Genomic DNA, 72,089 nt, shown 5'->3' with positions numbered 1-72,089 from the left:
TGCATAAAATTATTTTGATTTTTTTTTTTTGTATGAGATAGACATAGGACAGATATGGGTTGGGTATGGAGAAATAGATTATCCATGGATATCTCCGAATCCATTGGATATGGAGATGGATATCTCTTTTCTTATCCGATCAGATATCGGATAGAATTTGAGTATAGGATATTAAGTTCGGTTTGAAGATGGATAGTACAATATCCGATCCAAATTCTACCCATTACCATCCCTAACATGGTCTTTGTTCGTATTTATTTATTTATATGAATTTTTTTTTTTTTTGTAGATCATTGGAGAGAGGTCTTTGGTCGGCCTATCATGGTCCAACTCCTTATTTTGTGCTATAAAAAATAAAAAATATATATATATATATATATATATATATTAATATTTTTTATATATGCGGCCGGAGCGGGATGGGTTTGGCATAAACCGGCATCTGCCCCATACCCCACGGGGGAGTTATAAGATTTTTTATCCGCCTCGTCCCATGATCCATGTAGCTCAGGTTGAATTTGTGAGTTGGTAAACTAATTGCCATCCCTAATATGGATTTCCTGTCAACGTTGTTTGTTAGAAATGTCACTCATATGGCCATTACTATATCATCCTAGTTTCGATGCGCACCTAAGTGTGCGTGAGAGAGAGAGAGAGAGAGAGATTTTCCATTGATGTCCCCCTGTGATCCATATAAATTCTTCAGTAAAATACGACAAGTCTTGAGTTTGTTGTTGGACATGTGGCTCATGGGCCCATGTCATCCTGATTCCGATGCGAATCTCGGAGAGAGAGAGAGAGAGATTTTCCATTGATATCTCTCTGCCATCCATATAAATTCTTCAGTAAAATAAGACAAGCCTTGAGTTTGCTAGAGAGAGAAAGAGAGAGATGGATTTTCCTCTGATATGCTGTATCTTCCCGCATGCCACTAGAACGCTCCACCACGAAGGAGGTCATCTATTCCACTATTCTATTTGCACATGGATAGCTAAAGGATATGCAAATGCCGCCATGACTCCAAATATATATGAGTAAAGGATGACCGTCCGTTGAACCTCAAAAGCTATCCAATCATTATTGAAGGGTCTCCTTCAAAGAGAATGTAGTTGAATGAACAAAAATTATTTAGGATGACACTACAAGCCATGGGTGGATCTAGTTTCATGCTAGATTTTTTTTTTTCTGATCTTAAAGAAAAAATTTAAAAATCAAAAAGAGATTAAATTTCTTCGACTAACGGAGTCCGTTAGTTCATAACTGAAACAACAAAAAAAATATATAAATACATATTTAAGAGAGACCTTTCATGATCGTTTATATCCTCTATCTTCCTAATTAAGTCTTTTCATCTATTATGTTCATCATCAAGTTATTTCTTCTATCCGTAAAGTCTTCCTTCCGAGTCTTTTTCTTCTCTTTCAAACTCTATGCACATCTCTTCTATATATCCATGAGGTTTTTTTCGAGCATTTCTTTCTCCTCTTCCAAATTTCTCTTCTTTTATAATATCTTTGTATCTAAAAGTTTACAGAAACTATGTATCATTTTATCTATAAGTATGTATTGGGTATTGGATAAATATTTTATTAGGTGTGTATCAACTAGCCATATATTATATACTGGTGGATACTAAGTTCAATAAACTATATATTAATTTATCTATAGGTGCGTATTAAATCATTGCTGGATGTATATCAAAAAAGCCTACAGTATGTATTAGTAAGCCATTTATTTATGTGCTGTATACTGATAAGTTTTATGTTCTGAAAATTGTTATTGCTTTACTCAGAGGTGTGTATTTGGATGTTGAATGAATATTTTGCTAAGTGTATATCAAGTAGTCATATACTGTGTACCGATGAATACTATGTTTGATAAATTATATATTAATTTCTTTACATATGTATGAAGTCGTTACTAGGTATATATTAAAAAAACTTATAGTATGTATCATCTAGATGTATATCTAGTGTATATCATATGATCATTCATATGTATCACTAAAAAGTATGTACTAAAAATGAAGAAAAAAGATAATGTCTTAATTATAAAACTAATAACTCTGTTAGTAGAAATTTTTTTTTTAATTTTTAAATTTATTTTTTAAATTAATATTAAAAAAAATATGGCAAATTATAAAACCCATTCCATATGATATTTTATAGTGCCCACCCCATATGATTTTTGCTCGTGGTTGAATATATACATCGGGATTATTGTAATGTGTGCCGCTTGAATGTCCATGTAGAGTAGAAGACTTTACCCTTGCGATCCTCTAATGAGCAAAAAGATGCTGCTACAACGCCTTACCAATGCATGGAATTTTGGCACATTTGAATATAGTATTTCCATAAATATGGTGGGTTGGTAGGGATAGATCACAACTCACAAGAGATGGCCACTTGGAATTTATTATTTCTCCTTCCATGTCTCCACAGAGTTACCTGAGTTTAAAATGTAGCATGAAACCAGAGATAGAAATAATCCCACTTTCTAGATGAGAATAATCAGAACCCGAGTCCCAACATTTTTTACAGGTTTTGGCTACTTGACTGTGGCAAGATCTAGTGAATTTATGTCGTGCCCTTGATATTAGTTTCATTTTTATAATATTATTTATGAATGAGAAGCTATTTAATTATGTAGCACGAGTTTTAAAACAAAAATATAATATGTACCACCATATACTGCAACTGTAGTTTGAACTTTGTACACCAAACAAATGCTAGTAGTTTTTAGCTCCAACTGGCTGATCTATAGTTAATAAAAGTTAAGATTAAATAATCGGATATTGTTCGCGATGCATCTGAGTTAGATCCAGCGTTCTAAGAATCAAGATGCAACTTTGGGTGTCTGAGAATACAATATTACACATAAACTTTCAGGAGTGTATGACAAAGACAAACAAGACTATTCCCTTTTTCCCCAAGCTGCAAAAGAAAATGTTAAGGCGTCAAATTTTAGTGTTGAAAGGAGGGCTCAGCCTCTGAAAAACTAATCAATCTCTTTACAAGCCTACTTGGAAGTGGATCTCTTCTGAAATTTTCTCCATCATTCATTTTATTATTTTGTAAATAAAGATGGAGTTCTTGTCCAATGGCTCGTTCCATTTGGAAATCTCTAGTATCATGCGAATTCAAAATTTTCATTTGGTGGTGGCATGTGTTATTGATCACACGGGATCTATTCTATGGATGAGTATAAAAAGATATTCTTTCTAAATTTTTAGACATTTTATTTTTAGATGCTTATGGATGTATTGACCCTAGATCAAATTAATGGTTCCGGTTTACGAGGAAAAAAATTGCACACTGATTAAGTTCTTAACATAGAAGGATATGTTAAGAAGTTCTCTTCAGCTCAATCACTGATCTTCCAGATTCTTCACCAGCTCAAAGAGTGGCAGCTTGACTGAGCTTGACTTGACTGATGGCTTCTTCTGTTGCTGCCTCAGGCTCCTAAAAACTGACCGAGCCACTTGATAGGCCACCCCTTGAGCTGGTTGGATTTTCATTTTAATCCATGTTCCCAATTCTCTTTGTGAGACGATGATGCGCCTGGGAATTTATTTCTTTGACACCTACTGCTTGAGAATGCTTTAAGCCTGCTTCTGAGTCTCTCTTCCTATGCTTCCTTTGCATCAACTTGATCCAAGTATGAAGGTGGAAGTCTTCTTTTTGCTGCCTGTTTGTGAGACAATGATGGGGATTTGCAGCTCTGGGTAGCATCTGCTGCTTCTGTTTTTCTTCTGAGTATCTAGTACTTTTCTTATCTTTATTCAAGGAGTACTTTTTACACTTTCAGTTCCAGTGAAGGCTTTCATTTTTTTTTTCCTTCCTCTTCAATAACCCTATAGTGTTGGGGCCTTTTGATCCTTCTAATTGTACATTCCCTAATCCCCTCTCCTCTTTGGGACGTGCTTTTGTATGTACATATTTTTTTATCAATAAAATTTGGTGACTAATGGGACTACCTTCCCATTAGTCTCCTCTCATCAAAAACAAAAAAACAAAAACAAAAACATACATAGAAGGATATGTGTTTTTTTTTTTTTTTTCCTATCCTTTATGCTTGGGGACCTGACTCCATGGATGCCATTTCTCTTCTGCAATACGAAACTCCGTCAGACCTAGACGCATTTTCAGATGGCGAAGAATATATTTTTTTAAAGATCTCTGTATGTGGTCATCCGAAAATAGATCTACCGCGGTACTGCGATCATCTTGGACGCTTTTTATTCATCGCAGTGGCTTGAAGTGTTTTGGAAAAGCAGTAACAATTGGGTGTTTCTTAACAAGTCCCAAAATCACCCAATCGTGCTCAAAAAAGCATCGTTTTTATCCTTATCCTGGCACTTTATTCTGCGAAAACGTTACTTTTCTTCTCCTTCTAGCAAACTTGCAATTTTTCTCCTTCCTCTTCCGAGTTGTCCATTTTAATCTTTATATATACATATAGCATTAAATAAAAAGGAAATAAGAAAAGATTCTAGCAAATTAAAAAGGAAAAAAAAAAACTATGGAGACTGGCCTCGCACGGTCCCCGTTTTCCTCATTTCGGGAAACACTGTAGACATGAACCAGCCAACAACTCCTAGGTGTCCCGAATGCTGCCTTTCACCGATCTCAATCGTCGTACTCTCTATATTCAGCTCTCAACAGCCGGTCTCTTCCATCGCCAATTCCTCATCACATCACTTCCCTTGTCCCTTCCACTCCCCACTTTACCAAACTCCCATCTGATCACCTCTCCCCACCCACCTCGCATACCTTCAGGTCCTTTACCAAGTCTCCCCTTCACCATTCCTGGCTCTTTCTGCATTAGACTTGGTCTGGACAGTGAGAGCAATAATTTGTTCCATTGTTTTGGTTTGAAATCTTAGAGCTGTTTTCCAATTTGGTGATAAGAGAGGCTGCTAGAATGACAAACAGGCTGTTAGGCATCGCCACCCAGGTCATGCTAATGGCCATTATTATCTCAGTCACGCTCTTCTTCGTTGGCCTAGGTGTCCTGGTGGTTCTTCACGTACGTACCGTAGGCAGGGCTTTCCAGAGACGGTTCCTTACCATCTCCAGGGAAGAGAGGTGCGGCGCCAGCAATATTGGTTTATCCCCAGATGAGTTGGAGAAGCTCCCCTGCTATGATTTCGATACCGCCGGAGAGCAGGGGAGCAGCGGTTCGGTCGACTGCGCCGTGTGCTTGGAGAGCTTTCAGGTGGGTGATAGGTGCAGATTGCTGCCTTTGTGCAAGCACAGCTTCCATGCAGAGTGTGTGGATTCTTGGCTGCGAACAACTCCGATTTGCCCGATTTGCCGGACTGTGGTCGATCGCCGGAAGGGCGGCAGTGACTTCAAGGACCAACAGGACCGGTTTGCCAGTGGCGTGGTGATGGATTTCCGGTGAGTGCTGATCCATCTCGTTTTTGAGTTGCACTTTGGAATGGTTAATTCAGTAGGTGCTGCAAGTTTGTACGATCTGATGCATGGTCAATAAAATGTGAGCTTTCTAGTTTTATTGTATAAAAATGTTCGATTTAGTGATTACTTATGTGGTTGAGTTCACTATCTGAAGCTTTAGAGGACTGCAAAATCTCTAACTTCTTAAAAGTTTTGGTTAATTTGGCTATATGATGATTGAAGTGCTATGTGATTGTTTCTTTAAGTTTCTGCTTTAGGCTAGGAGTTTAGTGGAACTTGCTGCCAGTAGTGAAAACTGTTTGCAAAACTCTTCCTAAGGTTTTTTAGATTCCAGATGAAGGGATAAGAGGGAAGATATCTGATTCTTGATTGACCTGTGCTACGTTTAGCTTAGCCATGGAACAAACAAGATGCTTCGTTCTCCTCTCTCTCTTCCAGTAGATGCCCTGATAGATCTGCAGTAGAGTTCTCATTTGATCAAGAGTTGGAAACTGAGCTATCATCCCTCTGCTGTTAAGCTAATGAACTTTGTAAAGAAAGGCAGTCTGATGGCTCTTTTTTTGCATACTCTAAGCCAAGTTCTCATCGAGATGATCCCTTGAAGGCCTTTATAGCATTACCTTTTCGTACCCTTTTTATTCAAAGGAAAAGGAGGGTTTAACCGTTTAAGTCCACTAGTGGTTCATTGGCAACTGACGACCTACAAAAGTACAAGTACGTATTGGCAAAAGTGTACAATGTGCATCATTATAATGAAACAACGAAATTTTTCTGTGCATCATTACATGAAGCTTGTCCTTTGAATAAACGAAGTGTCAAATTATCCTATTTTGTACTTACCAAAAAAAAAAAAATATCCTACCTTGTCCTTGATGTCTTGCATCAGCTTTCCATGCTAGTGTTGGACGGTCTTGGATTCACCTAAACACTCGGGTGTTTGTTTTATCAACAAAATATGGAACGAAGGTTCACATTTTGAAATCCAAAAAGATTTCTTTCATTTATTGGTTACTCTGCTTGAGCTTGTTTAAACAGGATGAACCACTGAATCCAAAGAAAAGTTTCTTTGGACGAGTTTCTGTATTTCTTCATTTAGATTCCAAGTATGGCGCATCGACATTGTTTTTTTTTTTCATGCGAAATGGTGTTGGCATTGTTTAATCCTTTATGAAGGCTTTACAGTTTCCATCAAGGAAAGAACTAACTCTTTACCAAAAAAAAAAAAAAAAATGGAAAGAACTAACTGAAATGACAGACTGGATGTGACAAACTTAGCCCCCCTTGACATAATAATGGGTGAGCGAGTATATGATCAAATAAGACAACTAAGAAGGAACCCGAGGAACAGATCTCATTGACAACCTTGAAACAATCCTCTCTTCTTTTTTTTTTTTGTGAAGGGACAACCTTGAAACAATATTGATAGTACTGAAAAGCAGAGGTAATCAACAGAATATCAAAAAATATAAGTGATAGAACTTCTGATAGTGTTATAAGATCCTGTATTCCTGTGATTCCCCAAGAAAAGAAATAAAAACGAGACATAGAGCAACAAAGATTTAGTGAAGCGGAAGTTGTAGCGTAGTAGGTAATCATCTTTGACCATGTTCCTTCATCAAATGCTTTACGAGCAGCAGAGACAGCTTAATTGGTTGACGTCCTCAACATCCTCTTAAGCAACATATGTAATCACTTCTCCATTTCGTAGCAATATTACCAAGAAGAAGAGAAATAAGAGCAACCTATATATTTTAACCACAAGACGATCAAAAGTTGATTAACCACACAAATATTAGAAGTAAGCGAGTAAATAGGAGCATCATACAGGAAACTCCAAAAGCCAAGGACACAAGTGATGTCATAGGAGGGAAGAAGGTTATGTAAAAACTTGATACAATTCAATAAGATTTAATAAGCTGATGCAGAGCGCTAACTTGATGCAATTCAATACAAATATATAAATTGATCTCATCCTCCACATCTAACTATGATTGCAAAACGTTAAGATGGGCGACATAGAAGTGCTAATTTGGTTGACGACAATGCCACCTCTTACTGATTTGGAGAAAAGACTTATTCTTAGTTTGATAGAAGACAAATTTAAATGACACAAAAGTACTTATCATGATGTCCAGTATTTCCAGTTACAAATGAGAAATCTGAAATGGGTTATAAATATTGACTTATATGCCTCCTTTTGATAGGGGACAGAATTCTGCGGTGACACTTCCTTGTTCTTAATAGATATAATTAATTCTAGAATAAAGCATACTAATTCTTAAACCGTATTTGCATATAAAACGTTCTTAAAGAATGAACACTGCCATGACTAATTATCCCATCGCTTCATTCGGAATAACTAATTATCCCAGCCCGTCTCATTTTCATGCCTCGGGGAATATTTTTGGATTAATAGCTTTTTTTTACATTAAAAAAAAAAAGAAATTGAGACAAGGGACTTGATTTCCCAGACATCATGGCCTCTGCCAAACCTCGACCCATTTAACCCAAAGCCTTCTAGACAGCGTGGCCCAAAATTTTAGGCTCAGTGGGCCGGGCCGGGCATGAATTTAAGGAGAGGCGGAAGATGATGAGCTTGACATGTTGGCGTGGGTAAAGACACCAAAACACAACTGCCTGGCTTGGGACTCTGAAATCTAAATCCAAGGGTGCTCGGCCAGAGAGCTTGCCACTTCGTAGCTAAGTGTCTGGTTAATGATGTTAGCCTACTTGAAATGATTATTTTGTTCCATAATTTCAAGTTTTAGAAAAATATTTTTATACATTTCAAGAATTTCATTTGTTGCCTTCAATTTCCACACTCCTTCCAACTAACAGAGTTCTCTCGCAGGTCGCATAAATTTAGGATTCTAAGGTTACACTAGATGATTCAGCATTAAGCACTCTTTTTGATCGAAGAAAATTTCATTCTTATTCTGATTCTTAAAAAAAATAAAAAATATCTTAATTATTCAAAATCCAATATTTATCCTCCTTTAGTATTTAATTTCTATTCCAAATCTGATTTCCATCATAAAATAAATACATCAGAATATATGACCATTTAATTCTCATTTCAATCCATTTTTATCTACGAGACTCTCTGGCAATTAAATTCAGCAATTCTTTTAATGATGAGTTGGTACATGAAAACATCTATAGCATATCTACCACCTGTCTCAAGATTCAATAATCCAAATTCAATGGAGAGATTTTTTACCTATTTATGATTAATTTTAAAAAAATTATCAAAATAATGTCAAGCTCAAATTATTTACAGAAATACTGTTCAAATGAAAGTCGTCTTTTGAAAGAGTGACTTTCTTTGCCAACTCACCAACCTAACCGCTAGCTGGAGGCCAACTGGATGAGAAAAATAAGTCGTCTTTTGATAAGGCGGCTTTATAAGTCGCCCTTTGATAGGGCGACTATCCCCTTTCTTTATTTTAAGTTAATATCCTCATTTATTTTATTCTTTATTAACTGTAAAATATAAATATAAATAAACAAATATCCTCCTATTTGAAATCAATAAAAATATCAAAAAAGTCAAAACTTGAATTTTAGTTCAAATTTTTTCCAAATCCGAAACTTTTAAAATTTTTCTTCTTCAGAACGAATAGGTTAAAAGGTCTCAAAATTCATTAAAAATTATTTTGTGACTCCCTAACATCTAAAGATCAATAATCATCAATTTTAGTTTCAAGAAAATATATATTTTATATAGCCCTCTGTGCTAGTTTCCTAACTTAGAAAATTTTTAAGATCTGTAACGGCAGATAATTACAAATTATGTCCAACTGACTTCAACAAATTTTGGCAAGATAAGTTTAATTCAAAGTAGTTTATAATTCAATCTTTGATTCAAAATAGTTTAAATTAAACTTATCTTGCCAAAATTTATTGAAGTCAGGATTATCTGCCGTTACAAATCCTAAAAAATTTTTAAGTCAGAAAACTAGCACCTATATATGGAGGGCTATATTTTATATATTTTTTTTGAAATCAAAATTGATGATAATTGATCCTTGGATGTTAGTAAGTCACAAAATAATTTTTAATAAATTTTGAAACCCTTTAACCTATTCGTTCTGAAGAAGGAAAGTTTTAAAAGTTTCAGGTTTGAAAAAAATTTGAGCTAAAACCCAAATTTTGACTCTTATTCTTAAGAATTTTAATTTTTTTGATATTTTTATTGATTCCAAATAAGAGGGTATTTACTTATTTACATTTATGTTTTAAAGTTAATGGACATTAGCTTAAATAAAGAAATGTAAATAAGACACAAAAAGAAAGGGACAAGATAAGACACAGAAAGAAAGGGATACAGAGACACAAATGTAGGCACCTACATGAGGATGTAGGAGCCTACATCCAGGTCCTACATCCGGGACAACATCCCGGATGTAGGCGCCTACGTCCGACATAGATGTAGGCACCTACATAAGGATGTAGGCGCCTACATCCGGGACAACATCCGATGGGGAGGGAGGTGGAGGCTCGCTCACTCTCTATGATAGAGATGCATCATCTACGGGGAGATCGAAGTTCGAGAAGCTAAAGTATGAGGTGTACTGGGCATACGAAGAGGTACTCAAATCATCCATCGATGGCACAGTCTGAAATCGTCTATCCTCTGAGACAACTCACATAGTATCAACAAGACCGTCCATAGTATCGGCAAGTGCTCGATCCTTGCATCCAACAGTGACCGAATGAAATCCACTCTTTGCTGTATGATATAGCGACGTGATCCTCTGAAACTGTCAGAAAAATAAATATTATTCATAAATATACTAATAACAATATAACAAAATCAGATGAAAGTAAAATATACTTATTACAATATCCATCATGCCATTCGAAGCACGAACCTCATCTCGGGACGCTCACTCATCAATGACGAGATGAATCATCTAGTGATGCTCCTGTATCACTGTAATATGGATCATAATAATCCATCATGAAAAGCATGGGTGGACCAGCCACAATCAAATCCTCCCGTCGCTCCAATGCGTCAATATACTCTCGATGCTTTCGAACCCAATCATACGATGTCGCCCTCATCAATCCAAATGGTGGAGAGCATCTCAAGTGTCACATGATGGGGGCACGTCCTGATACATGCCAAACTGTCGCATCACGTGTTCCGGATAATAGATCTCCATGATATCAAAGCAAATGAGAGGTGTGCGTGTCCTCCATACATACTGATCTGATCGACATATCTCGGGCAATGCAGTCAATATCTCTGATGTGTAAGGGACCCACAACATCTGATTATCACACTGCTGATCTAGCTGATCCCTATAATATATAACTGTGTGCAGCACCAAATTACTAGCACCAGTCTGTTGAGTCCTCCATCTGTCCAAAACAAAGCCACTATGTTATTATATGAAAACATGCAGTCATTTATCATGTAAAATCAGTGCTACTGGTTGCATACCTGCACTCTAGTGAATCAGTCTGATCATGCTGTACGCCACCAAATAAACCCTCAAAACCAGCGTCATCTACATCTAATGGACATGTCCTGCTATATCACCTCCCGCTGCTGGCTGGTGGGCTCCTACTCTGAGAAGCACCCGATCTGACCATCCGACGTGTAAATGCTCCCAGATCCAAAGTTGAAGCAATACCAATGACCCTGCTATCTCATGTGCATCTGATCTACTAGTCCTACAAAGCTCATGATACAAGAAGGCTAACATACCGCTGTCCCAACTTTACTGCCCACATGCATCGAGATCACATAGCAGAGGTGGCCGCCATATGAAGATACTCTACAATCCTCTGATGTGGCCGCCAGACGTGCATCGCGGTGGAGCCTCTATGTCTATAGCACAGAGGCCCCATATCTTCTCCAGAATATATACTATTACTATGATGTAGAGTCTGGAGATAGAGCACGATAGAGTCAATCAGCCTCGGATGTACGTTGGAGTCTGAACCAGCCATGTCTAAAGTGCAAAATGTAAAGACAAGTGTATGAAAAAGATAGTAAGAATATTAAATAGCCAATATTAACAATATGATCATTTCGTATATTTTTTTGAGCATTTATATAATATGATTACATAATCAAAATAGTTTAAAAAGAACACAAGTATTACATAAAGATAGATCACATAAAAAGTAGAGATAAATCAATATCGTTGGAGATATCAATGCCGATTATGCCCTATCTATTTGCACAATCTGCATCGAACAATATTTTGATGCTCCATTGCATCCATATCATTTCGAATCCTCCTTGACTGTGAACACCCCTTTCTTTGTCTTCTTATGGATGAGTGCGGTATCAATCTCGGTGCAATCCACTCAGACCAATAATGCGGACTCTCTGGAGGATGGAAAGTAAATGCATATAACTGCTCATAATGTGCAATAGTATAACAGTCATCAATGGAAAGTAAATGCATATAACTGCTCATAATGTGCAATAGTATAACAGTCATCAATGAACTGCTTTCAGTCTAAATTCTCGCTGGCACAAACAGCAAACAAGTGGAAGCATGGATAATGCAGTAACTGCCACTTCCTACATATGCATGTGCATGCCCCTAAGTTGATTGTCTATATATAATTAGGTTCATTGGGGCTGTAATGCCTCATCTCAACCGAATCTCATACAAATCCGGTTGATTATTGTACTTAATCACACAATACTTCCTAGACTTTAGCTGCCGTGCATTTAATTTTCGTCTAATCTTATCTGTGAATATCTTGTCGGTCTTCTTTCTTTGTGCTGTAATTGCACATCTGACATTGAACCACTTCGATAAGCGTTCGAAGGAAAGATGAACAAGAGCGATAATGGGCAATGAGCGACCCCCTTCAACACCTTATTGAAACTTTCAAATACATTGATATTCATTATTCCATACCTATATCCACCTATGTCATGCACCAGCGCCCATTTACTCAGATCATCAAGTGGATATATTTTCAGATATTGGAAGCAATTGGGTCATGTTCTCTCAACATGTTGCATGCTTCGATCAAATTTTCAGGATTGATTTTGCTTTGCAGTTTGATGGAAATAAACTAAAAATACAGCATTATGAAATCAACCATTTAAGTTAGCCTCAATATGTCGAAGACATAATCTATGATATCCATATGGTGCTGTCTATCCTACAGATTGATCTGAAACAGCAGTTAATATTTTTTTATGTCGGTCTGAAATTATGTCAATCCCTATACGATCACGTGCCACATAATAGCGCAAACGCCATAAAAATCATGACCAACTACTACGATTTTCGTCTTCACAAATGACAAATGCTAGAGAATAGATACTCCTATTTTTATCTCTTTCCACAGTAATCATGAGAGTACCCTTATATCGACCGTACAGATGTGTTACATCGATACTAATCAAAGGGCGACAGAACTGGAAGCTTTGAATGCATGGACCAAATGTCCAAAAAACTCGATGGAACACCTCTGTGTTTGCCTCTGTTGTAGAAAATTTTACAAAATCTACTACGGTCCCCTCATTGGCACGATAAACTGCAGCTAGCCAAGACCCAATGCATTATAGAACTCTGTCCAATCTCCAAACAGCTTGCCCATAACAAGTTTAGCTATCCACTTCTTTCTATAAGATGCCTTGCACTGTCATGCATCACGTACATAAGCCTGACAAGCTGATATGGATATGAATATCTCTGCTCTAATTGATTCTGTAATGACATCGACAATCATGCGTGCATCAAGCATGAGTGTGGCCCTTTATATACCATAATCTTCCATCGCTGCGTCTTGATCCGAAGGAATGCACAGCGATGCCACTACAAATATCAGACTGTTTACACACGACGCTCCATTTAACTCTATCTGACTCGATGACTTTGAAAGGATGGTAGATGCGAGTGGCATATTATTTTACGACACATTGGACTTATTCTTTCGACCCAAATATCATTCTTTTTCTTAACTCTTCATTCCTACCAAATAATGGATGTTCTGATAAAGCTCCATGAGATGCGGCCTCATCGTCGTCGGATGCATCAACTAGTCCAAATTCAGGAACAAGGGGTGCCTCATGTGGTGGGACATCCTCTTCTGCACTAGATTCTTTATTATCACTACCATCAGACTCTGCATTATTATTATCCTCATCTTCATCATCAGTAGGATTAGGATCATAACTAACAGCGGCTTCATTTTCAAATAAAGTTGTCTCAGCCATTACAGTTTCCAATCCTCTTAATCCGGCACATGTTGTATGTGGCTGATTAAGTGATACAGGATCAGATTCGTGCTCCACGTGCTCCACGATAGCTGCCATATAACAAGGACCGGCATCCGTATCATCAAATACGATGGTGTTATATGAATATTGATATGCAGACTCTATACCTATCATGTACTGAGGACTACTAGTCACGGATACTACTGGTCCACTAATGGTACATATAGGAGTGCATTCATACTGATATCCAGTTTCATCAGCCATTGAAGCTGCATCAGATAGAGAACCATCCATCTCCGATTATACAAGTGGGGCAGATATAGCCTGAGATACACTAACATGCTGTTCATCATCACCTGAAACTCCTATCGTTGCCGGCTCAATAAAAATTTCAACAACTCAAAAAACCTCCTCTGATGGGATGCTCAAGATGATGTTAGTATTCTGATCATCTTCAATAGGTACAGTCAAATACCGTTCAATGGTATGTATCGAAAATTTACATAATAGAAAAACTCCACAGTGATTGGGGTTCCATCTGGTGACAGCATAGCAGACTCGCATAATATATTGTATTACGGTCCACCATTGTCATTTGGATCCTTCCACCATTATAATATGCACCGTTAGCATTATGACTGATCCTCCCATCTCAATAGAAGATAATAGTGACAAGACTTGGATCCATTTTGTTGAAAATTTTATTCGAAATTATTGTGAGAAGTAACTATATGAACATAAAAACAGATGTTCACTAGGAAGGAAGTATTTAATATTTCAAATGACTTTAATAAATGCATCCTATTGTTGTCTACTAGGTAAAGTTAGGACCTATCCCATTCAGAAATTGCATTAATTCTATAGGTAATTATGGTAATCAACCGATACGTAATAGGGGCCGAAAAAAATTTCGACAGTATTTTTTCTTAGTTCTCCCCACACAGCTGAAAATGTGTGAGGAGAACTAAAAGAAAATGCTGTCCAAAATTACCTATAAAATTAATTACAATTCCCAATCTGTCCAAACTGGACAATCAGTTGACTAATGTACATAATTCTTTCATCCGTATAAAAAAATATAATTGTACAGGCATTTTAGAATATATACATTAATCAAAAGATAGGTCTTTGGTTCCATGTAATGCAAAATTTTTAAAAAATATAAACCTAATGGTTGGGTCACGGATTTTGGGCCCAACCATCCAACCATTGTAAAAATAAATTTATAATTCAAATAAAATAATAAATTTTAAAAATTAAAAAAAATAAAAAAAATTGGAGGAATACCGGTGGCAGTACGGAGAGGTACGTCAAGGAGGAGAGGAGACCGGGGTTCTCGTGCGAGAGGAGGGAGGGCCGTCGGAGAGGAGGAGGGGGAGGGCCGCAGAGGATTGAGGTGGGGCATTTGTGTCAGGGATCGAGAGGAACGGCGGGGTTCGCACGGGGAGGAGGGGGGATCGAGAGGGAGAGATTGCGCGGGGAGGAGGGGGGCACCGAGCGGCGGGGATTGCGTGGGGAGGAGGGGGGACCGAGAGGAAGAGATCGTGCGGGAAGGAGGGGACCGAGAGGGAGAGATTGTGCGGGGAGGAGGGGGGACTGAGTGTCGCAGGGAGGAGGGGAGACCGACTGGTTTGTCGCAGGGAAGAGGGGGCCGGCTGTGGTTTTTATTTTTTTTTGGATAAGTTTCTTAAGAGTCAGCGGTTGGAACGGCGACTTTTACAGTTGCCGTGTGGAAGGGCGAATGATATAGTTGCCCTTTCACAAGACGACTATAAAAATCGCCCTTCCATCAGGCGACTATGAAAATCATCTTTTCAAACACTGATATTATCGGCTGACTCACCATCCCATACCCTTCCATATGACGTGGGGGGTCCAGATGGTACCTAAAATGATATGATGATTTTTTTGTGGATATTAGACTGATAAATATATTTTAAAAAATATTATTTTAATAAATAATTTTAAAAATAATAATAAATAGGTAAAAAATTTTCGAGGAAGATAAGAATATCCATTCATTTATTTATTTTGACAGCAATAGGCTGAAGGTGATGCTAGTTTTGTGAGGCTGATACAAAAGAAAGTCCGTCTTATGCTAAATGGGCTGTAAACGTCAAGCAGCCGATCAGTTCCAGTTTGACCAGGTATCTGGCCGTCCATGGCAGTATTCATTTGGAAACAGTGGACCAGACAAAATTGACAGCGAGGTGGGTATAGTCCATTGACACAGCTGCTAACGTATGCGGGATTGTGTGTCACGCATCCCTCGTTTTGCTCTTTGTCACGTTGCTGTGGGTCTTATCTACGGATGAGGTGGAGGGCTTGAGGACACTTTATGGGTCTCGTGTCTCGTGTAGGCACATGCAAGTGTTCGCCTAGCTTTGGCTTTCATACTTTCTTAAAAAATAAGAAAATTTTGTCTCTTCTTTTTTTTTTAATATTTATATTAATGTAGATTTCTGCCCTGTGGGCAACTGCAAAAATCTGATCCAGTGGAGCAAAATCAGGCAAGATTTGAAGCGAAGGAATGAAAACTTGTTCAGGAAACATGTTAGTTCTAGGCTTAATTTGTGACTGGAAATCACTTGTAGCCTCTAATTCCCATTTGGTTTCTTGGTCAATCCGAGCCATCTATCGAATGCAATCCAACATAGTTACACCCAACCACCGAAGTCTAGTTCCGGCTCAAATCCACATCCCTCATGCAAACACAATTTGAATCAGGTCATGTTTGGCCAAATCTAATTAAATTAGTCTAAATTGCATAAATATATGTTTCTTTGCATAAATTTGCATGCCAGCATAAGTTCGGTTTGGTTTGAATCTAACTTGAGAGCTAATAGGAAAACATATTATATTAAACCGATATCTTTGTCATGAAATTTGTGTAAGGACTCAGGCAGTAAGTTGAGCCTCCACTAGAACCTGATCTAGCCGATGTGGGACAATGTTGGTTGCATCACCTCATGAAAGGATGAATTAGCTCGAGCTCGATCTCTAAATGTGATTTCCCACTCTTCTTTTTCATCATGTGACTTTGTGCTTTGAAAATACAAAAATGATCAAGGGACCAAGGACCACATGCAATGGAGGCTATGGAGCTTTGATTCGGTACAATATTTGGGCCCATGGAGTTTTAAAAGTACCAGCTAATTGGCAATCAGATTGTGGAAGAAATAATAATTCTGCCAATGATGGAGTAAGAGAAAGTAACAGCAGCAACCGATCCCAGCATCATCATCATGGCTCTGGGAGAAGAAGACCATCATCTCGCTGGATCTGATCGGAGTGGGCACATTCTCAGCTTTCCGACGTCACCATTTCAGCTTTCCCACCTCCCGATGGCCAAATGAGCTAAAAATTATGGACCAGGAAAAGTTTGATACGCACACCTCCCATTTCAGAGGAACAGCGTCCATCCATGTTGGTCTTGCAACCACAAGGAGGCAAACAACCGTACCAAACTGCCAACATCCAAAGATCATGTTCCTCGAATTATATGCTGCAATATATGCTACAAATCATGTTCTACTTGTGGAATAGATATTTAGATAATAGCTTATATTAACCACTATAATAATCTAAAAAGACTGCCGCATGATGAAAATATATATCCTGGTTGATCTCTTCACGGTCGATGATAATGTTGGCATTTAATTAATTCATATCGGTATCCCAATAAAATTATTCTCAAATTATGAAATTATTTTGATGTATAAAATTGGTTATGTCTTGCAATGCTATTACTTTGTTAATATTATCTATCATTTTTATTTTAACAACTAAGAAATATTGTTATAACCAGAGATTGAATAACCCATCATCTCGTTATAATGACATAAATAATAATAAAAAATCTTGACCGCAAAAATATCATTCATAAAATAAAACATTACATTTCAAGCTATTAACATTGGATATTTACGATGGTATCAATAGAAATTATTTTATTCCACGATTGTCATATAGGTAAAAGAAAATTTTATAAACAACTAAAATTTATACTATATAGCAACAATTATTGTGGAATAATGGCTATTATCTATAAATCCTTTGTATGTAATCTGGCGAAGAAAATTGCAAAACTATTGCGATGGTTTTTGAATGGTAAAACACTCAGCATGAAAATGCTTTGGGCCATCTATTCTTATAAATGAATAAGATTTTGCAAGTTCAACACCCAGGGTTTGTAACAAAAAAATTTACAAATCTATTAATGCTAACTTGATAATTTATATTTAATCATTCTTCTTCATTTGGTGACAATTTACATCAATTTTAGTAGGGCATGGAGAATTTATGAGGCTGAAAATAGACTCCTAGAATATTACTCTAATTTGATTAAATTATTGAGTGGATAGACTAACTCTATTTATCACCACCATTAATCCTTTATAACTCATGCTATATACAATATATTATTTTTTTAACCATTTTTGAGATAAATATTTTGAATAAAAATTTATAATTAATGAAGATCAATCGTACATCAATTATACATTTATAGTAATGTATAAAATTTTAATATATTTTAAAAATTAAATAAAATAATAAAAAAATAATGAAGATAAAAATAATTCATCTAGCACTAAATTAAGTGCGTAAAGTATTGAATTTTATGAAGTGAATCAAGACTCGAGCATTGAGAGATACGATTCCTCAAATTTCAAGCTAATCAATCAAAACAATCAATAATTTGTAAAGGGATAGAAATTTCATCAATCAAAACAATGAACTGAACAAGATCTTATTGATGACTAAGCAGATGTTACTATCATTATTGTCAGTATTATCTGAGTAAATAAACCTACACAGAGATTAGAGAGAGAGAGTATTAAATAAAATAGAATAGATTCCAGTGAATAAAGGTCACAAGAAAAACCTTGTCTATTTTTATATATCTTTTTTCAAAGAAACGGCGTGTGGAAAAGGGAGTGACGATCGGCATCTGGAAAGCGACAGGATCGGGCCCCAAAAACCCTAGTTGAGAGCTCTATCGTAGACACGCTCTCAATCACGGAGAATAGTGCATAAAACCGTTCGTCCGTGCCCACCCTTCTTTGATATTAGAAAAGAGAGGGGGGAGCCTCGTAGAGAGTGCGAGGCCGAGTGCGTATTTGCGCGCGCGCGAGGGAGAGAGAGCTTGAAATAATCGATGGAAGCCGAGTGCGGAGTCCCGGCGGTGCCCGGCGAGGAGGTGGCGTCAAACAGGGCGAGCGCGGACCAGGAGAGCGGCCAGAACAGGGGGGACGGGACCGCCACGGCGGAGGACGGGAAGCCGATGGACGGTATCTCCGCCATCATCCCCGGGTGGTTCTCCGAAATCAGCCCCATGTGGCCCGGTGGGTGCTCGATCTTGGTTCTTGGTTTTTCTTCCAAACCGAGGCCGATACTTGATAACTTTTATGTACTAACTTCCGTATTGTGGATCTTGATAAACTATTTCCATCTATATTTGGATATAATTATGTTTTGCTTATAAAGATGGTACTTTTTTATTTTTTTCCTGCTAAAAAAGGTCGGTTTTTATTTGTCTTCGATGGTTCTTTTGTCCCTCTTTTTTTTTTTTTTTTAAATGGTTCAGTCCTTTTTTTCTTTTCTTTCTCTTTTAACGGTTTAATATGGTGATAGATGGACCTGTGGTGATATTTATGAATGCGGCGGACATAAATTATATGTAACATTTTTTTTAGTTATTATTTCGCATCTTCTTCTTCTTTTGTTTTAAATATTTTTCTTACCTTCTGTTATCTTTAATCTTCTTATAGAATTTTCATATGCTCAAGAAAATATATAATTTTATTTGTATTGTCGGATTTTATTCTTCTCCATTCTCTACAAATGGATGCAGCTTGATAAAAGGTATAAGCATGTTATTATTATTATTATTATTATTATTATTATATGTACATCCGAGTATGAATACCTACTCTGGAGTCTAGATATCCAGTTGTCTGTGTTTAATTTGGGTTAAAGTGTCGCTCAAAAAAATTTCGAAATATGCCATTTTGTTGGATGATAAGTCTCCTTTAACTTTATTTGTTGTTCTTGTTATAAATTTAAGTATGCTAATGTCGAATTCACTAACGGTGATTCTTTTTTTGTTGGTACATGTTCGTGTTCACATTACTTTTTGGCAGAACGTTGGAGCTTTTTTGACTAGTTCTCATCTGGAAAAACTCCTCCATGTTTATCTGCACTCGGTTTTAGTGAAGATCACTGCTGTTACTTTCATATGAGATAGCTGTATTCTCATGACTGATTTCCATGGGTTGAGCTTGTCTAAAGATCTTCCACAAGCTTTCCCTTTTTTTATAAATATATATTTATGATCTGTTCGTGTTAAGCATTATGTTCTGTTCTGGGTCTTGTATCATAGACTGCATGACTGTTTTTTCTTTCTTAAAGGGCTTATAATGTCTCTACTCTCTAAGGTTTTTTAGAGCTTTAAGTAGATTCCTACTTTAAGTGGATTCTTACTAAGGTTTTTTAGAGCTTTATGTAATTAGGTTCTGATTATAACAGGGCAACTGTTGTTTCTTTAGATATCACTGTCTTTTGTGTGCAGATCTGCAATTAGTTTCAGAAAGTTTGCTCCTGCAGCTTGAGAGGAAGGCCCTCTCTTTGCTTGAATGATTGTCAAGGCATCTCTTAGGTTTGGTTTGGATTCAAATAAAGCAAATGAGATTAAAATGAGAAAAATAAGGGCTACTTATGCTTGGATTCCACAGATGGTTCATTTCTACATTGCCCAAATCAAGACCTCCATCTCATTTCCCATAACCTTCCTAGTATGAAAACAAAGCCTGATTGAAGGCTTGTTTTTGTTTGGTTCTGTGTCACTATTAGAGTTCGCTGAAAATTCCCACTTTTCACTTTTTGATATTTAACAAGTTAATGCAGAGAGAAACATGGAATACGCCCTGTCAATACTCTATAGTGAGTCAAGTTTTCTGACTTGAGAAGAAATGATATTTGAAATCATGGGCCTGAAAGTTGTAGCTGAGTGTTAAAATATATCTAACACTACCAAGCTAAAAATAAGGTCCAGAACATACAAGACATTGTGAAAAATGATGTTAGATCATGTCGTAGATTTTTTTCCCAAACTTCACAAAATTTATTGTTTATCATCTCTCGTGTTTCTTTACATTCTTAAATGACTAAATTGTGTTCATAATTCTGCATGCATCATGTTATGCTTATTATAAATTAATCTGGTGATTTCATGCTCTCGATATCTTTTGTAACAACAGTTGATTTTTAAGAATGCTTGGTACCATTTACAGGAGAGGCTCACTCCTTAAAGGTAGAGAAGATTATTTTCCAAGGAAAATCAGAATACCAAAATGTCCTGGTTTTTAAGGTAATTCATCACCTTGAGAACCTGCAATGTGTTTGTCTTTTTTTATCTAAATATACTTGCACTGACAATAACATGTCTGTGATATTTATGGTTTCAGTCATCAACTTATGGCAATGTTCTTGTTTTGGATGGAGTCATTCAAGTGACTGAGAGGGATGAGTGCGCTTACCAAGAGATGATTACTCACCTACCACTTTGCTCTATTCCAAATCCTAGAAAGGTAGCTTTATCATATTAAGCTTAATGGACTTTATATATATATATATATATATATATCTTCCGAGATCTTAGACTAAAAGTTTTCTCTTGAAATTCGCTCTAGATGTTCTCTCATCGACTAAAACACCATTTATGTGTTATGTAAATGGGCTGCACTCCCTTTAGAATTTCATGTATGGATTGTTATCTCTTTGAAGAGAATAAAATGGATATGTGGGTGAGTTTTCTTTTCATTTAAATGGTTGGATTCGTGACATGGGTGAAGGATACAATCTGAGCCATTAGACTCTTACACTGCATAATTGAGATTGACATAGAGAACTATTCTGGATTTATTTTTCCATTCATTATCTCTTTTGATTAGTGATAATTGCTGTTCTTGTAACTGCAAAAAAAGTAAGCCTCTTTAGAGGATCGAGGTTGTGAAATATGTAATGATGCTCATATTGAGCAATTAAAGTGGCGTAATTGCCATTTTTATTGCTCCATTTTCATCTGGAGAAAATAGCAGATCTGTTTTAACGACAACTGTGCTTGATTGATTGTTCATTTTTCAAGCATCAATTCTAAGTGGATTTGGGTAATTATTGACAAACTTTTGTAGAGCATTTTTTCCACAGGTTGGCACATTTTTTGATAGTTCTCTGAAATAGTTCTGAAAAAATAAACAATCAAGTTTAAATATGGCCAATATAGGGTTGGAAGGTTTTGAATTTCTTCCATGCGAAGATCATTGGCTGGTCATCATTAGGGTGCACATCATGATTTATTCTCTCAGACAGGCCATAAATAGATCAGCTAAATTATGGAATGATTTTATCAGTCAATGCACTCAATCTAACAATTATTCTTTTAGCAATCTTGAGACCATTAAAGACATAATTTCGCCATCTCAAGGAAGAATGATTGAATCCATGGTTCAAGCTATTTTTATTGTGCAGATGACATGGTGAATTAGAAGTCCTCTATATTAAGTCATGAAGAAGGAGCCACAAAAGGACTCTCACTCACTCTAATTCCATTTGACTTCTGACCTATGCCGTGTTCAGCAGTCCAAAAAAACTGTTTAAAAACTAAAATAGCTTCTTTCAGTTAATGTCGTATTGGCTTATCTGTCATATCTTATCAAACAGAACTTAAAACCTATATTTGTGAGTATGTAGAAGAGTTGGTTCAGCTTAAAAAAAACATCTGGTCAGGTCTGGTCTGGTTGAACACAGCTAAGATTTGAACAACCCTGTTAACATACTCAAAGTTGTACCATTCAACTAACAAAAGGTCATTACTATTAGTGAACCTACTTTGCACAAACAATCAAGCATGGTATTGCACTATGTTCACATCTTAATGAGGGAAGGATTTTCTCTGCCATGGTTAATCCTGGAATCTTTAATTAAAACCTAGCCTTGATGGATGATAGAATAGTTTGGCACTGAGTTGGCAAATTGATCAACTATTTTTGTTCTCCAATTTTGTTGTGAATTTCTTTTTTCCACATCCTTATTGTACACATTTTATAGAATAAGTGATGTGCCCCACAATGCATATCGAAATTTCCATGCTGAAGAATATGTCCTGTTTCCGGGCGAAGTTATTTCCTCCTGTTATAAATTTGTTTGTTCCTCTTGTTATAAATTTGTTTGTGGCTATATTTGACATGTCACTCATACGGCCTATTTCCATGATTTTCCTCCTTTGATTTACTTATGAGATGATCAAAGCATCGGATTTACTGTTTTATTACAAACTGACGAGAAATTTACAAGTATGCTTCTTCCTTATAAGATATTGAAATTTTTCATGTGTTTTATGGTTTGACATAACTGTTGTTGTTCCAGGTGTTGGTTATTGGAGGTGGTGATGGTGGTGTTTGCGTGAAGTTTCACGCTATTCTTTCGTGGAGCAAATAGATATATGTGAAATTGATAAAATGGTTGTGGATGTGAGTAATTTAGACTCTTCTTGTTGCCCCTTTTGCCTTCAATATTACTATCTTGCATCATAAAAACATGAAATTGTGATTCTTTACTCGAGTGTTTATTTTTCATTGGACCATTGAAATGATGCTTCAAGCATGCTTTTGTTCTAATCATTTGATTGAGGGCTGAAATTTTTTAATATCTTATGTGCATGTGGTTATGCTTGATCATGTTAAGTTCCTCAGCAAGTTAATAACAACTAATGTCACTGATTTATTTAACAATGTTCCTTAATCTACCAAATATAGAATATCATACAAGTGTCATTGACAATTGGATATTCAGTTTAGGAAAAATCCGAGCTAATTTTGCATAGTATTAGTGATTCCCACATTGATGTTTCTTAATTTATTAATTTTCTGCAAAATTTTTCCATGTAAAAAGCCTTTTAGAAAATGAAGGAGAATCGTATATATGAACTTCAAGGCTGCATCGACGAGTACAATTAAGAATACCAAAACCCATATTCTATTAGATACAGTTGAAGTCTCCCTATCATCTATCATTTGCTTCTTGCTTCGATTTACCACTTGTACAGGTGATATTTCCTACTTCCAATGTAAGGGTGCTTTTGGACTTTAAAAAAAATTCTACCACACTGTTGTTGTTTCCCCGAACCTCTTCCCTCAGTCTAATATTTTATCTAGCTTGAAGAGTCTGTTGTGCCATGTAGTCGGCACTTTTTTATTTCATATGCAACTTTATTCTATTAGATTAGACATTACATAAAGTGACTTCACTAGCATACCTATTACTCCTGGGAAACATATGAAATGAAAGTTTCCCAGCATCAATCAAAGTTTGAATTCTGGACATTTGCTGAAAAGGCAGACTCTTTGAGGGTGTAGTAGAAGGATAGCACTTTGCTTAACTTTGCAGTTATTATTAGACTGGTGGAAAACCTTTGTGTTGCTTAGACAGTTAAGGGTTTCCCTTTGATAATCCTTTCTAGAATTTTAGCACAGTTTTGGCACCTACAAACCATCCTCCCTCTTTTGGACACGTAGGGTGACTTATGTCTCATCTCTCAAAAATCTACTCTAACCACCCTCTAAAAGAATGCTAACTACTTGGCTATTTCTCATTTGTCATGAGAGTGATGTGAAATTTGTGCAAATTCCAACCGTGCAAGAAAAAAAAGTGTTTCATAGTTTCTCATGAATAAAGGGAATGTCAAGTAGTCTAACAATCTTGATGTTATTCCTTTTTCCCCTTTTGAGGGGAATGGGTGACTAGGGCTAAAAGATTACTTGCTTTATGCAGTATAAAGTCCACTAGAGTCCATTTCTGTGCCAGTTAGAAGATCTTGTAAGGAATGTTGATTCCTACTTTCACCATCATTTTGGATATATAGTGTCAGGATGATCTGATATGCAGCTGCTAGATAGCTCGGTAAACAACTTTTTTTCTTTGGTTAACTTGCAACTAACTTGCCCTTTACGGGAACACTGTAAAGCGAGACTACAATGTAAACTCCAAAATAAGGTTGAAATAAACAGAATTCATAGCAATGCCATTTCCTTTCGTTCTCTTTCTTCCTTGCTTTAGAATAAGCTTCTCTCTGTCAAGGGCCTCCTATTGGTTTCTGGGCTCTTATAAAGGATTGAAAATTAGTATATACAGATTTGGTTGTAAATGAAAACACAAATAAAGGTGTGTTTTGAGCCAATTGGCATAAAAAATGGCGAAGGAAAAAGAAATCTTAACATATTATTGCTTAATGGGATCTCTGTATTTGTTGAGCATTCCATGCGCATCGCATGTGGTACTTACTAGTGTCGATAAAATAGTCAAAACTATGGTAAAAAAATTCGGTATTGTTGACTACCGTACAACTACTGTAGTCTGCAGCCAATTCTACTAGTCTACCTGAACTATGATGAACGTTTTCTCTCTTTGCAATCTATTTATGTGTTATTTGTCGCTTCTTATTATAATTAGATGTAACAATTTATTCTCATCTTCATATATTGTAAGATCTACCATTTAAACAGTCTAGGTAAAAATTCTATTATCTTCAGCAGACAACACAAAATGCTTTAATATTGTACAATTCATTTATATATTTTTAGCTCTGCATAAGTTAAAAAGAGTTGTTTTGCTGCGATTTTTCCTTTCAGGTTTCTAAGCAATTTTTCCCCCGCTTGGCCATTGGGTTTGAGGATCCTCGTGTGAATTTACACATTGGTGATGGTGAGATATTTCTTTAATTATGAATAGTTGTCTTGGACAAGTCAATAGTATAACGCCTCTCAGTCTTTCAACATTGAAGCCAATGATTTATGTTAGAAACTTAACTGCCACATCAACTGATCAAGATTCATATGAACTTAATGTACTGGTGAAGGGGCTTGGTTACAGCCCACATTCCTTGCCGTAAAGAGTTGGTTAAAATTTTATATGAATTATAAAACCAATTATCACTGAGTGAAAATGTGCCCTTTCTTATACAATGTGAAATCATCGCATTTACAATTTGCCTATTAAAAACTTACACCATCTCACTTACATTGTTGTATTTTAACTTCATTAAGAACTTCATGTGCATATGTTGAAGTTTACAAGGTTTTGGTGTACCATTATCTGGCACTTCAATACCTTTTTGTGCATTTCACTCACTGGACAACCAACATGCAGGAGTTGCGTTCTTAAAAAGTGTTCCGGAAGGTACTTATGATGCAATCATTGTGGATTCTTCTGACCCGATAGGTATGGCAAGATTGAAGTTTCTTATTTTTGTTGCTTCTCACTGAGATCTGTCTAACCTCCTTACTTTGGTTAATCAGGTCCAGCTCAAGAACTATTCGAGAAGCCTTTCTTTGAATCTGTGGCTAGAGCTCTTCGTCCAGGTGGAGTTGTATGCACTCAGGCCGAGAGCATATGGCTACATATGCACATCATTGAAGATATTGTTGATGTCTGCCGCCAAACCTTCAAGGGCTCTGTGAATTATGCTTGGACAACTGTACCAACATATCCAAGGCATGCTTGACATCTGAGTGTATTGTTGTTTTTCAAAAATATCTCTTTAATTTAGTCTGGTAAAATGGATATGTTTTGATATATCGGTTCATGACTGCAGCGGGGTGATTGGTTTCATGCTTTGCTCCACGAGGGTCCACCAGTTGATTTTAAATATCCTGTGTATATATAGAGGAGGACGAGAAATCCAACAAATCAAAAGGGCCCTTGAAATTTTACAACTCGGAGGTATATTTCCTTATTGTCTTCCTTTCGTCTCTCTTTTGCTGATTCGCATGCCTTTTTGCAGATCCATCCTGCAGCATTTTGTTTGCCATCCTTCGCAAAGAGGGTTATCGAGTCCAAAACCAACTGAGCTTCACCCAAGAGGTCTGCCCAACTTGCATCGGCGCAGGATGGGGATATTACTGCAAAATATCATAGCAACTCAATCTTCATATTATGCCCTCTTCAAATACCGGCCTGCTATGTGATTTGATGGGTCATCTTGCCTCCTTCATAAGTCAAAATCTACAAAAGCATGTGATTAGCTATCAACTTTTATTATGATTCCTTCTATGGATGATCTGAGATATTGGATGTACTCTCCACAGTTTTTTCATCAAGAAATGCATTTCGATGTCATCTCTCTCTCTCTCTATCCATGCGCATGTGCGTGCATGGTGTGTGGTCACTGCTAGTAAACTATCTTCTGAAAGATTAGATTACATAATCATCCTTTGTAACAGGGCTATTGATTGGTAAAGTTTCTATCAAAACTTTCCATGTACGGCTGCCATGCCACAGGAGGTGATTCACCCTGTGAATTGCACCCGAATCTGTTATGAGATACTTAAGCATGCTTTTACCTCTTGTAAATCCAGCTTGAAACTGGTCCCTATGATAAGGCCTAGATAGCTAACTCAGCCTGGGAGGTGTGAAATCGTGTGATCATTTGTTTTACGTTCTGTTACGGCCAATTCTCTCATCGTCCGATCGTTCAGGTCGCGCACCTGCAAGAGAAGTTCTCATCAAGATTGTTGTCTTACCCCTTTTTATAGTAGAATACGGTATGGTCCCGTCATTAATGGTGCAGACAACTGGAGAGTTGTCAAATCATCGTGGACTGTCAAATCGTCGTAGGTTATCAAAATTAACCATGTCCGTGGCAGGACAATACCCCGGCGGTCGCACAGCATATCCTTGACAAGACAACAGCCCATAGCCGTCGTACGACGTTCGGACGAGTTGGCCGACTATATATCGGTATTCGGTTGTCGGGACGTCGGGTGATGATCAGAGACACCGTCGGCTGATCTGGTATCTTGTGGAAGTTGGACGTCGGCTGCCACCCTCAACGGTGTGTCGGTAATATGGATTCGACCGCTCAATCGGTCGGGAACAGCATGGGTCGGTTCGGCCGACACATCTTCGACCGGATATTGTCGGCATTATTGTCGGCAGTCATCCGTCGAGTCATTGTCGGAATCGTCCGTCGGTCCGGTTGGTAGAGTCGGACGTCGATCGAACCAGTCCGAGGGTAAGTCGGCGTACATGGGTCAGTCGGTATATCCCAACAGTTCCCCCCACTCCTGAGTCGGATGTCGTGTTGGCCAGCGTTTCCACGTAGGCAATGGCTTCGGGTGAAAGGAGTGGTTTTCCATCACGTCATGCTCCAACTCTGGCGGCCGTACCGACGAACGATCCGGCATCAGATGTCCCATTGAGAATGCGAACCGCCGTCTCCTTGGGAATGCGAACCACCGTCGGTTAGTTAATTTCGAGACGTGGTTTTTTCCACCACATGTCAAGGGGCTATTGGGCCGAAACCGTTCACGCGGATGGAGAAACGTGGCTTGATCTGGGGGCAGGTGCGTCAAACCGTCGGATCGAGGAAGGGCCCTGACGCTGCCACGTGTCGACATCCTGGAAGCCCTCGTTCGGTGCACTTTCATCTCGACCATCAAAGGGCCTTATATATATGCGGCCACTTACATCAAAAACTTTACTTTTTGCTGCAAATCTGCTCCTAGCACTGAGGTCCTGTCGACTTGTCCCCCAGTCCCAGGTAGTTGCTTCCGTCCTCTTCCTCTGAAAGCTCTCCATCCTTGTCTCCTTGCATCCTTTCTCCTTCGACATTTTTCCTTGTGTTCTCTTTTCTGGGGCTAGCGTTATGGCTAGAACCTCTCCACGAGGAAGTCAGTCGGAGAACTCGACCGACGACTCCCAGTCGACCCCGGAGGTGGAGGTTTCTTCACTTTCGGGGGCAAACATTGAACGGCTCAGGGAGCAATACAGTATCTCGGAGTAGTTTGAACTCTTTGCCTCTGGGGCCGAGGGTCGGGTTAACAACCCGCCTCCGAGCCAGGTGGCATTTTATGTCGAGGACCTTCGGGCAGGTCTTCGCTTCCCGATTTCGGAGTTCGTCCGGAACATCTTGGATTATTACGGGCTTTGTCCGGTGCAACTAGCGTCGAACTCAGTCCGGTTGATAATTAGCTTCACTCTGTTGTGTCGGCTTTTGCCGACCTTTCCTGTATCTCTCTCTTTCGGACGTTCTTCGTCCTCCGATCCCATCCGAAAGTCCGAGGGTGGTGGTTCTTCAATCCCCGGAAGGATCTTTCATTCATCACCGATCTTCCATCGTTGATCCATGGGTGGAAGAACTAATTTTTCTTTGCTTCCTCTCCACTACCTTGGGGGTTCTTTTCCCGCAGGGCGACCCTCGGACTCAGTCGAACGAAAACAGTCGGGTGGAGGCTGGAGACCAAGAGGACTTTCACCGACTGAAGGACGTGTCGGTGCTGAAGCAGAGAGAGCTCGTCATCGAGCAAGCTCTGTACGACGCCGGCCTGAGTTTGGTTCCCCGCTTAAGTATCGTTCGATCTGTCGGTCGTTTTTCGATCTTTTCATCCATTTTCGAGCTTGTGCTAACCCTTTGTTGAAATTGCAGGCATGCCGCCGAGAGTGAGACTGACTGATGCCGACATTCGGCAACATGCGGCACGAAAGAGACCGGCGCCTAGGGCCGGACCTTCACGGCCCCCTAAGAGGCCTCAGATATCATCGCCGACCGACATTGCGACAGCAGCGGCGCAGCCCGACCCTGAACGTGCGTCGGGCTTTGAACCGATCATCGCACTGTCGGCGCCGACGGTGCCACCCGAGGCGCCGACCGAGGAAGGGGTAGTAGAGGGGGCAGCCGATGGAGCGTCGGTTCCCCTGACTATGGAAGAGGTTCGGGCTGAAGCACGTGAGCCCGAACGACCCGCAGCGGCCCCCTTCGCGCCCTCGGGAGGAACTCAGTCGAGTTCAAATTTCCCATCCCTCTCTGATCTTCGGGCCTAGGCGACCGACCGTGGAAAGGCTCTGATGGTGCCAGTGGACGACACAAGGTCGACGGACCGCGTGGCATCGTCCGACGTTCGGGTTCCCGAAGGAGCGTCGGCCCTGGCCAACCACAATTTGGCTAGGAGGTTGTACTAGGCGACCATCCTGCCGGCCGACCGAGAGCTCTTGAAGAGTCGGCCGGTGACCGACATGCTCTCTTCCTTCTACCCGACCATGATCCAGGTGAGCCCTTCATCTTCTTCCTTCTTCATTGTTATTTTTATCATTTCATTTTTCTGACGATCGATCTTCTACTTGCAGCTGATCTACAATATGTCCAAGCTGGAGGTCGGGTACTGGAGGTTCGGCGACATCCGGATGGCCTGGAAGAATAGGACCGAGACCACCGAGGTCGAGAAGGTAATGCTAGTGGACCAGTTGAAGTTGTCGATCGATCGTGAGGCTAGGCTCGAGGAGGAGATCTCCCGACTCACCGATGGCCTAGCCACCTCGGAGGCCGAACTTCAGTCGGCTCGCGAGCAGATCCAGCGCAAGACCCGCTCCATTCATCGACTACGGTGGGAGCGGGAGAGCTGCGTCAGGGAGCTCGAGGCCGAGCACGAACAACTTCGCGTTAGCCTGGAGAACTTGACGAAGGCCGAGGAGAACTTGTCCTCCGCCCAAACCGACGCCGACATAGCGAAGGCGGAGGCAGAGTCGGCCAAGGAGGCGCTGAGCCGGGCAGTGGAGGACTTCCGTAGCTCGGACGAGAGCTTCTCGAGAGTGGCTTCGCCTCCTACCAGGTGGGGTATGAAGACGCCCGAGATGCGATCCAGAGTCTGCACCCGGAGCTCGACCTAAGCGGCGGCGTCCCTCCGGGGTCGGAGGACCCAATCGCAGAGGGGGATGCCGACGCCATGTCGGAGGATCCGATGGCTGCGGAGGAGGCCGACACTGGGCCGATGGAGGTGGCTCCGACCTCTAGTCCAACTCTGACCTGAGAGGGCACACCGGTTGCTCCCGAGCTATTCCTGGTGCAGGAAGTCGACTCTGACGAATAGTCGGAGTGTCCGATTCGCTATCTTTGTATCTTTTTGCTTTTGCTTCGTCTTTGATATTTGTAATCGGGCTTCGTTCCCATTTTGTAACCGAACTTTGGCCCAATTTTGTAAGTCACTTTAACTTAATGAAATCAGAGACTTTTCATACGGTTCAAAGTGTTTGACTTGCCGAGCCATCCCCGAGAGTATAGGTCGTGGCTCTGACATACCTTGCTAGGACGTTCGATAGGATCTAGCATAACCGATCAAAGTAGTCAGTAGTGCACGCCCCGCCAAAGGCAGAGCAAGCCCTGATCGCAGGTCAGCATCTCGACTATCATGCTGGTTGCGATCCGATGGTCGAGTGTCGTCCCGACTGTAGGTCAAGTGTCTGTCGCCTGGGCCATGGTCGGGCTCGCACGTGGGGTCGGGTGTCAGCCAATCCCCGAACGTGGCTTGTCGACAAGATCATCCCGTAGAGTCTGATAGTCGAGTAACGTCCGACATATTCAAATTGGATAACGATGACAAGTCGAATATCCATTGTCCGATCTTTGGTTGGACGTGCACGTCGGGACGTATGATAAACGGTGGCAAGCTGAATATCCTTCGATCGGTCGTGATCGGATCGATATATTGCAAGCATGACGTTGTTTGTCGATGCCATCATATCGTAGAATCTGATAGTCGAGTCGTGTCCGACGCATTCGGATAGGATAACGATGGCAAGTCGAATATCCGTTGTTCTGCCCTTGGTCGGGCATATGCGTCGGAATGTATGATAAATGGTGGCAAGCCGAATATCCTTCGATCGGTCGTGACCGGATCGGTATGTCACGGATGCGACTGCGGTCGTCTTGACGTTTTGCCTTTCTTAGTCGAAACTAAGTCGGCAAGTTAGCCAGCCACATTGATCGAAGTCCTTTGCCTTCAGAGGCGGGAGCCGTCGTAGATATTCCACTCCTTCGATCTATGTCGTAGGATCCAATGTGTCATCGGTGATCGGGACGTAGATCGAGCCGTAGATTCGACAATCAAAGCGTAGATTCGACGATCGAGCTGTAGGTTCCCAACAAGACGTTGGGCCCAAGTCGGGGCGTCGAGGCTCGTACGTCTGGCAAGGGCCGACCCTCGGTGAAGAGTCAAATTTTGTAGACTCTGGAGTTTTAAAATTGAATTGTGTTCCGAGTAAGGGCATACATAATTCATTGATGATACAACTTCAGGTTGTTGGCATTCGAAGTCCGGGGAATGGCCGTCCCTTCCAGGGTCTCAAGTTGGTAGGCATCCGGCCTGCAGGTGTCTGCTACCTTGTAGGGTCTTTCCCAGTTTGGAGACAGTTTTCCTTTATCCTGAGACTTCGAGACTTCCACCTTCCTTAAAACTAAGTCTCCGGGTCTGAAGGATTTCGACTTGACTTTAGCATTGTAGTATCGAGCCACTTTTTGTCAGTAGGAATCCATGCGGAGTTGAGCTTTGTGTCAGAGTTCGGGAAAGAGGTCCAAATCAGCTCTCCGACACTCGGAGTTGTCTGGCTCACAGTATTGCTCGACTCTAGTTGATGGTAGCCCGATCTCTAGTGGGATCATTGCCTCCGTCCCAAAGGCCAAGTTGAAAGGAGTTTTTTCGGTCGGGACACGGGGCATCGTTCGGTATGCTCACAGGACCGAGTGTAATTTCTCGACCCAGAGGCCTCTGGCTGCGTTCAGTCGGGTCTTCAGTCCATGCAGAATGGTCCGATTGGTCACTTCGACTTCTCCGTTGGACTGTGGATGCTCGACCGAAGTCAGCTTGTGCATGATATGAAATCTCGCACAGAACTCCCTGAAGTCATGGTTGTCGAACCGTCGCCCATTATCGGTGATGATAGTATGCGGCAATCCGAATCTAAAGATGATGGACTTCTGGATGAAGTCTTCCATCTTGGGCTCGGTGATCTGCGCCAGAGGTTCGACCTCCACCTATTTAGTGAAGTAGTCGATCGCGACAACTATAAATTTTCTTTGACCAGACGTCGGAGGAAAAGGACCGAGTATGTCGACCTCCCATTGGGCGAAGGGTCATGGGGCGACGATGGAAGTCAGCTGGCTGGTGGGCCGGTATTGCAAGTTGACGTACTTTTGACATGACTCACACCTCCGAACCAAGTCAGCCGCATCTCTCTTCATGGTGGGCCAGTAGTAACCCTGCCGTAGGACTTTGTAGGCCAAGATTTACCCCCCAGGTGATTCCCGCAGATCCCTTCATGGACCTCTCTGAGTGCGTAGTCTGCATCCGTCGGTCCCAGGCACCGTAGCAAGAGAAGGGAGAATGACCTTTTGTAGAGTCGTCCGTCCATCATTACATACTGGGAGGCCGTCCATCAGAGTCGCTTGGCTTCCGTGGGGTCTTCGAGGTTGGTTCCGTCAGTCAGGTACCGGACGATCGGATCCATCCAGCTTGGCTCGATCGTCAGTTGTAGCACCTCCTCAGCCCTGTCGATGCTCGATTGCTCGAGACTCTCTACGAGCGTCCGACCCAAAGTGCCGTAAGCGGACGTCGCAAGCCTGGAGAGTGCGTCGGCCCGAGCATTCTCCGACTTGGAGATGTGAGAGATCTCGAAATACTTGAGGTGTGCCACGAGATCTCTCACCTTCTGAAAATATTTCACCATGGTCGGATTCCGCGCCTCGAATTCGCCTTTGACTTGCCCCATAATCAGCTGGGAGTCGGAGAAGACTCTGAGACTGTCGATCCCGAGCTCCTTCACCACTCTCAAGCCAGCGAGAAGCGCTTCATACTCGGCTTGATTATTGGAGACTTTGAAATTGAATCGGAGGGCATACTCGGTAACCACTCCCTCCGAGTTGGTAAGCAGGAACCCGACCCCGCTCCCTTGGGTATTGAAAGCTCCATCTATGTGTAACACCCAGGTTGATCCGGGGTCATATTCGAAGGTTGCAGCTTCTTTGGAGCTCCCGTCTTCCAACATTTGGTCGGCTGTCGGGCATTCCGCAACAAAGTCGGCCAGGACTTGGGCTTTCAAAGCAGGTCACAGTCGGTACTGGATGTCGAACTCGCTCAACTTCACCATCCATTTCGTCAGTCGACCTGATGTTTCAGGGCGATGGAAGATCACCCTCAGGGGCTGATCGATGAGGACCACGATGGCGTGCGCTTGAAAATACGGACGGAGTCGTTGTGCAGATATGACCAGGGCAAATATCATCTTCTCTGCCCTCGAATATCGAGTTTCGATCCCGTGGAGTACTTTGCTGGTATAATATACGGGCTGATGAGTTCGACTCTCGTTCTCCTAGACGAGTACCGAACTAACCGCCTCCAAAGCGATAGCCAAATAAAGGTACAATGCTTCTCCGACCTCTGGCTTTACAAGCAGGGGTGGATAAGTCAGGTACTTCTTCAAATCTTCGAAGGCTTGCCGGCACTCATTCGGCCAAGAAAAGTCTTTCATCTGCCTCAGGGTTTTGAAGAATGGGAGGCACCTCTCAGCCGATCGAGAGATAAATCGACTGAGCGCGATGATCTTCCCTTTGAGCTGCTGCATCTCTTTTTTGCTGTTCGGATGCCGCATGTCGATGATCGCCCTTATCTTCTCGAGGTTGGCCTCGATTCCACGTTGAGAAATGAGGAATCCGAGGAACTTCCCCGAAGCTACATCGAAGGCGCACTTAGTCGGATTTAGCTTTATCCGATGTTGCCGAAGAGTGCGAAAGGTTTCTTCTAAGTCTTGGACATGGTCTGAAGCCTGTGTGCTCTTCACCAGCATGTCGTCCACGTACACCTCCATGTTGTGCCCGATTTGATTCTTGAAGACTTTATTGACGAGGCGTTGGTAGGTGGCTCTGGCATTCTTCAGACCGAAGGGCATCACTCTGTAGCAGTAAAGGCCCTTGGCGATCATGAAGGCCGTATGCTCTTCGTCCTCGGGCGCTATCCAGATCTGATTATATCCGGTGAAGGCATCCATGAAGCTGAGCAGTCGATGACCGGACGTCACATCCACCAGTTGGTCGATCTTCGACAGTGGAAAACTATCCTTTGGGCAGGCCCGATTTAAGTCGGTGTAGTCGATACAGATCCTCCACTTTTCGTTGGCTTTCTTCACCATGACGACATTTGCGAGCCAATCAGGATAGGTGTTTCTCTGATAAAGCCCATCTTGAGTAGCTTGTCCACTTCCTCGTCGATGGCCCTCTGTCTTTTGGGGTGAAAGACCGCTTCTTGTGTCTCACCGGCTTCGCGCCAGGGGCGATATTAAGTCGGTGAGTCATTGTCTCCGGAGGTATGCCGGACATATCCGCTGTCGACCAAGCGAATACGTCGGCGTTAGCCTTCAATAGTTCTATCAGCTGCCGTCGCTCCGGGTCGGTCAACTGTGACCCAACCCAGATGACCTATTTAAGATTCTTTGTCATTGGGATGGAAATCAGCTGTTCAGTCGGTTCACCCCGTTCCTCTCCCTCCCGTTGGTCCAGCTTGTCGACCGTCAGGGAGTCATTCGATTCATCACTTTACTTCAATTTTGACTCTATCTCCTGGTAGTATCCGTATAAAACTGCGCCGGATCCTCCCTGAAGCATAACCTAGAATTAGATCTTCATTATCTAAACGGACCCGGAACATACCGTTGGGAAGTGATTCAGTAATTAAACCTTCATGAATCAATTTGAACCTAGATGAGGTACTGCACTGAGCGAGCGATCTTTCGTCAACATGGCCTCGACCCTCAGTCTTCTACGACCACAGCAGACCGCGAGGTTCTATACTAAAGTACGCCCCCTTAGGCAAGCAGCAGAGAGAGTATTGAAATCTTCACTTCACTGAAAGGGCAAGGGCATCGCAGTTGTTCCACGATATCCTATTCACTGCGTTTGAAGAAACTAAGGAACTTCTTAGCATCTTACTCAGACACTTGATTTTGAACACTTTTGAGTAGAGATTTGAAAGCATCGCCGAGCGAGTTGTTGATCCCCGCACATTTTCCCAACTCTATTTTTAGTCGAAAACCGAACCAGCAAGTGGTATGTCGAGACAATCGCCCTGAGAGCGTTTAGTCCGGATCTTTCAAGTATGGCATTGTAGGCCGAAGGCACTTGGACGACCGTGAATGTCATGTGGATGGTGCTTTGTCTTGATTCGGTCCCAGTTGTCATAGGAAGAGTAATTTCTCCTTCCACCACGACGGCTTCCTCGGCGAAACCCACTAGGGGCGTAGAGACTCTCCTGAGTCGGTCGGTCGACAGTCGCATTTGGGAGAAGACCGAGTAAAACAAAATATTGGTGGAGCTTCCATTATCAATAAGAATCCTTTTTACATCATAGTTCGCTATCGTCGCCGAGACAACAACAACATCATCATGGAGAGTTTGGATTCTCCGAGCATCCTCATCTGTGAAGATGATTACATTATCCTGGCACGGCCTCTTCGTCAACTCTTCTTCAGCAGTCATCCTCCAATCCAGTCGTCTAGAGATCATGTTGATGACTTCAATCGTGGGCTGATTATTCGCTGCCTCTTCAATCGGTTGGTGTTGTCGGTCGGGAAGGGGTCGAGCCGACGGGTCCCTTCGGTACTTCTCGAGATACCCTCATCATATGAGGGCCTCTATTTCATCCTTGAGTTGGATGTATTGCTCGGTGATATGACCGTGGCCCTGATGGAACTGGCAGTACCTTCTCTGATCGAGGCCTTTTGCCTTCAGAGGCGGAGGCCGTCGCAGATATTCTGCTCCTTCGATCTCCATCAGGATCTATGCACGAGGAGCGGAGAGAGGAGTGTAGGAGTCATACCTGCGATGCACCGATCTCGGACTCCGCCGTCAGGGTGATCTCGGGCTCCGTCATCGGGACGAGACCCGTTTGTCGATCGGGGGCCTGCTAGGTTCAGCAAGAGCCTGACTTTTCTTCCGCTTCTCCTTCTGGTCCGTACTCTCGATCAGGCACCGGTCGGAAGCTCCTTCGTCCGCGCGCATGTATTTGTATACGTGCTCCAGCAATTCGACGTACGTCTGGGGGAGGGTCTTGTCCAAAAAATATGTGAACCGAGACCCCCTTAGCCCCCTCTTCATGGCTGAAATAGCCATGTCCTCGTTGAGGTCCCGGACCTCAAGTGTGGCCGCGTTGAATCGGGCCACGAAGTGTCGTAGAGTTTCATTTTCTCCCTGCTTGAAGGATAAAAGACTGTCCAAAGTTCGTTGCAGCTTCCGGCTGGTGCTGAAATGGGCCACGAAGGAATGTTCGAGCTACCTGAAGGAGTGGATACTTCCCGAGCGGAGGTCGAAGTATCAGGTCCTGACAGCTTTGCAGAGTGTGGCGGGGAAGTCGATGCAAAGGAGGGCATCGGTTGCCTCTTGAATTGTCATGAGAGCCTTATAGCTCTCCAGATGGTCAATTGGGTCGGTGGAGCCGTCGTAAAGCTCCACATGAGGCATCTTGAACCGACTAGGGATCGGTTCGTCAAGGATAAATCGGGAGAGAGGTTGGGTGGTCCGAAAGTCGACGTCGTTCGATGACTTCTGACCATCCGCCTGGAGCTGGGCAAGCCGACGGTCGATTTTCTCAAACTTGCACTCGTAGTCGTCTAACCGTCGGTGTTGAGAAACCCCATGGGTCGATCCTCTCGATGAATTTGAGAGTGAGGCGGAGGTGTCCGCGGCCGCTTCTCCTTCCTCGCTCGCTCCAGCTGGGAAGTAGAGGGACGTCGAGACCGATGGGCATTACGCTGTGGCCGCCTCCCCCTTCTCGATGGGAGTGATGAGATGGCTGGTCCTGAGGAGGAGATGGAAGTCGATGCGGGCGTCGGCGGCTGCTTCTGGATGGCATAGGGTGCGCCATCGGTTGTTCTGCCGGCGGTCGCGGCAACTGAGTCGGTTGCTGTTGGAGGTTTTTAACCGCGTCCGTCAGAATGGTCATTTGCCGCACGATCGCCGCGATCTGTGCCTCCATGATCACCGCCGAGTGCGGAGAGCTGGGTTCCGCCATGGAGGGTGAAGGAGAGGTCTCTTCCCGATGAGAAGAGCGCCTCGCCGACTCGGTAGCTCTCGATCGCTGAGCCCTGATTTTCATCATCTCGAGAGGTCTTTGAAGCTCTAGGGAGCTTGCTGTCTTACCTCTGTCGAGCGACCCCCTTCCTGACGCGCCAAATCTGTTGTGGCCAATCCCTCCATCGCCCGATCGTCGAGGTCGAGCACCTGCAAGAGAATCCTCACAGATCGGAGATGCCTCCGGCGGGGACCCTCCGACGGTCAAGTCAGAGAGGAGACTAGGCAACGGTGAAAAATCAGAGGCTCAGCTCGAGAGGGCTTAAGAAAGCTTGCTTAAAACTTGAGAAAGTTTACCAAGACTGTTGCCTTACCCCTTTTTATAGTAGAATGCAGTATGGTCCCGCCATTAATGGTGCAGACAACTGGGGAGTTGTCAAATCGCCGGAGGCTATCAAGTCGCCGTGGCTGTCAAATCGTCATGGTTGTCAGAATTAATCTATGTCCATGGCAGGACAATACCCTGGCGGTCGCACAGCATGTCCTTGACAGGACAACAGCCCATAGCCGTCGTACGGCATTCGGACGGACTGGCCGACTATATGTCGGTGTTCGATTTCTGGAACGTCGGGTGATGATCCGGAGATACCGTCGGCTGATCTGGTGCCTTGTGGAAGTCGGACGTCGGCTGCCACCCCCGATGGTGTGTCGGTAATATGGGTTCGACCGTTCGGTCGGTCGAAAACAGCATGGGTCGGTTCGGCCGACACACCTTCGATCGGATATTGTCGGCAGCTATTGTTGACAGTCGTCCGTCGGAATCATTGTCGAAGTCGTCCGTCGGTCTAGTTGGTAGAGTCGACGTCGGTCGGATCGGTCCGAAGATAAGTCAGCGTACAGGAGCCAGTCGGTATATCCCAACACGTTTTATTTGCTGTACAGCAATGGGCGGACATGAGATCAATAACTGTGCTATATTAGTGTTTGGTAATTCAAAGTTATTGGACTTTGAGACGTACTATCGTGAATGAACGCTTTGGTACTGAATAGGCACCCCCAAACGTCACAAGCCAGTTCTTGGCTGGGAAATCAAGCAGATGTAAGATTTGAGACCTATTTGGATGTCCAAATGATTTATAAATAGAACTTATAATTATATATGTATATGTGTGTGTGTGTGAGAGAGAGAGAGAGTGTGTGTGAGAGAGAATGGATTTGATGAAAAATGAAACGTGATAACCTGTTCTCAACGCTGACACTAATAGGATATTGTGTTGCAACCTGTTCTCAATGTCGACACGGCAACTACAAAGGTATATTATCTTGCCATTCCGATAGGTTGTCAGAAAAAGTCTTATGCCTATCAAACAGTCTTCAAAATAAATAAAGAAAATAGTTGCATCGGTGATGCTTGTGACAAATATAACTACTCTGAAAAAGTTATCATTCTTCATGGCATAATGTCATCATATATGCTTTTTAATTTTTTTTAGTAGATAAAAGTATCTTTATTAAAAAGTTTTTTCACAAAAATTGGAATGACCTGTGTATGACTATCATAAGAAATCTAACTAATTCCATTTTTCTGCCAACAGCTTGTTGATTTGTGCAGTTTTGTTCAATTAATTAATTGTTTTGGTCATCAAATATTAAAAACTGGATAGAAAGAACCTTTGATCCACCAAGGACTTTAGTTTATCAATTCTTAAAAAGTGGATAGACAGCAACACTGTTGAAATAAAGTCTGATTGGCACGATCAACGTTTTAGCCAACTGTAATTATGGTTCCTTGACTCGGCAAAGCAACCAACTTTAATAAAATCATATTATGCCTGCAAGCTAAAAATCTATACTTTTTTTTTTATTATGTTTTTGCTAACCTTGCTATTACTAGATGCTGTAGTGATGTATAAAAATGTATAAAAGTGGACTATGCCCCTCATGATATCTTCTGTACATAGTTTTATGCATAATAAATACGAACTATTATAGACCTTGTTCGATTCACCTTTGGGCCGTAGTTTAGGTTTTGGGCCATGCCACAAGACTTCACTTTGGCCTTTAACTGGATTATGCTTGGGAGTTTTGCCTCTTAGTATCAAACTGGCTGAGCTCATTCCAGACCCCAGTGTTGACCAGACTCACCAGAGCAACCACTGGCAGCCCCACAAATCGCCACCTTTATCGAACCTTAAGAAAAGATCGAAATCTTGCTGAAGAGAATAAGTTCTAACTGCCGAACTGAACCAATTAAATAAATTATACGCTGATACAAACGCATATAACTAAATAATTGGATAGCTAATTAATTAATATGAGTTGGGGAGATAGGTCAGGTGAAGTGCACGTGAGAATAAGGCGTGTAGGAAACCAGCCAGAAAAGCACACCAGGGTTCACGTCAGACAACATGGACCCTCTTTTTTTAATACTTTTCTTCCCCTTTTATTCTTTCCCCTTTTTCTTTTCCTATTTTTTTTGGTAGAAAATTCTTTCCTTTCCCTTTTTCTATCTGCATCATTTGGTTTGTTTGCTCACCCCTCCTTCAAACTTTTGGACTGACGTTTGAGTGGAATTTATGAGCAAAAGGAAAACGCCGAGAAAGCGATGTTTCTTTTTCCCTCCTATCACCGTTGTTTTTGTCTGTACAGAATCACGCCTTCCTGCCTCCTCCCCGACCCTTTGGAGTCTGGTGAACTCCAAATGCTTGCCCACATGCGGGTCCCATGCCTGAAATGTGTGGCTCTGTTCACTTGCTGCAGCCTGAGAGAAGGACAGAATAGATTGGCAAGTAACGTCATCTGACCCATCTCATCAATCATTATTCAAATCACACAGGCTCACTTGATAAAATAAGTTGAATTGGATAAGACTCTTTCCAAGATATCATGACTTGAGTGTGCTCCAAGATTACCGCCGGCTTTTTTTTCAAAAAAAAAAAAAAAAAAGAGTTTGCAATCAACGACAACAGCTACCAGAAAGACGTTGGTCGGCAATTTCCTTATCTTGCAGCCAAAGAAAAAAAAAGAAAGAAAAAAAAAAGCAAAAGAAAAAGAAAAAACATGCCGACATTGAAGCCTTCCCAAGGATAAGGATGAACCCAGGAATTCCATTGTAAAATACCAGTAAGATCAAAAAGCAAAATAAAATGACTATCAAAGTAGATCGGTTGATGCGGTGGACCCATCTAATTTGCAACAGAGTTTGCTTCTCCGTGGATACGGTAAGCCTCGAAAAAGTCTGGATGATACCATGTTTGCTTTGGTTCTGCAGGATGCTGCCCCTTGTTTATTATTAGCTAAGCATTTATATTAACGTTGCTTGCTCAAGGAATCATAATATTTGGGTTGGATAAAATTGCCTAAAGATACAAGAGCACATAAAAGTGCTCGGGATGTTAATAGATTCGGAGCTCAATTCTGCACATGCAGGACTTTCTCCTTATTAGACTAGAAAATGTCTGGACTATTGGTCTTTAAATATACCTAAACAAATAAACTGTGAAATGGATGATGATATATGCCGCTAATCATATTGAAACTATATTATAGATTGCGGTGATAGGTATTTCTTCTAATTTTATACTTTTTTTTTTTAATTTATATATATATATATTTATACTAAATTGATATGATAAATTTGATATATCAAAAATAAAAATATTTAAATAATATTTTTTTCATTAGATTTTGCCAGATATACAACTGTAAAATGGTTCCTTGTTGATGATGACGAAAGTGCCGACTATGTTAAGTGCATCTCAACGGACAACTAACTATTTAAAAAATTTATTTGTACTATGAGTGACGGCGTCTCCGAAACGGATGGTGAAGAAAAAATAATAAAATATTTTTTTTAAAAAATAATAAAATAATATTTTAAATATTATTTATAATAAAATATTATTAAAAAAATACTGTAGCAAACGCTTTCTATTTAACATTAACTAACATAGCACAGTTATCTTCTCACAAAGTTTAAAAATTGGGCTGCCTACCCTAACTATATCACCGTACCAGCGTGAAAGCGCAAAGAAAGGCTGTGTATCCCAATACTCTTTTGCCCGTGCTAGTCTGTGCATCTATTGGCCTATGACCTGATTCTCACGAGCTCCTCCTTTTGCACTTACCTATCAACCTGAGATTTAATACCGTTGGAATTTGATGTTTTAAGATTTAATCTACAAAGAGCCACAGTGAGATTCAAAATGATGAACGAATCTCATAAATTTAAAAATAATTCAAACAAAAAAATTATGTGTGAAAAAGATCAAAACATGATGCACGGTCTACGAAGAAGCAAGGACCAACAGTGGGCTAGCAGAGCAAGCGCGCACCATAAAGCATGGACCGATTGCAAGCGCACAGCCCAGACCCAGACGGGTGCGTACAGGCACGGCCCACATGGACTTCTCATGTAGTCTACGCACGATGTGTGGACCGACAGTCCACAGGACGTCGCGTGGATTGATTGAGCATTTTTCGTTCGGTTTCTCGTGGTCTACGTATATCGATGGGCGATTTTTCGTCCATTTCGAGTGGTTTATAGGCATTTTGGTGGACCGGAGACTCAGTATTGTATGATCCAATGGATAGGAATGCGAGCGGCTTGATGGCATTGATGTTGAGAGTTGATTGGATGGTCGGAGGCTAGTTTAAGTTATAAATGGATTACAGACTCCGTCTTGAATTAGAATTTTGGTCTTTAAGAGGCCTATGGCGAAACATAGAGCGTGGTGGTGTGTTTGGTAGAATTCTGAGACGCAGTCGAGAGTAAGAGTGGCAATCGGGTCGGATAAGATCATAAATAATCGAGTTAATGCAGATCGGATAAAAAAATTATCAACTCAAATCTGATCTGTTTATTAAACGGATTAAAAATTCAAATCTGAATCTGACATGTTTATTAAATAGGTAATCCAACCTACCCCGTTTAATCAGTTTATTAAATAGATTAAATTAGGTTAAACAGATTGAACGGATTAAACGGGTTAAACAGATTAAACGGATCGGATTAAATAGATCAGAAACAGGTTAAACATGTTTTAAACAGGTTACATGGATCTTAAATGGATTAAGCAGGTTAAATAGATCGGATTAAATAGGTCAGAAATAGGTTAAACAGATTAAACATGTTAAATGGATTATCCGATTAAATCCGACCTGAATATTAAACGGGTTAAATAGATTGGATATCTAAAATCCAAATCCGATCGAATTATTAAATGGATTGAACGGATCGATCTGTTTGTGATCTAAACCCGTTTAATCTCAATTCAAACCTATTTATGATAGGTCAAATATGGATCGGGTTGGCGGATCGAATCATATTTTGCCAGCTCTAATCAAGAGCGAGTTTTACAGCAGCAGCAGACCCTGAAGGGCGCCGACAGAAAGCAGAGATAGGAGTGCTTTAGGTAAACTGTCAGGCAACGGACAGCGATCGCTTCAAGAGTTCAGGAGTCCTTCTTAGAGAAAAGATTTTTGTGAGGGAGAACTTCTTCTTGAGAGATTTAGTGTACGAGGATTGAGAATATGATATCCCCTCATAATTTTTTATTTTTCATAGTAAAGTTGTATGTCTCGTAGAAACGAATTTTTTGATCGATTCACGTATTTAATTATATTTTTATTTTTTTATTATAATATATGATATCGAAAAGATTCTATGAAAATAATATCCTGATCATCTCTAACAAGTGATATTAAAATGGATAATATCACGACAAATACATCATCCGATAGCGCTGTACGTGGTCTGGATTAGAATAATCATGCCCTCGCACTGTTAAATAACGCTAGTTTTAGTGATGGAAGTCTGGAGATGGGAGTCGCGAGAGTAGGGTCTGTCAAATATTTCTCCATTTCATATGCAGAGCGTACAAGTGCACATGGTTGACGGACGATTTCCTAGATCAAAATAATAGTTCTCTCTAATTCTAGTTCTCTAGATCTGATTGATTGCACGTGTCCGACTAAAACAATCGGTATTGGACGGTGCTCCAAGATTCTAAAAGTCCTCATAGGAGAAGCCAACTTGGCACGCTTTGATGAGTCACTACGTGCGAACTTATTGGATTGTCAAAATTCTATGTTGCCAATAGAGAAGGAAATAGGCCTTTCAGAAATGTTCGAAACAACATTGCAAAACCAATCAACCCATTTCTATGTTTATAATTTCACATGCAGTACACTCTTTCCTTTTGATCCTCTGAAAAGTTGATCTAATGATGAAATTGGTTTCCAATTCAACATGGCGCATCGTCAGTGGCCTAATCTTTAGGAGCATTGGTGTCTCCAGAGAAAGTAAACAGTTTATTAGAATCTGTGCTCCTCTCACAATTTAGCCCATGAGCTGATAGCTTTTGGATTTATGAATCGAGATTGAGTTGGGTCAGAAACTTGCTAGAGTTAGATTCCGTTCCATTTAAATATGGATCGAGATTTAAATTCAATCCAACCCATTTACGATTAATTTTTTTACATATAGAAAGGATATTGAATGCATGTGGGGTGGTCCATACCCAAATATAACATTAAATTTTCAGACATGTACCGGCTGATGAAACTTTTTTCTTTTTACCGAAACAAGATGAAAATTTAATAAAGCTTGATGGTGGAGACTTCTAGTAAAAAATCAAAATACATTAGGAAAAACATCTACAGAGTCACGAGAGTTGAAATTGTTAAAATTTTCAATCTAAGATAAACAGACAAAGAAATTTCCAATTGTTGGCACCTATGGTTTGCTTTGCAGAGGTATAGGATGGAAACCCCTCCAACATCTTGGCCAGAGAAAAATAGGGCCTTGTCATGCTTAACTGCAATTTATGACAAAAAAAAGGAATTCTAGAAGATTTGATCTGAAAATTCTTAAACGGAACTACAGTATCGCCATCTAAATGCTTCGTAACAACATGCAGTTAGATTATATAAATGCCATTATTCCATTAAGTAAACTGTTATGTGTTGTATAAATGACTGCCATGTCTATCAACAGAACAATAAAATAGATTTAAAATGTATCTAACTGTTTTAATCTAACAATGGTTTTATACTTTTATTATAATATCTCAATTGGCATAAAAGCCTTAGTCCTTTTTTTTACTTTTTTGATTGATGAAAGCTTTGGTCCATGATCATCAAAAAGGCATTTTAGTACTATCAAATTCATTGCAAAAATAAATCTTTTTAAGCATCTCTTTACAAATGCACATAAAATAAAAAAAAAAAATCAAAAACTTCCTCTGCTCCCATGCCACTTTTACATTATCCTCATGACATATTGGAAGTCCAAATCCCTCTTAGTTATGTATTTTGCATCATAATTTGCATAACATATGTTTGGATAGGTGACACATCATTTTTTTTCTTGAAAATGGCCGATTATTATCTATTGCACTGCCACGCCAAATAATGCAAGTTGAGAGATAAACTATAGCTGTCTATGATCGGGACTGGCAGCATGTTATCCATCCAAATATAGAAGATCCTATGTGGTGCAAAACATGCACCATAGAAAATCCTGGCTCCAACTTATTATCACCACGTCATTCATAGCCCGGCTGGTCTTGCAAAAACGCAACAAGTAGAGCAACTACATATCATGCTAGTTCGTCGCGAACACTCCACATCAAAAAGTTGGCTATCAAGCAAGATAAACGACACTCCAGCCCCCCTCCTTCTCAGCGCCCCAAAAAGCAAAAGCAAGGTTTCCATTGGAGCGTTATATCATCCTAATAGCTCCTATCCAAAGCCTCCTTGTTGGAATGAAAGTTACAACCTTTTTTTTTCTTTTTTGACAAGGAAAGTAACAACCTTTACTTGCCTAGTCTAGCCTGAGGCTTTGATTGCTTTTGAAATAGAATCATCAGTGGTGTATCAGTTATTATTCGCTGGAAATATAATTATAAGAAAGTTGCTCAGAGTAATTTGATGATGCTCACTAAATCATGTAATTGTTTGTAGAGAAATAGATGTTACTATTTGAATTGATTTAGAGATGAAAATATACAAAATTATAATGTCAAGGAATTAACAAAGTTAGATAACAGTGGTCATTTCTATAATTTGATGGCTATCATAATATTAGGTGAACTAGTATCATCCATTATTTATCACTACCACATACAGAGAAAATTCTATGATGGAAATTTTGCCCCATTTCAAGAGCATTTTAGAAAAATAAGCTCCCATTAGAGGAGAATTATGTCAATAAAACAATGGATTGGAAGCTCATTTATTAATCTTGTTCAGTTCTATTTGTTATATTAGGATAACAAAACTAGTGCATGATGGAATGTTATTGTGTGTGATTTTGTGAAGCCTCTTTTTTTTTTCAAATAAATTTATTTCATTCTTTATCAAAAAAATAAATTTATTTCATTCCAATAAAAGTAAGCCGGAACGCACATATGAATCTAAAATAGATATCATACCGATGTGAATGGAAATAGTATAATATTTTTGAGGGAGGCTTTGCCATAATTATTAGACCGAACAGGTCAACCATAAAGACGTTTGAAAGCTTGAATACTTATTTTATGGAAAAAATAGAGAAAGTTTTCGATATTTAGAAATTAGATTGAGAAGAGCCATTAATCTTACTCGTACAGATAATTATAATCTACGCGGTGTGTATGATGTGACCATTCATGCCACCAATAACACCCTCCCATCACTCTGGTCTTTTTTTTTTTTTTGGTAAGACCATCTCTCTGGTCTTTGTTCGCTAAGCATTTATTTAGATGCAGGGCCATCAAATGCGTGATTGCGATAGGCAGTGTGTAGGGCCACATGGTACATATTATGTATGGTATAATTTTTTCCATGTATCATATGGCTGTGCACGCCATCAAATCACTATAACTAGTATATGTAGTTTGTGTAGTAATGCATTGAGGAGGCGTTTGACGCATTATATATATAATTTTATTATGATAATATGATTATAAAAAAATATAATTATTTAATAAAATAATAATAAAAATTATTATTATATTTAATATGTATAGTAATATTGTTATAAAATATTAGAGGATTTCATGTTGATGATGTACAATTTATATTATATGATATATAAATTAATTTTTTCAAAATATTTTATTTTTATTTTTTAATTATTATATATTTTTTTAAAAAATAATTTAATTTTAAGATCAATCATCTTCGAAGACAACTTCGAAATCATTCATTATATATATTTTTATTTTCATCAATTAAAATTATCTATAATTTATTTAATATAAATTTTAATTTATTTTGATAAAAATATTTTAATTGTAAAATTATCTCATAGCATTTTAAAATTATATATAATCATATAATTATTTTTTAAAATAATCAAATTATTTTTTAAATAATATTATATTATTTATAAAAATAATAAAAAAATAATAAAATTTAATTATTTATTATAAAATTATATATAATTTTGATAGGATTATAAACTATTGTGATCGACTCAGGGAGCCTCCATAAATGGACGGCTATAATTGATGGCGTTAAAGGCCACATGCAGGCAGCGTACTGAATATTTTGTCTTGTTTTCTTTTTCATCGTTCTAAGAAGGAACAATTCGACCTTTTCAGTCCTGGCCTACGTAGATCCCCCTTCCCACATCGCAAGGCCACCTCGACAGCCACACCCCAAAGCGGCGATCGCCGACTCCACCCCCAAATCACCGCCATCACGTCCCCCGCCCCACCCTCCCTCTCGCGGAAAACTCTCGAAACCGTTTCTTCCATTCCCTGTTCAGTAACTGACACTTGCAGGGAGCCATCGCTAACTCTCCCTCTCTAGAGAAAAACTGCAGCACAGCCCACCTTCTCTTCTCTCTCCTCCTCATTATATTCTATTCCCCTTATCTTTTCTCTCCCTTCTCGTCCTTCTTCTCACCCTCCCCAGATGGTCCTCCGAGCCCCATTTGACCCCCAGCTCGAAAATCCCACCAAACCCATAAACAATTCACCCAAAACCACTTCCCTCCCCTCTCCTTCTTCTTTCTTTCCTTCCCATCTTAGCCCATGTATTTTCTTTTCAAGATCTTGAGACCCCTCCATTCTCTATGGATCTCGAGGGCGGCCTCTTCTCCAGTCCCTCCAAGGTAAACCAGATTCCTCCTCTCTTTTTCCTGTCCCATTTCATCTCATTAATTTCGTGCATATATGATGGTAGAGATATTCTTGGAGGGCGGTGTTAACTTTGGCGTACCAGAGCCTTGGGGTGGTGTACGGTGACCTGAGCACGTCGCCGCTGTACGTGTACAAGAGCACTTTCGCGGAGGACATCCAGCACTCGGAGACGAACGAGGAGATCTACGGCGTGCTCTCCTTCGTCTTCTGGACTCTCACGCTCGTCCCTCTCCTCAAGTACGTCTTCATCGTCCTCCGTGCCGACGACAACGGCGAGGGCGGCACCTTCGCGCTCTACTCCCTCCTCTGCCGCCACGCACATGTCGGCTTCCTCCCCAACGGCCAGCTCGCCGACGAGGAGCTCTCGGCGTACAGGAAGGGGGACAGTGTTGGTGGCGGAGGTGGCCGACGGGCGGTCGGCGGCGCGCCGGCGTCGAGGGTGAGGGGGTTGCTGGAGAAGCACCAGGTGCTGCAGCGGTGCTTGCTGGTGCTGGCGCTCATAGGAACGTGCATGGTCATCGGGGATGGTGTCCTCACCCCTGCTATTTCTGGTGGTGCTCTGACTTGTGGTTTGGTCATCTATTTTTCTTTTTTTTTTTTTTCGGTTTTTTGAAAGATATTTTCTGATTAAATGCTATTTTGGCAGTTTTTTCGGCGGTGTCGGGGCTCGAGCTTTCAATGTCCAGAGAGCGGCATAAATGTAAGGGAATTCTAGAGTTTGAATATCTGATGTGTTTCTTAGATAAGTAGTTATAACGTATGAAAGAAGTTAGTGTACACTAAGGAAAATATAGCTGGGCCAATCAGCGGTTTGCTTTTGCAAGGGATTTGGATCTCATGATCATAATTTTTGGTTCTTTTGTAATATTGGATGTTCCTATAGCATAGCTATGTTTTTTCTCCCTGAAAAATCATGGTTCTATTGATTCAAATGACCGAGTGTAAATTCAAAATTTGAGACAGATTCCGAGATTGGTATATTAATTCGATCCCACTGCACTCTCATGCTTTGCTTGTACTTTCTGTTTGTTTAATTTAACAATATACTGTTTAGGTGATTGTAGGCTAAAGGGGAGAGATATTTATACCAGAGAACAAGCTTAGATCTCCATTTAGATGCAAATTACATTCAACTGTTGATTTTGGAGTCAACCAGATAAAATTAAACTTAAGGAATTTGTTTTGTTCGCATTATTATTATTATTTGAACAACCACATTGGGATGCGTTAGGTCTTAGTTCCATACAGGCTGACCTGTTTGATCGGTGAATCATCTTGTCTCTTGGTATCAGAAAGCAGGTCACTCTAGATTCAAAAATTATACTAGGGGCTTCTTCATTCCAATAAATAATGGTTGGGACATTCTATTTGTAATCTCTTTAAAGCTCTACAATGCTCATACAAAACTAACAGTTGCTATTACAATCATGACCAATCCTAGCCAAGGTGGATCATGTTCTGAGACTTTGTTGCAGGATATATGGACATAAACATGAAGGTATAGTACTCTAATTGTTATCAGGAAAGGCAGTGTTCAATAGAGGTGGTATAACAAGAAAGGTATAGGAATGATCTGATAAGAGGTGGCTAAGGCATCAAGTTCAACAGATGAGATAGGAAGATGCTTGAGGATGAACACCCATGGATGGAAAATTAGTGGTGCTGAGAACCATACTTATTGACACGGGTAAGCCACTGAAGTGGGATGCTATCCACAGGATTGTTTGCAGCTGATATGAGGTAAGCTGATTTGAGCATGATACTAGTTCTGTGGCAGCAGAATTGGCTATTGTTGTGATAAGTGACAATTTATTTAAATTTTCCAAACCATGGTTTACTTTGCTCAAGTGACTGTGTGGACCAAACAAGGAGTAGCAAGCTTCTTAACATTGAGCTTCAAGAAGGCAAGGTCAATATATCAGTTTGATCATGAAAATACTAGCTGATGCACTCTGCTGAAGTGAGTAGGGTGGCTGGTGATATGACTTGGAGTAAGCAAATTATGATGGCAAGACTTTTCAGGGTGCAATGCAGGTGTGGCTCTGTACATCAATATAAGTAACCAATGGTGAACATGATAGCTTAATTCATGACAAAGTCTTCTGGATAATGATGTGGCTTAAAAGAAAACTAACATCTACAAAGCTGTTGCACATGAAACAGGAAGGATGTATACACAATGGAGCAACTCCAATAAAAATGATGTGTGACTCTCAAGATTTTCCAATCTCAGCTAAAAATGAAGATATCTTAATTGGCAAGCAGATTGATAGCAATACTCTATTACCAAAGTAGTCACTGGGGTCCGAGGCACATCCAATTGAGGTAAGACCCCTAAGTATGAAGATATGTATCATAGCATGTTCAGATCTGAAAATGATGATATTTAAGCTGAATTGTTTAAAATGAACCAGTATTGTTTGAAGCAACAATGTTCTTTTCTATCAGATATTAGCTCTCCTTACTATCAGACATTAACTCTAAAGGACCACTTGCAGTGGAATAGGAGGTGAAAAAAAGAGTTTTATCTCAACTTCTTCGGTGGTATGGTGATGTTAAAGGACTGAAGAGACTTACTAATGGAGCATTTGGTTCTGAAGTAGAGTTTGATTTAATTTATCCATATAGAGGTCAGCTTTTATGGTGCACCGGTGTTGAAAAGTTCACAAGCAATTTGATGAATTGATAAATATCCAATTACAGGAAACTCTTCAATAGCTAGTTTACAATAAATTGTGTTACTATTGTGGTAGGTCCTGAGAGAGTCTGTGCATGAGGGGGTAAATTCAATAAAATGATGCAGATGAACCAAGATCTGCAAATCTCACATGATAGGTCTTTATATGATGGCATAGGATGGTGGTCCCATGCTTCGATATTACAAAACTTGGGCAATGAGTTTTGGGTGAATATTGCATTTCAGTAGGGCATCAATCCTGATATATCATTACGAAGGATGTAATATGGTGAACCCATGCTTTAATATTACAAAACTTGAGGAACAAGTTTTGGCCTGAATACTGCATTTCAGTAGGGTATCTATCCTGATATATATTAATGATTTTCACACAATGAGTAGGACAGCATGCTAAAGTGTGCATGAGTGGAACCATGAAGTAGCTTAAAAGGAGAGATCCCATGTCTTGTGTAATTCCTTACACAAAAGAATAACAACACATATAACATCTGTGTTTGGTAATTCATAAAGGAGACACATACGTAAAATTTATAGATTTGAGATACTTCTTTCATCTACTGGAAAAGTGTGTTGTGGTTTTGGCCCCTTGCATTGTCTTGCATTCAAGAGTTCGGCTTTTCTGGTTCTACGATTTCTTTTTTGTCTTTTTTGCAATGCTACCTACTTCTGGAACGATGTATACTGTCTTTGACTTTGACTGCGTAATTCTGAGGTTTGCTTAGCAGCAGTCTGATATATCTATCAACAAAAGCTGCAGTGATCTTTACTCACCAAAAAAAAAAAAAGAGCTGCAGTGATATGATGTCGATTCCCTCAAACAAGTGAAAGAACAGAAATTAAACATTACAAAGTGGATACAAGAACTTTTAGAATAATCATAAAAGTTGGAAGACTTTGCAGATTAAATTTAGGATTCACTTTTCTGAGTCCCGTCTTCGATAAGTGACAAAGCATCTAGCCCGGAGAACGGTGGATGGGGTTTTTTTAATGTAGATTATTGCAATCTCCAAAAATATCATGACAGGTAAGTTTATTATCTTCTCGTTCTATTTTGTTATAGCAGCTGTGTGAGTGAAAAACATACTGAGAGATTAGTGTTGCTTAAGTATACACATTACACCTTTTAGTTTTATGCAGATGTATGAGTGAAAAGCATTTTGAGATATCAGTTTTGCTTAAGTATACACCTTTTAATTTTATGGGACATGGTTTGTAAATTTATGGTAATAAGACAAATAATATGCTGCCTAGCATGCTGACTAATGGTTTCCATTGTGTTGCTGACCAATAACAGGCTGAGTTTTAAGTCTGCTGCTTGCTAGTCAGTTGCTCATCTATCTATTATTTGTGTGCTTAAGTTCACTTGCTTTGTTTATTTTCTTGTACAAACCATATTTACCAAAATAAGGTTGTAATTTCACATTTACCTTTTCAACATCCATCAATCTGCAGATGTGGAAGTTCCTGTTGCATGTCTTATACTGGTTTGCTTGTTTGCTCTGCAACATTACGGTACCCATCGGGTGGGATTCCTGTTTGCACCAATTGTCACTGCTTGGCTTCTATGTATCAGCGCAATTGGTGTTTATAACATTTTCCATTGGAATCCTCATGTTTATCAAGCACTTTCTCCATACTACATGTACAAGTTCTTGAAAAAGACTCAAAGAGGAGGTTGGATGTCCTTGGGTGGAATCCTATTATGCATAACGGGTATGTGAACTTGAGTTATTGTCTGTGGTTGTCTTGCCCATTTTAGCATATATCATATTTTCATGTGTTTTCATTCTTGCAGGTTCTGAAGCTATGTTTGCCGATCTAGGACATTTTTCACAGTTATCAATAAAGGTAAGAATGTTAACCCCCTGGAGTTAGCTGGATGTGCATGCTTTATTTCATATATCTGTTTAGTAATTTTGTTGGTTCTAAATTCTAGTTCTCCTGGAGCTAAAAGTTCTCTTGAATTTTACATCAGCGGCTCCTGTAGTTCCTTGTGCATATTTGTGTTCTTGTATGACAAGAATCTATTTGTGTATCTTTAGGCTAATCTGATGAGAAGTATCAAGAGAGGAACTCTTAATAGGGTAATTCATGGGCTCAAATCTTTCCAAAACTTATGAGAGGTCACTTATATATCAAATCATAATGGTCTTCTATCTTTCAAATATTATATTCCTTTCCATGAACTTCGCCATAAAATGGGCATATGTGACAGCAGACCATGACATGCTTTTACCTAAATCCTAGTCCAATTTCCATATATACATATTTATGAATTATCAGAAAAAAAATACAGTTAATTCTGAAAACCAGATTAGAAGGGAAATTTTATATTTCTAATCATCAGTATTGCACAACCAGATTTTTGATACAGCTTGTAAAACCAGATCGTCAAAGTACCGTAACCATAAGTAACAGCCCTTATCTTAACCTTCTAGGGTTGTAAGGTCAGTTTCCTTAATTTGGTTGTGTTGCAACAAGCAAGGAGATTAATGAAATAAGAAGGAAAAAAATGAAAGGAATAAGGGAAACACAATATTTTATATGGTTTGGTCTATTGACCTATGTCCACGGACAGAGATGATGGAAAAGCTTTACTATAAAAAATGGAGATTACAAAGTACAAGATTTCCTCCTCTCTACTAACTTCTCTAGTTGCGCTCTGCCCCACTCACTTTGCTTGCTCCACTTTGGAAAAAAAGGTCCCTTTTTGTCTCTTTGGGGGCATTTGGTATGGAGTGATCATAGGATCAATGGTGATGTAGATGGAGATGATGAGATCACCATAATTGGTTGCACCATGGTGATTTCATATGGCAGTAATCCCAAATTACCGTCCAACTCAGTGATGGATATCCATCCTTGAGGTTAGGAATCCAAGATCACCCCTAGGTAGTGATCTTAGACTGAAATTTAAGGACAAAAATATCTCTCAATCTAGCAAAAAAATTGGTATATTAATATCCCATTAATATATTTTATTAATATTATATATCTGACATTATATTATATTAATATTATATATTATATTTTGTGATATATATTATACCATAAATATCTTATTAATCATATTATTGTCATATTATGATTGAATAATAATTTGAAATTAGAGTATAAATATCTTATTGTACTTTATATTTATATGATTAAATTATTTAATATATTTCTTCTATTTTCTTTATTCTTCTAAGCAAAATAAATATTATTAAGTAAATAATATATTATAAGTATAAATAAAAATATTGATTCTATAATAATTAATATATTTTTACGTGATTAATAATTTGTAGGACTAATAAATATATTTTTATAGAATTTATTGATAATAAATAAATTAATATTTTATTATAATATAGTTATATTATTAATAAATATATTTTTATAGAATATATGAGGGATAATTTTGGTATTATATGGTTAGTGATTTTGGATTCCCATTGAATACCAAACAAGTTACTCGTGGACATCTAGGCATTTTTAATCATTGGATCATGGCCTATTAAACACAATGATCTTTGATCACTGGTGATTCGTTCACCTCAGGATCGGATCACCGGTGATGTTTGATCATTGTGGTGATCCTATTTGGGTCACCAGACACCACCCTTAGGGCTTATGAACTCAAGACATCGCACCATACCAAGATTTCCAAAACTATATGTTTTGCTTTTGGAAATAATGGGAAATGAAGCAAGAAATTTGATAGTTTGGATCTGCTTGATACATATTTGTAATTAAAACATGAATTCCTCCCTAAACCTGAAAAGTAGATTAGCTTTTGGATTGCCTATCATCACGATCACCCAACCATGTCAGATACAGCTTATTAAATTAGATCCTGAATTTTACCATAACCACAGGCAACAATCCTTTTCCTAATTGGATTTTATATAACATAACTTTTTTCTTGTAATTATCTATTATATCGATGTTTTGCACTTCTATGGCCATGCATCTAGATCTAGAGGGGCATGAATGTGTGTTTAGGTCATATACATATATACGTATATATGTGTGTGTGTGTGTGTATGTGTATGTGTGCATGCGCGCACGCACGCGCACATGCACAAACACACACACAGACACACATATATGTTTGTATATATATACGTATATATATGTATGTATGTATTCTTAGTCATCTTGCTTGTTGGTTATGCTTTCAGCATTCAAGGATTCTGTACCTAGCTCTATCTAACAAAGCATTCTCATCTGCAGATTGCTTTTACTTTTGTGGTTTATCCATCATTGATCCTAGCATATATGGGACAAGCTGCTTATCTATCTAGACATCATATTATTGAAAGTGACTACCGAATTGGATTCTATGTGTCCGTACCAGGTAGGCACTAGTTGCTTGATAATTTTTTGTACTTGTAATATAATGGAGTAAATAAATTATGCGCATAATAATGTCGACTGCAGCATATTGACATTTAGAGATTTATCTTGTTAGAGCGGATAAGGTGGCCAGTTTTCGCAATAGCTATACTTGCAGCTGTCGTGGGGAGCCAAGCCATTATCACTGGCACTTTTTCCATCATCAAACAGTGCTCTGCTTTGGGATGCTTTCCTAGGGTAAAGATAATTCACACGTCATCTAAAGTTCATGGACAAATATACATCCCAGAGATCAACTGGATCTTAATGGTTTGTGCTTGGCTGTAACTGTTGGTTTCAGAGACACGAAGCGCATGGGTAATGCATCAGGTATGACATTGTAAATAGAATCGGCTATTCCCTTTGAGTTCTCTGCTTAACCCTTTTGTTTTAACATATCATAGTACCTGGCCCCAAGCACATAGACAACTACATGCAGTCATTGCTATTTCAATAATTTTGGTCGTCTGACGGGAAGAGTGACACCTTTTTCAATTCTAATTGACCTTAATATTTAAATCTTCACATGTGCATTGAATCTCTTGTTGAAACTTGAAACTACTCTTCTGACTGAGCTACCTCTTTAGAGATGAACTTATAAGTTATAACAAGCTCCTCTTCATTGCTGTCCTAAATCTTTCCCTGTGTCAAATTTATGAAACTCTTCTTTGGTATGATATGTTGTTTATTGGATCTGATTGATTTGATTTGGATGATTTGCTGAAGATCAATTTTAGCAAGTTTAGTTTGACCAGTTGATGCCTATAATCAGGTCAATTAGGGAAACTTGGTGATCATGTTTTTGTTGACAGAAGTTTTGGCTTTTAAACAAAAATATATAGAAATATTAGCTTATTTCTTGCTATTTTTTATATTATCCATATTCCATGATCTGTACTCTGTAGTTATCAAGATCTTCCTTGCTAGCTTTTGGGATTTATAGAAACACAAATGGTCAAATTGAAGTCTTTTGAGCCCTCTATCATGAAGACCATATATGATTTCTGTGATTTATGAACAAAGAACCTGTATAATGCGCCATTGATGATAACTGGTACCATGATGCGCTCATGTTTGGCAAGTGATGCAAAGATGCTGATAAGTTATAAGTGGTCAAGCTGTATATGAAGATATTAGATATTTGTATTCTATTATGTGTTAAGTAATGCCTTGTGACTGTGTGGATATTAAGTCTTTACCACGGATTCTTCATTAAAATTTCTTGAAATTGAATAGTACCTTCCAAGGGATGCTTGCCTGCACTCTTCATCAATTTCACCATCTTTGCATAGAAAACAAATTAAAAGAAAATGCAAGTTCACATGAAAACCCTGTTGTTTCACACTATATATTTATCTGCAAATTGTAACATTTATAATTACTATAAGAACTAATGTAGCTTTCCTTCTTCCTTGGAACAGGGTTGGCAGTTATAACTGTCATGCTAGTCACCACCTGCTTGATGTCCCTGGTGATAGTCTTGTGTTGGCATAAGAGCATTTTTGTGGCTGTATGTTTCATTTTCTTCTTTGGCACCATTGAAGCACTCTATTTCTCGGCTTCTCTTATTAAGTTCTTGGAAGGAGCTTGGGTACCCATTGCACTCTCCTTCATTTTCATGATTATCATGTATGTCTGGCACTATGGCACCCTCAAGAAATATGAGTTTGATGTCCAAAATAAGGTTTCCATCAACTGGCTCCTTAGCCTGGGTCCTACTCTTGGAATTGTCCGTGTGAAAGGGATTGGCCTCATACATACTGAGCTTGTGTCAGGAATACCAGCCATCTTCTCCCATTTCGTCACCAACCTCCCTGCATTCCACCAGGTCTGTTATTTTAGTTTGCTTTTAAGTTCTTAAAATATATCATGTAGATATGTAATAACAATGACTTTTGTGTTCTGCCCACCACCCAGAAGAAAATATGTTTAATTTGTTTCTTGATCTCTGTTCTTCCATGGGATTCACCATTCCCTCTCCCATTGTAAAAGCTTATTACAACTTTGATGACATGCCGCAATGCATCAGGTCCTCGTTTTCCTCTGCATCAAGTCAGTCCAAGTTCCATTCGTCCGGCCAGAGGAGCGGTTCCTTGTGAGCCGAGTCGGCCCCAAAGAATATAGGCTCTATAGGTGCATCGTCCGCTATGGATACCATGATGTCCGCAAGGACGACTTGGAGTTTGAGAAGGACCTAATTTGGAGCATAGTGGAATTCATAAGGTCAGGGGGTTCCAAGCCCAACAGCATGGTGGCAGAGTCTGAAAAAGATGAAGAGAGAATGGCTGTTGTTGGTGCTGGAGTCCGGTTGTGGGAGGATGATGGGGAGCCGGTGGATGCGACCAACCCCTCGGATTCTAGAGAGATACAGTCGCCTGTGGTTGGAACAAGGAAAAAGGTTAGGTTCGTGCTGCCTGAGAGCCCACAAATGGATGCCGGGGTGAGGGAGGAACTGCAAGAGTTGATGGAGGCAAGGGAAGCAGGAATGGCGTTCATACTTGGGCATTCTTACGTCAGGGCAAAGTGTGGCTCAAGTTGGGTCAAGAGGCTGGCGATCGATGTGGTATATGATTTTTTGAGGAGGAATAGTAGGGGTCCGGGATATGCAGTCAGCATCCCACATGCATCCACTCTGGAGGTCGGGATGATCTGCCATGTCTGAGTTTTGTTATGATACAGTTTGTGTATCTTTGTTCATGATTTAAAGTATTATATAGTTTAGCCTCTCTTATGATCTTGCTATGCTTTTAAATAGCGTTCAATGGTTCTTGGGTGAGCCACGTTCTCACCGGTGATGGAGGGGTAAAAGCATAGAAACAATTTTTTTAAGTTGTCATGAATTTTTGTGGTATAGGGAATATAATCAATCAGATTAAACTACCTGGGAAACTGTTTCTATTGAAAGAGATGGGCAATATAAGAGGACTGGTTGTGCGTGCGGTAAAATTCATTCTGAATGCATTGCTGGTCATGGAAACGCTATCTTCTGTGGCTCTGCAGGATTATGGGTTTGATGGACTTGTTTAGGATACATGCCATGCTCGAATGTCTCTGCTGCCATGGTGATTCCAGCAAGATCCATTAAAAAAATTGTTATGATGCCAGAGGCATCAATCGTACCTATGTTTCATCCAAAGATAGAACATTAAAATTGTATTGTTGCAAGGAATTTCGGATGTACCTGATTTAGATAACTGATGCAATATGATTTTACCTGAAATATTTCAGTGGAAATGGAGGAGCATCAGCAAATGTCATCTGCTTGTTCGGATATTAGAGGAACGTGAGGGGGTAAATGCTGTAAACCAGTTTCCTTGCAGATAGTATTCTGCATTTGATTTGGGTACAGATAGTTGTTCCTATTAAAATGGTTATTTCATAAGTTATTTATGTTTTTGTTTGGTAGTAATTTCAGGAATAATTTTAAACCAAACGTGTCTTTATTCTGCAAAAAGGAAGAAAACTTTATGACCACATTTTTCCTTGGAACAGTTGCATATGGAATAACCAAGCTCGACCTGAATAACTGTTCAAGTTAAGATCTGCCACGAGGAAAGATAAAGCATGATGCGTAATGGAACTGGTAGTAGTATGTTGATCTGTTGGTAAACTCCTTGCATTTTGTGGAAGAACCAAAGGATCCTACGTCTATGCTATAGTCCATGGCAGCTATCCAGCATTAGGCCAATAATTCTTACATGTTGCCGAACATATGAATGCATATTACCTACTCATTTAATCAGGTCATTTCAAATATAGAAAAATACTGATGGGGATGAGCCAAGAAAGAATAATAGTGTAATGCTATACAGTCTATGATGGTCGTCGTGATGAGTCCTGATAAATAGATGACTCTGTGTTTATGGTCTGATGATTAAAGGTTCACTCATTCACAACTATGACATGAAATAAATAAATAAAGGTACTCTATGTGCATGGAATTTCATCTCTTAAATGACGTAACAAAACAAGCAAAAAGAAATTCCAGTATTCTAAGTTTTATAAAACTTCTTGAACTTGGGTGTCGTGAGTGGCCTTCATGACCGTAATAAAACAAGCACACAAAAGAATGTAGAATAAAATGGAGATTCCCATGTTTTCCATTTTTCTTTGAACAAGACTTGCTCAAGAAGATAAATGTATCAGAAAATTATAAAAATATGCCTTGCGACTCATGAATTTTTATTGATTTCAAAACTATTTATTCATGAATGGTGGGATGTTCCACTGTTTTCAGAAAACTGCATTACAATCCAATGTAAAGTTGATCCATGGATCACAAGAGAAATCATTGTGTTAGGTTATGGTCCTAGGCTAGCATCTAATTGTTTATTTCCTCAGCGCTTATACTAAATTAAATAACCAATAACCCACAGGGAAGAGGACAGGAGATACGAGTCCTAGAAAGTATGAGATTCATCTTTACGACATTTTCTATCTTTTGGAGTTGGGTCTTCCCTACACCTACTTGCCAATTTCATTAGATTGAAAAACACACTTAAGCTACGTGATTTATCATTCCTCTCGGATTGAGTGACATGTTGCCGGGTTGCTTCATATGTGATAGACCTCATTTTCTTTTCTTTTTCTTTTTCTATTCCTGTTTGATGGGAAATGAAGGAAGTGAGACTTCTCTGTGCTGTATTAGAATTAAAAATGATTACAGAGTTTGCTGCAAAGGAGAGGGAGGTTGGTGAAAGAGAGATTACATATGCATAGAGAGAGTTGGGGGGGGCGCGGGGGCGTTGTTGTTGGGGGTGCAATTACGAAATTGTTGGAGTAATTCAATCTGCTTTCTAGATTCATAGTCAGCCAACCGACTATCTGTCGGTTGCGGACGATGGACCATCAAAGCTATACTACGGGATGAGTTCCGGCTCAATTACAATACACCATGCACTTCGCGGAGTTAGACGCAACAGCGGATTGGCCGCAATAGAAATAAAAAGAAGATAGCTTGTTGGAGATATACTTATGGCTATTTAAAGATTTAGCAGTACATAAGTTATCCCACAAAGAGGTGTACAAGGCTCTTTCAAGAACAGAGAATGCCGAGGCCTTTCTCTTTAAGAAAATCCTTGCATTCCTTTCGTGCCAATGTGCCACATAAAAGCCATGACTAGCTGATCTGAACCCTTATGCAAGCTTGCACTTTCTTATGCCTCTAAGAAGTCGAGAAGGCGTGCAAACTAGGAGGCTGGCCACTGAGGTTATGGCATGAGGCACTGGGCGCCTACATTGCTGGAGAAATGAATACTTGATGAAGAGATGGGTACCCCACAGAGGGCAATCACCTGTATGGAGTGCTTGTTCTTCAGAACCAGCCACATGATCATTTAAACCTTCTCTGGTACGCAAACTATCCAAATTGGAACACTTTCCTGATGCATTAGTGGCTGTCTCATATATATGAACATATTGCAAATGGAGCCTTGACTATAAACAAGTATATTTTCTTAGATATATCAAACGTGTTTATTTATTGCTTTCCTTTACATTATACTCTATTGGCCACAGTAAAACTATGAAAAGTATCTTCCCACTTTTCCCTCGGTTAATAAATTGATACACAAGCTGATTAATGATAAAAAGATACAGTGACATGGTTATTCACGACAACAAAGCCTGGGCCAATATGCATAAAAACCAACCGTTCTACTTACAAGTATTCATTCCATTTTAAAGAACCAAATACTCTATTAACATTTAAAAACGATCACATTTGTAAGGGAAAAAATTTCTTCCTTGTTCTATACTGAATTGATAGGAGCTGCTTTCTCTATCATGACAGTGAAGATCAAAAGATGAGGAAAGGGACTCTTGGGCTCATGCAGAGAAAAAAAGACAACCTAGTTTTGAAGTAGGATCTGAGTGAACCATTGGACCTTGGTTTCTTGATACTAGTATGGTTCAAGTGTAATGCAGATGAGGGAGCACTCGCTCTTTCCAAGCTTTCACTTTTTCCAACTATGCATCTGCTCATCCCCCTTTATTATAGTGAGATTTCTCATAATTTGACATTGGGATGTGCAATGTTTAATGTCCAGTGGATGTCTTGTGGGCGTTTCCATTACATAGTAGTATAGATGTTCTTGGGAGGAGTCCTCTATCATTAAAGATCAACTATCTCATCATTATGTCTAGCAAGTTAAGAGCTCATTGATTCATGCTTCCTATTTGCCTTTGTTTTGGTACAACTTATTTGCCATTCTTTATCCTTGAAAAAAATGGAATTATTGAATTATAACTTGCAATGTGTTGATAGGTCATCTGGAAAAAAGTATATATATAAAAAAAAAGAATTAGCCTAATGTTTTTAGGTGGCCTAATCCCTTTAGAGTGATTAATATTTTCTTCTTCTTCTTCTTCTTCTCCTCCATTGTCTTATTATTTTTCACTTCATAGTGGTCTTGGATAAGGAGCACATGTCTTGATAGCAATCAGGGGGCAGGGGAAGGGATCAATATTTTTTATTTTATTCGTTTTTAAAAAATCTTGTTCTAGTTACAGGATAAACCAGAGGTATTGCAAAATAATTAGTATATATGAGCAAGTGCTAACACGCGCTGAGGTAAAAAAATGAAAAAAAATATAATGATCAACTATTTGAATCGACTTGGTTGCTTTTGATGGATAGATTTGTAGAAAACCAGGATCGAGAAAGGTAGGAAAGGGATTATGATGAGTGGTGGTTATGTATAATGCTTTAGTATATACAATAAGAAGTATGATTTGAACTGATGTTGGCCATGGAACTAAAAAACATCATCTAAAACCTTTTTACTTTGCCAGCTTTCTTGAATTTGTTTCGGATTAGAGATATGATCATGTCAACCTTTTTTATATATGATGGATTTGTTCGATGGTCGTTTTGTGGAAGCAAACAAATTATGGTCATGCTGGAAACTATAGTTATCAAGGCTCTACTCACTTGACCTTTAACGTTTCCAATGCTGAGAAATGATACCATATGAGAATATTATGATCTCCAGAAGTTACAGTATGTGGCCTAACACTGGATGTGTTATTTCTTGCTTCTGAATCTAATCCAAACCTTCCTTTGACTCGTATATTCAACATGCATAAATCTATCCAATCCATGTCAATTTATACACTCCTTTTAAAGGTTCAATAAGGGAAAGATGATGTACAAAGGCCAAAGCTCTATTCTGAAATGAGCTCTTTTATGCAACACATATTCAAATATATTAATCATAATACAAGACCATGTCCATCTATGACCCCACAACCATTTATGCATGCTCAAATGGGAATCGTAAGAATAGAAGCAAAAAAGTAGAAAGAAAGCATAAAAAGAGCAATCACTGTGGCTAATGATACATCAATGCAACCCCTCCCCCCCATTTTAGTTCTTTATTTTTTAAAGAAAAAATGTGTGCAGTGAGTCCTATCCCATTTTCCATCAAGCAACTTGATCATTTATCTCATCTATAGTACTTTGAGGGGACAATTCCAGGATTTAACATAACCGGGTCTCTTGGTTTAGTTGCAAAACCATCAAGTAATTTTTTGTGTTTTAGATATACATGGACGACCTTGAAACATCGTGCCATGAGGGTGGTTTCATAGAGAACAGTGATGACTTTTATTGGCACTGAATATGCAATTAGAAATTACAGCTATATATGTCATACAAAAACTAATCCACAATCTTGTGAACAAGAGTTAATGGAGTGAGTACATAACCCAATCCATGTATTCAAGATACTCTTTGTTAGCAATGCATAACCCTTCTTCTAATTAAAATCTGTTTAATGACAAAATAAAACAATCAACCAACGGTGCCATGCACTTCCTAGGAATTCAAGGTGCTTTGTCAGTGTAGTCCATTGGAATCTTGAAATAAACATCTTCCCTCTCCACTATTGCTAAAGTTGCTCACTCCTCTCCATACTTCCATCCAACTTTTAGACACTGGGTCTTCCATCAGACAGCAAGTTCCATGAATAACATCCTTGATACTATCAATCAAGGATTTACTGCTTATATCCATATGACGGTGCAATATAGCGCTAGCTTGCTGTTTCTAGTCTGTATGAAAATTTTAGATTCATGAATGTCATCCATCAATGCCAGCCATCAAGGATTAACTCCTTTCTAACTTCATCCATCATCCAATATGTGGTATGCGCATTCAGATACATATCCATGATATGCATGTTTAATGTTTGAATACAAACATCATTCACCCAAATGTGTCTCACAGACCACACTGTCCCACCCTTCCTTTCATCCAAATCCAACCTCATTTCATTTATAGTGCTGTTTGGGACAAAGCAAAAAACAATGCATGGTGCAGAAACAATGGAAATGTGCAGACATATTACATCTCTACAATGCAGTGCATCTGAATTCCCTTTTTTTAATTTTTATTTTTATTTACTATTATTACTTTTGCTAGATGGCTTATGGCTTCTTGGAGCAGCACACCGACATCGCCGCCTATAAATTCCCCGGACTCAAAAGCGAGGGCTACTCGCCAAATCACAGACGGGGCGGGAAAACGGCGATTTTTTTCGGGGGAAAAAATACACCTCCCTCCAAGAATCCCGTCCTCCGCCAGAAAACCCTAGCGCCCCCCTCCCCCAAACCCTAGCTCCCTTGTTCTCTCCCTCCGATTCCAATGGCGCTGGCCATGGAATCGTTCATCCACGAGGAGGAGGAGGTCGACCACCCGGTGCGGTATCTCCCCCTCGGCCACGTCTACTCCGCCACTCCCTGCATCAACCCTAGCGGATCCTCCAACGTAATGTCCAAGAAGGTCAAGGCCCGGAAGCTCGTGGAGGAAGGGGAGGAGGAAGGAGGAAGAGGCGAAGAGGAGGACCGGAAGAAGCCCCTCGATCTTGATAGGGCCGACTTCCAGAGGAGCAATGCCGGAAAACCCATTCTTGTGTACCACAGAAGGGTCAAGAAGCCTCGACCGGCCGTGGACGGGCAGTCGTCCTTCGATTCTTTGGCCCAGCGTCTCGAGTCGCGGCCGGATCCTGCCGGGAATTGGGGGGGGAAGGAGATGGAACGTGGAGACGGTGATCGGCTGGATCTTGAGGCCGATTTGGTCGGGGAAGGGAAAAATGCCAAGAAGAGGAGTTTGATGAAGTACGAGCTGCTTCGGCTGGGAGATGGGTCTGGTTCGCTGAGTGGAGTTTCAGGGCCTAGGTTAAGAGGAACCGGAGGGTTTAATAAGACCGACGTTGCCAAGACCAAGAAGAGAGTTCGTGACGCTCCAAAGGATCTTTCTGGCCCGGGCAAGGGGAAGAGATGGGTCGAGTGAGTATTTCTGCTATCCCCATCGTGCTGCAATCTATCTTGCTCGTTAATTAATGTTTGATATGTATGAAACAATCTGTAATAGCTTTTAAAAGCTAAAGAAACAAAAAAAATCTTTTTTCCCTTGGATGCAGGTTGGATTTTGAAGGTGCGGATCCACAGACATTCGTTGGATTGGCATGTAAGGCAAGTGAATCCTTATGGAATATTGCTGGAGGCGACTAAAGGTCCTTTTTATGATCCCAATTCACAAATTGATTGTTTAAACCAGAACTAGTGGACCAAAATTGCAGGTTTTCTGGCCGATGGATGATGACTGGTATCGGGGTTCCGTGACTGGGTACAATTCAACGACCAAGCAGCATCGTGTATGGTTTCTCATATTGTATTTACTGTGATAGATATGTTCTCTCTCTCAGAAACAGAATGGGATGGTTTTATAGCTTTACTCATACTCCCTCGCCCCTTTTCTTTGCATTCAACAGCTGGTTAAAGTTGTAGCCAGCCGTCCTAGATGTCAATGCAGGCCTTTTTGTCACGTTTTTGTTTTTGTTGTTTTGTTTTTTTTTTTTTTGATTCATGCTCAACATATTATAGGTTGAATATGATGATGATGATGTTGAATATCTGATTCTATCGAAAGAGAAGATAAAGTTTCAAATTTCTTGTGAGGAAATGCAAAAATTGAATTTGAAGTGTGGTGTTCACAACATGGAGAAGAAAGCGCTCAATTACAATGAATTGCTGGGACTGGCTGTTAGTTTCCATGACTGCCAAGATCTTGAACCTGGGGATCTTGTATGGGCAAAACTTACAGGTATTTTTCTCAATTGGAGGTAGTGTCTAGGCCAGTACTTTTATTCTTTAGTTTTTCTAGACAATATTGTGCATACGTATTTGATATATGCAATGTCATACATTTAGCGCATTCTTTAGTTGCATCTATGCACTTGTATGCACTCTCACTTTTATGTGAATGTGAATGAGCAAGGGAAACCTTTTGATGCCCAAAGAAGATTGTTTACTATTAGATGCTATCTGATTCTAGGGGGCTAAGAGAGGCATACTATATTAACATCTTGGCTTTTGTTTTCTCATTAAGTGAACTCTTTGGCTTGAAGTGGACTCAAGTTTCTAATTACACTTTTTTTGTGCTTGCGCTAATGTTTTTGAAGTTTTAGATATCCCATATTTTTAAATTCATTCTCCAATAAGCTTTTCTCTCACATATACTTTACATATGGTTTTAGAGTAATTTTTATTTCGCAACCTTATCTAGGGATTTTTTGTGTCAAAATTAGATTTGGATCGGTTAATCAGTTTTATATGCCAAAAATTGAGTTGATGCTTGTTCCTACTTACCTGTCTTGCCATATTGCCTTATATTGCATCTACACCTCAACTAAAATTGGAAGGCTTGCTTCCATATTGTCCATATTTAATTTTGATGTTTCAATCCAATCAGTCATACTTTCTTTTTCAAATACTAATACAATTCTGTAATTATATTTTAAACAAAATATCATTATTGATGGCATGTGGTACCAGTACTGGCACCCATATGGTTGGTTGGTGGTACGTACGGTACAATACCATGTTGTGGCATTCCGGCATGCACTGTCAAAGGAAAACTGAGAGAGAGGGAGAGGGAGGAAGGAAGGGAGAGAGAGCGAGAGGGGTGGAGAGAGAGAGATCGAGAGGAGGGTTGAGAAGGGTTGGAAGGGGAATGGAAGGTTCTGGTCCTGCCCGGCCCTCCTCTCAACCTTCCACCCCTGCCCCCCCCCCCCTCTCTTTCTCTTTCTCTCTCTCTTTATCTCTTTCCCTTGTTTCACTAGATTTCTTTAGCCAAGGGGTGGAATTGTGGCAATCTGCCCTTGGTACATCTCGGTTGGCCCCGAATGGATGGTTTGGGCTGGTACAACATTCCACTGTTATTGCCATTGTAATTGATATTGTTATTATTATTTTTACCACTACTACTACTATTGTGAGGAGAAAAAGGGGGGAAAGCCCAGCTAATGGGATACCCAGTCAAGACCTGTGGAAGACTTGTAAGTTTGAACCAAAACTTCCTCCATTGGAGGAGGGGTATGAGTGTATAAGCATTGGGCCACTACTCAGCTCACCTAAAATAGGGGAGGTTTCAGAACTTGCTCTTACATAAAAGACTTAAGCGTATTATAATTGGAAAATTTGCCAAGGTATTGGTTCATGCCGTTGCAGAATTCAACCTTTTCTACTTTGTATGCCAAGTAAGAATAACGTTTGTGATCGTTAACTTGGAAACTTCTACCAATGATAATCAAATGTATCTCTTGTTCCATACTTGTATTCTTATCAAAGATCTGGTTGGATTCTTGTGTTCTTTTTGATTATTGAGAAAATATTGTGAGATCTTGAACTTTACTACTAAAACTCAATGTATGCCATTGTTGTTAGATTAGTAAGATTTTGATATAAATAAGTAAATAATATGATAGATTAGTAAGATTTCAAAATAAATAGCAAATAATGTGTTGCATGTTATATTATTTCAGTCTGTTGATTATGTTACTTTTATTTTCGACTCTGTATGCATGCAGTACCAGCTTGCTTGTTTACATGACTTTTTATGTTTCCGCTCACATTTTCTTGGACTTAGGAGCTGGTAAACATTTTCTTTTACTTTGACAATTGTATCCCACTGTCATTTTCTTCAACAGGGCATGCTATGTGGCCTGCAGTTGTTGTGAATGAATCAAATGTTGGTGCAAGTCAAGGATTGAAGCCAGTTAGGGTGGATAAATCTGTTCTTGTACAGTTTTTTGGAACGCATGATTTTGCAAGGTACAATGCCTTTCTTTTCTAGGGCAAAGCCTTGGTTTGATCCTGTAGTTTCATTTGGTAGGACTTTTAAGTTAATTAATTCAAACTTAAGTCATTGTATCCTTTTTTGATGCCAGAATGTGTGCTTGATCCTTCAGTTCCATTTGACATTTGGAACATTAAGGTCTTGAATCAAACCCAGCTAACCCTAAAAACTTGGTTATCCCAGCGCATTAGAGTCTTGTGGCATGATGTGTTGTTCTAGAGCTTTGCATGTTTATTTGTTCTTAATTGTCTTGCAATAACCTTTTCTTTGAATTATTCAGGATCAAATTGAAAAATGCTATCCCATTTCTTAATGGGCTGCTCTCTTCTTTGCATCTGAAGTGCAAGCAAGCACGTTTCCATCGAAGTCTAGATGAAGCAAAAATGTAGGTATTTGTTCATAAATGGAACTATTCTCACTCCCAAAAAAAAAACTTATCTGCTTGTTATGAAAATTATATGCCCATTTGTTTTTGAATTAGATTATTATATGCAGAAATTGCAATATGGATATAATTTAAGCCAACATTCAGTGTGGTTCTAATTTTATTCTTCTGCTTTTGGCATTGAACTTTGCAATTTGTTTACCACTTTCTTAAGTGAACATATGGCTAACTTTTATTTTGGGGATCAAGAGCAGATCATGTGAAGTTACATCTGTTGATTCCCTTTCAGCATGTCCTTTGAAAACTTTCAAGCCCACATAAAATCTTCTGTGTCGTTATTCTTCAAACAATTGGTTTTTAATTATTATTTGTCTGCAATTACTATCCTGTATGATGTCTAGTATGTCAGTGAAAATAAGGCTACACAGTATTTCTGATATGATGATAAATGATTCTTATGAATGACTGCTTATTGAGATTGAGATTGAGCACTTCATATCTAGGAGAAATTACTTTTTTAAACAGTATCACCTGGACAGCAACCCAGTTCTGGTTGGATGTGTTCAAAGCTCTGATGACAGGCCTTCTCATTTTCAAGCGAACAAGTTCATGACTGAGTTATCATGCTTCAAATATTATATGCTGCTTCTGTTTTGCATTGTTTCCTGCCTACACTAGGCTTGAACTTGTGGTTGTCTCTTCTTGTCGTCCCCTGCCTCATGTTGTTAACAACTTAACATCATGAAGGATTGGGCTTTCAAGCTACTTGTGTTCTTCTGTTATTTTTTTTTTTGAGCGTGTTATGCATGTTCCCATTTAACATTTTCTGCATTCTATATCTTGTTACATCTTTTATTTAGTTTTTGTTTCATTTTATGTATGTCGGTGATGAATATCCATCGATGTAGGTCTGTCATCCTTCCAAATGCATCTGAAGAACTACAATGCTATAAAATAACAGGAAATCTTTAATATGACCAAAGAGGCTTAATGAGAAAAAAGATGATTACAAGGCAAACTAATATGGTTTATTGATTAGCTGGATGCATTTGTGGTTTGTAAGATTATTGTATCAGCTTTATGAAAAAAATCATTTGCTGGTGTATGTCCTTGTTTCATTGTGCATCTTATGTTGTATTCGTTTTCCATGCTAGATCTTCTGGCCTATTGGTACTCCTGTCCATAATTGCAGATTTGCTGCAGCAATTTTTATGTATTCTCTATGCTAGTCAACTGTGATCAGCTTTCTCAATTGTTGCTATTGTTAGATTTATTTCAAAACCATAGTGGCATGCAATATCTAGGAGACATTGACCTTCTTGATCTTTCATTCCTTCTAGAAATATGTTCATCTCCCTGTGCATTGTGTGAAAGATTAATGTGAAAAAGTGAGGGCTTAAAGCAGTCCCTAAAAGTGGTGGTGGCAATATTTGGCCCAAACCTGAACCCTGATCTGACATAGTTGTAATTGAGCCCAGTCTGTGCTTGGTTATTACAAGTTCATGACAGGTCCGTAATAGCCATTATGGGCATGTCTGTGTCAATTTACTATGACTTTCTAGTCAGGTTGGTTTGATTGTTTGGTCAAGTGCAGTCATGTTAGTTTGATCAAAACTAGGGTGTTTGTAGTCATGTTATTATGAATGTTACAAGTCATTATTCTTTGTTATCATTAGGTTAGACTTTTCAGGTTAGATCAGTTGGTTAGGTTGTGAAAATTTAGTTGCATTCTGGTCTTGGTTGGGCAGTCTTTGATGACCTTCCATTTGGTTGGATTGGATCTGGATTAAAACAATGGTTACATGAGGATCCCTCATGCAAACTTGCTCAACCTTATCTACTACCTCTTACATTTTTATTTTACTGGTGTGTGTTGGGGCTTCCCTTCTTTATTAGCACCAGCGAAATTAAATTTCCCTGGTGCTCTCATGTTCTCGTCCTTGTGCAAAACTAATTCATTTCTTCAATTTTTTTTAATTTAATCTTTGGATGACAAAGAAGCCTAAGTTGTGACTCTTCATAGCATAAAATTGATTTGTTCTTTGGATATTGTTAGGTGCTTTTTAAATCAGTTTGGCTGTGCCTGAGAAGGTGAAATATTCTATTTTATACTATAATGAAAATACAATGATCAACAGTTATATATTTTGCATAATATTCTTATTCATAATGGTTAATGCAACTAATGGCATTCCAATTTTAAGTGTCACCAGAGTGTTTATTTCTCACAAAGTCCGTGAAGGAAATCTACCTGAATTGTAGGGTATGCCGTGTGTTAACCAGGACTCTGTGTTCCACATGATGCCTTTCCTCAGCTTCCAGAAGCACTAGTGCTTTTGCTTGGCTTTGGATATGCATTCCATGATAACTCAACTCCTGCATTTTATGTTTTTATCCTTTGTTCTTTGTATAAGTTTGCTTTATGAATTTGAAAGTTTACTTGCTCTAGTTCTGAATCAGGTGGCTACCATTATCATTTTCCATATTTAAGTACATGGTGATCTTGATAGGTATCTGAGCAAGCAGGAGCTTCCAAAGACCATGCTGCTGCTGCAAAAAAGCATTGGGGCTGATGAATGTGATGGTGCTTCCGAAGAGAATGAAGAAGAAACTGACTCATGTGAAGATCTATCAGGAGATGAAACAACATATGCAGATGAACACAACAACATTTCTCCAATTGAAATTGGGAACCTTCGTGTAACTAGATTAGGTGCTTTAAATGCTTAGTGCTTCCTATGATAGATTAAATACAGCATAGGTGCTATGGTAATTTGAACTGATATACTCAACTTTTGTATTTTTCTTGTGGTTGCTTTTCAGGAAAAATTATATGTAATTCAGAGTATTTCCATAACAAGCAGCATATCTGGCCAGTGGGATATACTGCCTTTAGGAAGTTTATGTCAATAAAAGGTAATATTTGTCATTTTGAACTATTATAATTCTAATGGTGTCAAGCATTCAGGCACAACCATCTTTTGTTTCAAAGTTGACAGTCTTGGCCTTTCCTATTGATGATAATTGTCTGGAAAGTTGGGCATATTGATGTCTTCTTCTTCTTCTTCTTCTAGTGCAGATCCGAGTATAGTAACATCATATAAGATGGAAGTTCTGAGGAATCCCAAGTTGAAATCCCGACCTTTATTTAGAGTAACAGCAGATGATGGAGAGCAGGTTAGCATATTCATAATCTGTGCAACTGGGATTCCATTTTGTTCCTTCAAAAAATTATAATATGTTATTGTGAATTCAGTTAGTCTGTTATTGCACTTATAGCATCAGAAAATACCTATCATATCTTTGTACCTTGTTCCTTGAAACTTGAAGTAAATGGAGTTATCTATAGTATGTAGTCTTTTGAGCTTTTTTAATAAATTTCAAGATCAAATGCATAAGCTTTAAATGTTGTTGCCGTCCAATGTTCTGTAAAATGCTTTTCAAAATTGTGTTGCAAAGCCAGTGGAAAAATTCTCATCTTTTTGACACTGCATTAGCCATTGTAGATGTTGAACTTAAAAGGGGTGTCAGGTGTATTTCTTAACTGGGGCTAAAGTACTTGCTAACCATGCATGAAGAGAAAAGTAAGAACCTTAAAATGTTGGATGATTAATAATCTCTATGGTCTCCAAAATGTAATCACATTGCCAATTTGTTTATGTCTGATTTTTATAATTTACTGGTATTGGCCCATCACCTGAGCCCCTAAATAGTATGCACACCTTAGACCTTCTAGGAGAATGATACAACATATTCTTGAAAGCACAAGCTTATCTGCAGTCAGGTCAATATTCTTTCTTGTAACCAACCAAGGCCGAGAACCATTTTCTGGGACAGCTTTATTTACTCTTTCCATCGTTTTCTCCAATCAGATTGAGCTTCTATCAGCATGTTAGGATGTTCAAGTGCATGGTGGGATGATAGATCAATGGAAGGCTGTAGAGAGGCTCATGATTGTTGATGGTTGTGGTTCGTTTTAAAGAATACACAATGAGACAACATCCTACTTAGGTTGAAACTTGAGCATTGGCGTAAATGGATGTGCACATATCAATTAGATACTATTTTCTGATAGTACTACAGTTTGATGTCCTCTCCTGTGCTTCTTTCTGGTTATCCATAAGCATCTAAAAGTGACATATACTTAAGATGTTGGGAGAATATTATTTTGCCATTGTTAGTTTAACCATAAAGTTCAACGGCACCTGTGTTTTGGGTGGCATATCAATCTTATAATCCATTTAAGCATTTTTGATATACATAATTTCATTAGCATCAACAAAAATATAGTATACAAATAACTCTGGAGACACTTTACTGGCTTTTAAGGCTTTGTCCATAATTTGGCACCAACAGGGTCCTTCTTGAATACAAAATTTTCCTGCTTAGATTTCTAGTCATCTTTACTGTCATCAACAATGCAAAATGGTCCAACACATTCTTTGGTTACATTCTCATAGTCTCTTTTGGTTTCTCTCATCAAGGGTCATGTTGTTGGTAGTATTTTGGGAAAACCTTTTGTCATGAAGAAAATATAAAGATAACCTATTGAAAGTCCATCATCATCATCATCTTCTTCTTTTAGAATAATATTTGTGCTTTCTTAATGCTAGAGTGATCTCATTCTTTTTATAGGATGTCTTTCAAGGATTTGTATAAGATGTTACTGACCTAGCACCCACCCATGCACATGAAATAGAATATGGATGGATAACTGAAATGACAAAAGTGTAACAAGTGAGGTTGAGTTTGACAAATTTGTTCTTAATTCTGATTCCCATTGAAATCCTGTCATTATATGAATAAAAGTTTTCTCTAGAGTTGTTAAAAAGGCCATCTTATGAAAATATGAA

The 72,089-nt window shown here is 39.4% G+C and overlaps 4 protein-coding genes across 14 annotated transcripts in view; all 4 read left to right on the top strand.

The window, feature by feature from the left end:
• The first annotated feature begins 4,845 nt into the window (after nucleotides 1-4,845).
• Nucleotides 4,846-5,603, top strand: LOC105050929 (RING-H2 finger protein ATL14). Its single transcript, XM_029266386.2, has one exon. It carries the CDS (start codon nucleotides 4,924-4,926, stop codon nucleotides 5,404-5,406), a length of 483 nt encoding a protein of 160 aa, XP_029122219.2. The 5' UTR covers nucleotides 4,846-4,923; the 3' UTR covers nucleotides 5,407-5,603.
• A 13,022-nt stretch (nucleotides 5,604-18,625) lies between these two features.
• Nucleotides 18,626-26,796, top strand: LOC105050680 (spermidine synthase 1). The gene is given in 12 exon segments (XM_010930791.4): nucleotides 18,626-18,968; nucleotides 20,916-20,992; nucleotides 21,090-21,212; nucleotides 23,050-23,077; nucleotides 23,080-23,153; nucleotides 25,311-25,383; nucleotides 25,828-25,899; nucleotides 25,977-26,172; nucleotides 26,273-26,298; nucleotides 26,301-26,336; nucleotides 26,339-26,400; nucleotides 26,462-26,796. Coding segments are annotated over 12 exon segments (1,020 nt in total). The 5' UTR covers nucleotides 18,626-18,781; the 3' UTR covers nucleotides 26,528-26,796.
• Nucleotides 26,797-47,148: 20,352 nt separating this feature from the next.
• LOC105050681 (potassium transporter 8) lies at nucleotides 47,149-57,443 on the top strand. Its single transcript, XM_073262287.1, is given in 10 exon segments — nucleotides 47,149-47,606; nucleotides 47,678-48,185; nucleotides 48,281-48,334; nucleotides 51,785-52,045; nucleotides 52,128-52,180; nucleotides 54,551-54,674; nucleotides 54,789-54,980; nucleotides 54,983-55,042; nucleotides 56,134-56,540; nucleotides 56,742-57,443. Coding segments are annotated over 10 exon segments (2,331 nt in total). The 5' UTR covers nucleotides 47,149-47,567; the 3' UTR covers nucleotides 57,375-57,443.
• A 5,727-nt stretch (nucleotides 57,444-63,170) lies between these two features.
• The window catches only part of LOC105050682 (histone-lysine N-methyltransferase TRX1), a 38,397-nt gene continuing 29,478 nt past the window's right edge, over nucleotides 63,171-72,089 (top strand). For all 11 annotated transcript variants that reach the window (XM_029266256.2, XM_073261678.1, XM_019852368.3 and 8 more), the window contains exons 1-9: nucleotides 63,171-64,000; nucleotides 64,135-64,186; nucleotides 64,294-64,368; nucleotides 64,598-64,817; nucleotides 66,703-66,826; nucleotides 67,132-67,236; nucleotides 69,747-69,949; nucleotides 70,060-70,152; nucleotides 70,316-70,413. In XM_029266256.2, the coding sequence (XP_029122089.1) occupies nucleotides 63,357-64,000; nucleotides 64,135-64,186; nucleotides 64,294-64,368; nucleotides 64,598-64,817; nucleotides 66,703-66,826; nucleotides 67,132-67,236; nucleotides 69,747-69,949; nucleotides 70,060-70,152; nucleotides 70,316-70,413 (1,614 nt within the window). In that variant the 5' untranslated portion in view covers nucleotides 63,171-63,356. The remainder of the gene's footprint in view (nucleotides 64,001-64,134; nucleotides 64,187-64,293; nucleotides 64,369-64,597; nucleotides 64,818-66,702; nucleotides 66,827-67,131; nucleotides 67,237-69,746; nucleotides 69,950-70,059; nucleotides 70,153-70,315; nucleotides 70,414-72,089) is intronic.

Source organism: Elaeis guineensis, chromosome 8 (assembly GCF_000442705.2).
Source record: "Elaeis guineensis isolate ETL-2024a chromosome 8, EG11, whole genome shotgun sequence".
Lineage (NCBI taxonomy): Eukaryota > Viridiplantae > Streptophyta > Magnoliopsida > Arecales > Arecaceae > Elaeis > Elaeis guineensis.
This window is presented reverse-complemented; position numbering and strand designations above follow the sequence as displayed.

Excerpts from the sequence above, each read along its gene's own strand:
- LOC105050929 (XM_029266386.2), top strand. The coding sequence starts at position 4,924 with ATGACAAACAGGCTGTTAGGCATCGCCACCCAGGTCATGCTAATGGCC.